General features: G+C 48.4%; 2 protein-coding genes across 3 annotated transcripts in view; one reads left to right on the plus strand and one right to left on the minus strand.

Annotated features, from left to right (window-relative positions):
• Positions 1 to 1,156: 1,156 nt before the first annotated feature.
• Positions 1,157 to 39,749, minus strand: SIGLEC1 (sialic acid binding Ig like lectin 1; the record flags this gene model as incomplete). The annotated part of the gene is made up of 21 exons (XM_081333316.1): positions 1,157 to 1,536; positions 3,215 to 3,302; positions 4,391 to 4,499; positions 5,915 to 6,214; positions 6,926 to 7,180; positions 8,256 to 8,558; positions 9,232 to 9,483; positions 10,357 to 10,662; positions 12,656 to 12,907; positions 14,495 to 14,797; positions 17,167 to 17,427; positions 18,394 to 18,696; positions 19,837 to 20,091; positions 21,942 to 22,244; positions 23,529 to 23,789; positions 27,081 to 27,380; positions 31,827 to 32,081; positions 33,197 to 33,460; positions 35,571 to 35,867; positions 37,617 to 37,976; positions 39,698 to 39,749. The coding sequence occupies 21 exons, from the start codon at positions 39,747 to 39,749 to the stop codon at positions 1,408 to 1,410; spliced, it is 5,208 nt and encodes a 1,735-aa protein (XP_081189442.1). The 3' UTR covers positions 1,157 to 1,407.
• Positions 39,750 to 62,439: 22,690 nt separating this feature from the next.
• HSPA12B (heat shock protein family A (Hsp70) member 12B) overlaps positions 62,440 to 64,694 on the plus strand; it is a 28,264-nt gene continuing 26,009 nt past the window's right edge. For both annotated transcript variants that reach the window (XM_081332857.1, XM_081332856.1), the window contains exon 1: positions 62,440 to 62,507. The gene's annotated coding sequence lies outside the window, so the exon portion shown is untranslated. The remainder of the gene's footprint in view (positions 62,508 to 64,694) is intronic.

Below are 64,694 nucleotides of genomic sequence, written 5' to 3' on the forward strand. Positions count from 1 at the left end.
TGCCTGTAAAATCTGTTTAAAAATGTGCTACTAGATTCCTCCCGTTTTGGGGGGCTTCCAAGCAGTGAGGCAGATTCTCCTTCTGCAATGAAAGCAAAACACTTCCCCTCTTTTCGAGATCTTCAAATGCCCAGCACGAGATCCTTGAAGATCCTGGAGGAGAAACGCTGGTAAAATAGCAGGGCAGAAGATGGCGTTCGATAGGTCTTTTTGGGGGTGGCAGTAAAATACCCCCAGGAGGGGAAGTTATTTGACCTGTGATGGAATGATTGACAGTGACGTCGATGTCCCAAAGGAGCCTTTTCCAAAAAGGCAACTGGACTTTCTTTGGGTTGTTTTTTTTCCCCCCCTTTGAAAAGGTTTCGCTTCTCATCCAAGAAGCTTCTTCGGTTTCCCACTGGTCAGTTAGAACTGAAGAAGCTTCTTGGATGAGAAGCGAAACCTTTTCAAAGGGGGGGGGGGAATACCCCAAGAAAGTCGAGTTGCCTTTTGGAAGAAGCTCTTTTGGGACAACCGTGCCTGGATGATGACTGGGAAGTGGATGCTGTGAATGGGGTTCCCCTGGGGTCCCCTCCAGTTTTCAGGGGAAGTTGGGGTGGGGTACTGGCAGTGAGAAGGGATAGTCGACGGTAGCTGAGTCATCTCTGTTCTCATTCATTTCTATCCCGCCTTTATTATTTTTTACAAATAAAGCAGTGAACCTCTCCAAGACCTCGTCTTCTTCCTATTTTCCCCACAACAACAATCCTGTGAGGTGGGTTGGGCTCAGAGAGAGTGACTGGCCCAAAGTCACCCAGCCGGCTTTCCTGCCTGTGGCGGAACTAGAACTCCTGGTCTCCTGGTGATTGGCCCAAAGTCACCCAGCCAGCTTTCCTGCCTATGGCAGAATTAGAACTCACGCTCTCCTGGTGTTTGGCCCAAAGTCACCTAGCTGGCTTTCCTGCCTCTGGCAGAACTAGAACTCCTGGTCTCCTGGTGACTGGCCCAAAGTCACCCAGCCAGCTTTCGTGCCTAAGGCAGAACTAGAACTCACTGTCTCCTGGTGATTGGCCCAAAGTCACCCAGCCAGCATTCCTGGCTAAGACAGGACTCCAATTCACAGCCTCTGGTTTTGTAGCCTGGTGCTTGAACACTAGACCAAATTGGCTCTCGTTTAAAAAAAACAAAACAAAAGCAAAAACGGTTGAATTTGGATTTGAACATGTTGCACGGGTGGAAGTCGTCGCGTTTGGCAAACGCTGTCGCGCTCGAGAGGCAGACGAAGAGAGTCTCGGGGCAAGGATGAAGTCAAGATTCAAAAGACCTTCAGACAGACAGAACTCTCCCTCCCCCCCCCCCCGCTTGTCCAGCCTGAACAACCCAGGTTTGGCCTGCTTGCGCACCCATCTGCAGGTCCTCTCCACAGGTTCACAAGTTGCTTGTGCAACTGGACTCTGACGCAGCCTCTTTGGGGGCAGCATTGGCCTTCAAGAGCAGCCTTCTATAGGGGAAGCAGAACCATCCAGCCCGAGGCGTTTCGGGGTTCTCCCCATTCAGCTGCGGAAAGACCAAGAAAGCGAGTCAGAAGGAGAACCTCAACATCTATCTGAACCAAAGAAAGCTTTCCTGGTGCCAAAGCAGACACCGGGGGAGGCAGCTAGGCATTGTGTCTCTGCACGAATGACTGCTCTGGTCTTAGAAGAGAATAGAGCTGGAAGGCACCTTGCAGGTCCTCTAGTCCAGCCCCCTGCTCAGGCAGGAGACCCTAGACCATTTCAGACAAGTGACTGTCCAGTCTCTTCTTAAAAACCTCCAGGGATGGAGCGCCCACGATTTCTGGTGGCAAGCAGTTCCACTGGTTCATTGTCCTCGCTGTCAGGAAATTTAGTTCCAGGTTGCTTCTCTCCTTGATTCGTTTCCATCCATTGTTTCTCTTCCACCCTCCTACATGAAGTGCAACCCATTTTGGACACCGTACTACGAAAAGAGGTCGAGACTTTGGGAAAAGTGCAGAGAAGAGCAACTAAGATGATGCAAGGCCTGGAGACTAAAACATACGAAGAACGGCTGCGGGACTTGGGTCTGGCTAGTCTAAAGAAAAGAAGAAACAGGGGAGACACGATAGCAGTTATTCCAGTATCTGAGGGGCTGCCACAAAGAAGAGGGGGGCAAATTATTCTCCAAAGCACCAGAGGGAAGGATGAGAAACAACGGTTGGAAACTGATCGAAGAGAGAAGCAACCTGGAATTAAGGGGAAACTTCCTAACAGCGAGGACAATTCACCAGTGGAACTCCCTGCCTCCAGAAATCATGGGCGCTCCATCGCTGGAGGTTTTTAAGAAGAGGCTGGTCAGTCACTTGTCTGAGATGTTATAGGACATTTTCATGCTTGAGCAAGGGGTTAGACTAGAAGACCTCCAAGGCCCCTTCTGACTCTGGTATTTTGTTGTTCGGTTTGTCACTCTAACTGGGTGTTCTACAAATTCTGATCAAGCCCATATTGAGAAGGAGGCTCTGCAAGCCTTGATTTCACCACCACCTTCACCACCTCTTGACCCCTGGAAACTAGCTATGGGAAGGCAGCTGTTGTGTTGATGGAGAGGCTGCCCCAGTTTTAAGTCCAGGGGTAGCTTTCCCAGCCTGTAATTCGAGATGGGATCTAGATGCCTTGTCCTTCAAGCCTTGGGTTTTTCTGGACCTTTTGTGGGTATCTGAGAGTTTGAACCAGGAGATCCTCAGATTCTAGAGGCAACGTGATATCTGGGACACCTTGACCACCATTCCTGGTTCTGAATATCCAGGGACTTCGAGCTGGCTCTCAAGGCAACTGCGGATGGATGGATGGATGGATTTTGAAGACCATCCTACTTTGGGTGTCCTATATTCTTATGTTCTCCTGGCCAAACAAACTTGCCAGCCTCTTCAAGGAGGCTGTGCTTTGTCTGGTCAAGAATTCTAGGCCAGAACAGTGAACTTGGGTGTCTGACATCTCCCCACCCCACTGATGTTGGATCTCATCTTCTGAAATCCTTGGTTGATAGCCATATTGCCCTGGAGAGGCTAGGAGAAATGAAACGTTCAGACTCTATAAGATCTGGCCAACTTTCTTCCCAGTGGCCTTCTTCTCTTTTTGGTGGCCTTCAACCTTGTTGCTTCCCTACTGAGAAGATATGGTCAGGAAGCTCTTCCAGATCCAAACTGTAAGCGGGATTTCTCCCCAGCAGTGAGACAGACCTGGATCGCTTCTTCTCTGTTTTCATCCGACTGCACTTCTTCCTTGCTGCTCTTCTCTTTCCTCCACGCTACCCATTTTTGGTATATCCTGCAAAAGTTTTATCGGTGAGAGGGCACCTTCAGCTGTCACCCAGCTACCAACTCGGGTGGTTTCCTCCTGCGGGAATGGGAGACCCCCTAAGAACAGGTCAGGCCACCAGATCAGCTAACGAAGAGTTCTCCAAATGAACGAGAATTTGGGCAAACTCCAGGAGACACTGCAGGATGGGGGGGGGGGCTGGAGTACCGTGGTCCATGGGGGTCCTTCTCCTAAGGTAGGGGTCTCCAAACTTAGGCAACTTTAAGACATGTGGACTTCACCTCCCCAGCAATGCAGGCTGGCAAATTCTGGGAATAGAATAGAATAGAATAGAATAGAATAGAATAGAATAGAATAGAATAGAATAGAATAGAATAGAATAGAATAGAATGGAATGGAATGGAATGGAATGGAATGGAATGGAATGGAATGGAATGATGATAATAGAATAGAATAGAATAATGATAACAGAATAGAATAGAATAGAATGATAATAGAATAGAATAGAATAATGATAATAGAATAGAATAATAATAGAATAGAATGATAATAGAATAGAATAGAATAATCATAACAGTATAGTATAGAATAATGATAATAGACTAGACTAGAATAGAATAATCATAACAGTATAGAATAGAATAATGATCATAGACTAGACTAGACTAGAATAGAATAGAATAGAATATGGATAGGATAGACCCGGAAGGGACCTTGGAGGTCTTCTAGTCCAGCCCCCTGCTCAAGCAGGAGAACGTACAGCATTTCCAACATTAACCAAACCTATTACGGTTATGGGCTAGTTTTTGGCAGAAACCAGTTTCTGGGGAGGGGGAGCCACATACTGTATATCTCAGTCACGTGACAAGGGGACGTCGCAAATCTCCCTGAATGCTGGTCACATGACTCAGGGAGAAGCCCTGGGAATTTCAGAGCTGGTTCGTAAGTACCTTCCTGGGGGTCTGTTGTAACTTTGAACAGCAGCCAAACAAACGGATGTAACTCGAGGACTAACTCTATGGGTAGAGCTAGCCCGACTCTCAGGCGAAAGGGGAGCTTGGGAGGGACCCTGCCCCACCCCTCTGGCCGAGTCTCACCGGGAGCTGTTCTCATGCAGTCCAAGGATCAGGGCCCCCAGAGCAGCTATGCAGAACAAGGCAGTGGCGATCCCAGCCCAGATCTTGTAGAGGGTCAGTTCAGAGAGCACTGCAGGGAAAGAGAAGAAGAGACACGGGGTCTTTAACAGAGTAAGAGAGCCGGAAGGGACCTTGGAGGTCTTCTAGTCCAACCCCCTGCTCAAGCAGTAGACCCTCTGCCATTCCAGACAAATGGCTGTCCAGTCTCTTCTTTAAAAAAAACCTCCAGTGTTGGAGTGCCCACAACTTCTGGTGGCAAGCAGTTCCACTGGTTAATTGCCCTCACCGTCAGGAAATTCCTCCTCCGTTCCAGGTTGGTTCTCTCCTTGATCGGTTTCCATCCATTGCTTCTTCTCCTGCCTTCCGGCTCTTTTGGAGAATAAATTGACCCCCTCCTCTTTAGGGCAGCCCCTCAAACATTGGCACACTGCTATCATATCACCCCGGTCCTTCACTTTGTTAGACTAGACCAGAGGTAGGCAACCTCGGCTCTTTTAGGACTCGTGGACTTCAACTCCCAGAATTCCTGAGTCTGACTCAGGAATTCTGGGAGTTGAAGTCCATGAGTCCTAAAAGAGCCGAGGTTGCCTACTCCTGGACTAGACCAAGGGTAGGCAACCTTGGCTCTTTTAGGACTCGTGGACTTCAACTCCCAGATCTGACTCAGGAATTCTGGGAGTTGAAGTCCACGAGTCCTAAAAGAGCCAAGGTTGCCTAACCCTGGATTAGACCTACCCAATTCTAGCAACCGTTCTTTGTGTGTTTTCGCCTCGAGTCCCCTAATCATCTTTGTTGCTCTTCTCTGCGCTCTTTCCGGAACGTCAACATCTTTTTAAAGTTCTTCCTAGTTCACTAAAAGAACGGCTGTAAGTCAAGGATTACCCATGTGCATCACTCAACTGGCATTGACCCAGCTAGTCAGCCTAGACGTTGAAGTCTAGCTTCTCCAGAAGTTGCAAATTGGAGAGGTCCAATCCACAATGCATCTCCAGCTCTGGAGCCCCTCTTTATCTCCATCCTGTCTCTCTAGGGCAGGGGTCCCCCACCTATGGGCCACAGCCCATGAGTGCCTAGGCCAGGGTTAGGCCACCTTGGCTCTTTTATGACTGGTGGACTTCAACTCCCAGAATTCCTGAGCCAGCCACGCTGAGGGAAAAGGGAGAGGTTTCCAGGCTGAGTCATGCTGGCTCAGGAATTCTGGGAGTTGAAGTCCACCAGTCATAAAAGAGCCCAGGTTGCCTACCCCTGGGATGGACAGTGTACACGCATGTGCACGCAGGCACACTCCCTCCACTCGCGCTGGCATCACAGCAAGTGCTGCGCGGGCCCTAGCGATGTGGCGAGAGTCGCACTGGCGGCCCCGTTTGCTTCACACTCGGCGCTACTTTTGCGTGCACGCTCGCACAGGTGCCTTCCTCCCTCCGTCTTCCCCCAGGCCCCCCACCGAGAGAGGTTGGGGAACTCTGCTCTAGGGAGTCCGCTTACATCTTGCATTGAGGGCGATGCTGCTGGTCGCGTTGCCCAATGTGTTGTGAGCTTGACACACAAAATGCCCTGAATCTTTTGCGGTGATGTCCTGAATCTCCAGTCTCAGGCTGTTGTCCGAGTAGAAGGTGCGGAAACGCTGACCGGCTGGTGAGAATCTTTTGGTGTCTGCCAGGAGTTGACCTCCTTTGTACACGGTCAGCCTGGAAGATGGGTAGCTGTTCACTCTGCAGGTGATGATAGCCAGGTTCCCGTTCTGAGTGTCCAGGTAAGCATTCAAGGAGGGCTGTTCAGGTGCATCTACATTAACCAGAACATCAGGACTTCCTTGAGCAACTTCCTTGAGTCACGTGGAGATAAACAACATTTACACGCCATTCAAAGGAGACAGCCAAAAAGCTGAAGGATGGCAACACCTCCTTGCCAGCAATCACGTAGGCAGAGGTTAACACCAAGATTAACAGCAGATCAAAAATCAAACAATAAAGAATAACCCAATCAAGGAACTATCAACTCGGACAAACAATCAAAGGGTAAAAAACAGCCTAATCAAGGAATCGCCAAGAACGCTCCCGCCAAGATGGGCGGGGCAAGCTGCTAACCTATAAAATGAGAGTAAGCGGGGCTCCCCCTTCTAGCACTGATGATGTTACCTACTTGGGTCATGAAATGTCTGTAAGAAAACCACCCAGCTCAGAGACAACCAAGGACCCCACAGTAGTCCTCCTCCTCCTCCTCCTCCTCCTCCTCCTCTCCACAACCTCTTTACTTATAGCACTGATGATATTCCCTAGTTGGGTCATGAAATCACCAAGCTCAGAGAGTACCAAGGACGCTATGGTCTCTTTTTTCCTCCTCCTCCTCCTCCTCCTCCTCCTCCTCCTCCTCCTCCTCCTCCTCCTCCTCCTCCTCCTCCTCTTCCTCTAACTTCACTCCCTTCTGGCACTGATGACATTTATCATTCATAAGGAGGCAAAGTTGCACACCACATTCCAAAGCCACAATACTTACAATGCACCTTCAGAAGGAGTGTGGCCGAGATCAGACTGCCCGTTCTTCCCATTGCCTGGCAGTGGTAGCCCCCCGTGTCATCTTTGGTTACGCTGCTCAACAGGAGGGACTGATCGGGGCTATCCCAAAGCCAGTGGCTGTTCTTGTACCAGGTGTAATTCATGGGCTCCACTACCTGGCTGGCAATCTCACAGGTCAAGTTGGCCGTAGCGCCTTTGTGAACATCTGGCGATGGGTCAATGATGATTCTTGCACCTGAGGGAGGTTAAGAGCAGACAAGGAAGGCAAATAGCCCGGCCTCTTTGCTGGCTTGTCCGTCTTCTCTGCACTTCTCTCTTCCCTGTGGCGAGAGGATTGTGTTCCCACAACCCACTCCTTGGGTTAAGCTGGGCTAATGTTACCCTGGGTTAGTTTAGGGGGTTGCGCAACGCAGCTCCTTTGGCGAGATCTTCAGCCAGCCTAGTCTGGATAGTAGAACACGCTTTAGTTTGGAAAGTGGATTAAGCATCTCGTGTGAACGCTGCCATGTTGTGGACTGCAGCCAGGTTCAGTACGCTGACACAGTTTCCCACTGAAAGTCAACCTTACCATGCCTTCTGATTCCAAAGAGGCAAGGTTCACCTCGGAGAGTGAAATGGGCAGCATATCCTGTACAGTAATTTTAATAAATGGATAGATGGATGAATCAGAGAAAGTTGGACCATAAGAAAGGCCGAGCGCCAAAGAATGGAGGCCTTTGAACTCTGGTGCTGGAGAAGACTCCTGCGAGTCCCTTGGACTGCAAGGCGATCAAACCGGTCGGTCCTAGAGGAGATCAACCCTGACTGCTCTTTAGAAGGCCAGATCCTGAAGCGGAAACTCAAATACTTTGGCCACCTAATGAGAAGGAAGGACTCACTGGAGAAGAGCCTCATGCTGGGAAAGATTGAGGGCAAGAGAAGAAGGGGACGACAGAGAATGAGGTGGCTGGATGGAGTCACTGAAGCAGGAGGTGTGAGCTTAGATGGACTCCAGAAGATGGTAGAGGACAGGAAGGCCTGGAGGAACGTTGTCCATGGGGTCGCGATGGGTCGGACAAGACTTGCAACTAACAACAACAATGAATCAGAAAGAGGAGGAGGAGGAGGAGGAGGATGAAGAGAAAGGAGAAGCAGAAGAGAAGGAGAAGGAGAAGACCGCATCCTGCAGAAGAACTTAGTCTACCACTCCCATCATCCTGAGCCATCTAACACACATCCCTGGGTTGGAGAAGTCTGGCTTACAGTAGAAAGAGGAAGAGAGGAGAAGGGAGGGAGGGAGGGAGGGAGGGAGGAGAAGAAGAATTACTCACTGGGCACGCTGAAGTGTATTGAGGCTGCAGAGGTCCCGTAGGCGTTCTTTGCTACGCAGCGATATTGTCCCTCGTCCTCTCGAAGAACCTTCTGGATCTCCACTTTCAGGAAGTTGTGAGAGGCGTGAACGACATACCGTTGACCGGCCAAATTCCCCGAGATCCCGCTGGAAGCCACTACCCCGTTTCCCCTGTACAGCGTCAGCTCCGAGGGCGGGTAACTCTCCACCAGGCACTGCAGGACCGCCTGGTTCCCGGACGGGATTTCCAGGAAGGAGGTGAGGGTGACCTTCTTCGGCTCGTCTGTGGAGGAGACCAGGTGGAGAACGTCAACCGTGAAAGGAGAGGTTGCTTCTGGAACAGGTGGTGGCCACCGGTTGCACACTGGGATCTGGTACAGCCAGTCCTCGACTTACAACAATTAGTGACCATTCAATGCTATAATGGCTGTGAAAAAAGGGAGCATTTTTCACACCACCGTTGCAGCATCCCCAGGGTCGCGTGATCAAAATTTGGAGACTTAGCAACTCCTCCTCGTCGTCTATCTTCTCCTTTCTCCCTCCTCCCCCTCCTCCCCCTCCTCCTCGTGTATCTTGTACTTTCTCCCTCCATCTGTCTTCTCCTTCTCTTCTTCCTCCTCCTCTCCTCCTCCTCTTCCTCCTCCTACCCACTCACTCACTCAGGTGTATATCCATGACCTCACAGATCAATCATTATAGGGCATTAGTGTAAAATAGCACCTCTGGGGCCCCCAGAGCTCACCTTGCCAAAAGGGTCTGATCCCCATTTGAGCCTGATGACCTCCAGACCCCCACCCCCCACCCCCACACCTTCTCCAGTCAATAGTTCACATCTCCCCGAAGAGCAAAGTCAACAGGGCTGAGGAGAGACTGCTAAGGGTCTGAGGGCTTGTGGGATTCAGACAGACAGACAGACAGGAAGTCCTGTCCACCACCACGAAGCCGGAGGCACTCACAGTGCACATAGAGAGTGACAGCTGGAGAGGTCCTGACGCCCCGCTGGTCTTGAACCTGGCACACGTAGGATCCCATGTCCCGGGGAGTAACAGCTGGGAGTAGGAAGGAGGTGGCCGAACCGTCTCCCAACCACCTGGCATCCTTGTACCAGGTGTAGGCGGCGGAGGGCTGGTAACTGGCATCTTCACAGACCAGAGAGACACGCTGTCCTTCATGCACATCTGGGACGGGATCGATCACCAGCCTGATAGCTACCCAGGGGAGAAGAACGGCGAAGCTGAAGTGGACGGAGGGCAGATGTCCCTCAGCTCCCCTTGGGCCAAATCAACAGACTGAGTGAGCATCCTCAACCATCACCCCTAATCGGCCTTCTTCCTATTCTTCTGACCCTTCCCCAACCTTTCCAGCACCAGACGGACCAGAAGGAACCCCACACCCTACAGGACAGAGGACTTCTTTCTCCTACGGTGGAGGAGGAAGCCAACATGAAGAGGACAAGTGAGGACAACCACTTGTTCTTATTGTTCTTTGGGGAGAACGATTAACCAGTGGAACTGCTGGACACCGGACGTTGTGGGTGCTCCATCACTGGAGGCTTTCAAGAAGAGATTGGACAGCCTCTTGTCTGGAATGGGAGAGGGTCTCCTGCTTGAGCAAGTGGTCGGACTAGAAGACCTCCAGGGTCCCTTCCAACTCTGTTACTCTACAGGTAATTCTCAACGTACAAGGGTTCATCGAGTGACCGCTCAAACTCACAACGGCACTGGGAAAGTGACTGACGACCGCTTTTCACACTTGCAAGTGTCCCCACGCTCGCGGGATCAAAATCTGGACACTTGGCAGCTGATTCGCAGTGTTGTGGGATCACGTGATCCCCATTTGCGATCTCCTGAGAAGCCAAGTCGTCACGGGGGGGGAGCCAAGTTCGCTTAACGACCGTGTGACTAATTTAACAACTGCACTTATTCACTTCACAACTGCGGCAAGAAAGGCCGTAACGTGGGGCCGACGCTCACCGAGCAAGTGTCCGGCTTAGCAAGATAAACTTTGGGCTTGAGGGTGGTTGTAACTTGGGGACCACCCACACGTTCTAAACTTGGGGACCACCCACACGTTCTACTCACTCTCCACGGAGAGGTTGAAAGAAGCCTGGGCTGTGCCAAGGGAGTTTCCCGCCCAGCACTCGTAACTCCCTTCATCGTCCAGGTTGACGTCCTGGATCTCCAGCCTCAAGGAATTTGAGGAGGAAGCAGCCCGCAGCTTCAGGCCTGGTCCCCCACGGACTTTGGAGGAGCTGGACGCCAAGACTTGGTCAGCACGGCGAAGTGACAGCACAGACGGCGGGTTGCTCTCGACGGTGCACAGGACGATGGCCACCTGGCCTTTCTGGGTGTCCAAGAAGGACTTAACCAGCACGTTCCTGGGCGGATCTTCCAGGAAAAAAAGAGGAGATAGGTTAGGCCGTGGATATAGGTCAGAGAGGCATGGACCTCGCAGGGCCGGGAGAGAGCTTGGAGGGCGCCTAGTCCAACCCCCTGCCTGGAGAAGAACCGGAGAACATCCCGAGCCATCTTTTCTCAGTGATGGAACAGCCACAGCTTCAGGAGGCTAAATGGCAGCTTCAGTTACCTACACCTGATGCTTATTGACTCATGCCCAGGATGATGTTGCAAGGAACATCACGAGGTGACCAGTCGGTATCGCCAGCAGTGGGATTCAGCCAGTTCGCACCACTTCGGCTCAACCGGTAGCTAATTTTTTGTTGCCTAGGCCCAGGATGGACTTCCGGAAGCGGCATCCACACAGAGAACCGGTTGTTCACCTATTTGAATCCCACCACTCACTCCTTCCTTCCTTCCTTCCTTCCTTCCTTCCTTCCTTCCTTCCTTCCTTCCTTCCTTCCTTCCTTCCTTCCTTCCTTCCTTCCTTCCTTCCTATTTGTGGTGGGATTCAGCCGGTTTGCACCACTTCGGCTGAACCAGTAGCTAATTTTTTGTTGCCCAGGCCCAGGATGGACTTCCAGAAGCAGCATCCACATGGAGAACCGGTTGTTCACCTATTTGAATCCCACCCCTGGGTCTCAACCAGTGGTGGTCTTGGCAGAGACTGGAGGAGAAGGAGGAACGTTTAGGGAAAGGGTCTTGTCTTAAATGCGCAGATAGAAAATAGGGGGTACCTGGTTGAATAGCTGTAATTTAGACAGGGATCTCGGAGTCCTAGTGGACCATCCCTTAAATAGGAGCCAGAACTGTGTGGCTGCTGCCAAAAAAGCCAACACAGTGCTAGGCTGCGTTAACAGAGGGAGAGAATCAAGATCACGTGAAGTGTTAATACCACTTTACAAGGCCTTGGTAAGGCCACACCTGGAATCCTGCATCCAGTTTTGGTCCCCACGATGTAAAAAAGATGTTGAGACTCTAGAAAGGGTACAGAGAAGAGCAACAAAGAGGATCAGGGGACTGGAGGCTAAAACATATAAGGAACGGTCGCTGAAATTGGGTATGTCCAGTTTAATGAAGAGAAGGACGAGGGGGGACAGGATAGCAGTCTTCCAGTATCTCAGGGGCTGCCCCAAAGAAGAGGGAGTCAAGCACTTCTCCAAAGCTCCTGAAGGCAGGACAGGATGGAATTCAACCAAGGAGAGAATCAATCTGTAACTAAGGAATTTCCTGAACAGTGAGAACAATTAATCAGTGGAACAGCTTGCCTCCAGAAGTTGCGGATATTTCACCACTGGAGGTTTTTAACAAGAGACCGGGCCACCATTTGCCTGAAATGGTATAAGGTCCCAAGCATGGGTTTGGACTAGAAGACCTCTTCTAACTCTGCTGTCCTGTTAAGTAGGCAACACCATAAGTGCTAGTTTGCCCTAGCACTGATGATATTACCTAGTACTGTTAATTAATGAAACATATGCAAGAAAATAACACCAAGGACCCCACAGTTCTCCTCCTCCTCCTCCTCCTCCTCCTCCTCCTCCTCCTCCTCCTCCTCCTCCTCCTCCTCCTCCTTCCAAATCCCATCCCTTTTAGCACTGGCAGCATTACCAAGTTTGTTAATGAAATGTCTGCAGGAAAACAACCCATCTCAGAGAGAACCAAGGACCCCACAGTTCTCCTCCTCCTCCTCCTCCTCCTCCTCCTCCTCCTCCTCCTCCTCCTCCTCCTCCTCCTCCTCCTCTCTGCAAACCCCATCCCTTCTATCCCCAGAGCATTACTAAGTCCATTAATGAAACGTCTGCGGGAAAACCACCCAGCTCGGAGCGCACCGAGGGCCCAAAGCAGCCATTCTGAAAAGGACATGATTTCTCCAGCAGCTCCCTCATCCTAAGGAGACGAGGTTCAGGAGGCGCAAGCCGGCTTAGGGAGGCCTACTGCAGAAAGCCCCCTCTTTTTCAGACCCTACCCCTCACCCGGGACCTACAAAGGACATTCAAGGTGCTTAAGGAGGAGTTCTGCGTCCTCTCCCGGGTGTGGACGGAGCAGTAGTAGGTGCCCGCATCTTCTACGGTGGCCTGGTGGAACACCAGACTCTGGAGCAAGCCTTCTGCATACCACTCGTTGTTCTTAAACCAGGTGTAGCGCATCTCCCCAACGGCCTCACTGTCCACGGCACAGGTCAGGTTGACGGAGTTTCCTTCCAGAGCGTCTGGAGGAGAAATCCAGAGCTTTGCAGCTAGGAGGAGAGAAGGAAAAGATGACTCGCTACCAGCACGAAAGGGCTGGGGAGATTTGTCTGGAATTTTCTGGATTCATATTCGGGATTACCCGGAGGCAGAGTGGCAAACAGTTCCTTTACCAGCCCCACTCTCCCCCCCCCCGCCCCTGAAATATTTGGCTCTTCTTGCAAAACCAGAAAGAAGGCAGCAGGGTGAATTGCTGGTTTGCATTCAGACATTCGTGTTATGCATTTATTTATTACGTTTATGTGCAATGGTGGGATTCAGCCAGTTTGCACCACTTTGGCAGAACCGGTAGCTAATTTTTGTGTTGCCCAAGCCCAGAATGGACTTCCGGAAGCGACAACCACACAGAGAACTGGTTGTTCACCTATTTGAATCCCACCACTGTTTTTGGGGCCTCCCCCCACACACAGCTCACTCTCAAAATGACTCTGGGTGGCTTGTACGTCAATACTGGGGTGTAACTTTCATTGTTAGTGTTTGTTCTCTGTGGCTGAAAAGTTTTTGCCCTTTGTGGAACAGAGAAACCAAAAGAAACACCACCTTTTCATGGGTGGGGAGCAGGGAGGGGGAGGAGGAGGAGGAGGAGGAGGAGGAAGAGGTGGAGGACGACTGTGGAGTCCTTGGTGCTCTCCGAGGTTGGTTGCTTTCTTGAAGACATTTCATTACCCAACTCTGTAACATCATTGGTGTTAGAAGGAGTGGGGTTTGCCCTCTCTTTATATGTAAGTGGCAAACATTACTCTCTTCTAGCACTAATAATGTTACCTAGCTGGGTCATGAAACGTCTGTAAGAAAACCAACAAGCTCAGAGGGCACCCAGAACCCCACAGTCCTCCTCCTCCTCCTCCTCCTCCTCCTCCTCCTCTCCCTCCTTCTCCTCCTCTCCCTCCTCCTTGCAAACGCCACTCCCTTCTAACACTCATGATGTTACTTAGCTGGGTCATGAAACGTCTGCAAGAAAACAACCAAGCTCAGAGAGCACCAAGGACCCCACAGTCTTTTTCTTCCTCCTCCTCCTCCTCCTCCTCCTCCTCTCTGCAAACCCCACTCCCTTCTAGCACTGATGATGTTCCCTAGTTGGGTCATGAAACGTCTGCAAGGAAACCACCCAGCTCAGAGAACTCCTCCCCCTCCTCCTCCTCCCCCTCCTCCTCCTCCTCCTCTCCCTCCTCCTTGCAAACGCCACTCCCTTCTAACACTCATGATGTTACTTAGCTGGGTCATGAAACGTCCGCAAGAAAACCAACAAGCTCAGAGAGCACCCAGGACCCCACAGTCCTCCTCCTCCTCCTCTCCATGCACCCCACTCCTTTTTGCACTAACGATGTTACCCTGCTGGGTCATGAAACATTTGAACAAAACAACAGCACTGACTTTTGAAGCAGAATCCTTTCTCAAATTCAAAGGGCATCCAGGCTGCTTGGGGAACAAGGTCACAATGCACTTTCCCACAAGCCTCCCCAACTGCCCCACAGGAGGCTGTGACTTCTGGGCACAAGGCTTTCCGGGGTGCCCTGAGCTCCACACGCTCCTTTCCCAGAAGCTGCCGATAAAACCCGGGCGTCCCTCCTACTCACCCTCTGCTCTGAAGGTGACCCTGGCACTCCCGTTGCCGTACCGGTTGCTTGCAAAACACAGGTATTCCCCTTCGTCTTCCATCACCACGTCGGAGATCTCCACTCTCAGGCTGTTGTATGTGGGGGAGGTCTTCACCCGCTGGGGGTGGGTGAGTGCTGAGTCCGTGCTGGAGGCCAAGAGCTGCTGGCCTTTGTGTATGGCGAGGTGGGCCTGGGGGTCGCTCTCCACTGAGCAGAGGAGGACGGCCACTCGGCCGCCTTGCGTCTCCAGGAAAGCTGTGATCTGGGGGTCCCGAGGGGGGTCTGTGGGAGGGGGGAGAGAGAAATCAAACGGCCTGATTGCAGAAGCTAGGGAGACATGGAATCCCGAAGGTGGGTGCCAACCTCCGGATCGAATATCCAAACAAAAAGTCCAGGGTCTCTTTAGTTTCTGGAAAGCTTACCGGTTTATTGAATACACGGCCTGGTATCGGCAAAGGAAAATTAACTCTAAAATCCCAAGGCAACTAACCATAGCATATAATCCCGGCCAAAATCCCCCAAATATCTGCGTAGCTCATGGGAATAGAATAGAATAGAATAGAATAGAAATAGAATAGAATAGAATAGAATAGAATAGAATAGAATAGAATAGAATAGAATAGAATAGAATAGAATAGAATAGAATAGAATAGAATAGAATAGAATAGAAAATGGAATAGAATAGAATAGAATAGAATAGAATAGAATAGAATAGAATAGAATAGAATAGAATAGAATAGAATAGAATAGAATAGAATAGAATAGAATAGAATAGAAAATGGAATAGAATAGAATAGAATAGAATAGAATAGAATAGAATAGAATAGAATAGAATAGAATAGAATAGAATAGAATAGAATGGGATGGGATGGGATGGGATGGGATGGGATGGGATGGGATGGGATAAAACAGGAATAGAATAGAATAGAAAATGGATAGGATAGGATAGGATAGGATAGGATAGGATAGGATAGAACAGAACAGGAATAGAAAATGAATAGAACAGAACAGAACAGAACAGAGCTGGAAGGGACCTTGGAGGTCTTCTAGTCCAGCCCCCTGCTCAAGCAGGAGAACCTAGACCATCTCAGACAAAGGACTGTCCAGCCTCTTCTTAAAAACTTCCAGGGATGGAGGAGCCACGATTTCTAGAGGCCAGCTGTCCCACTGATCAATTGTTCTCACTGTCAGGAAATTCCTCCTTAATTCCAGGCTGCTTCTCTCCTTGATCAGTTTCCATCCCTTGCTTCTTCTTCTCCTGCCTTCAGGCACTTTTTGAGAATAATTTGACCCCCTCCTGTTCTTCGTGGCAGCCCCTTAAATACTGGAATAATCGCCGTCATGTAATTCTAGAAATGTCCCTGATAGGTTTCCAGACAGCCATCTCTCAGCAAAGTAAGCCAATAGCTCCCCCTCCTGGCCACAGAAGGCACAGCCAGGAATCGGTTTTCCATGGATTTCTATCTTTAGCTGGGGAGGGGCCCAGCTGTTTGTGCGGTGGGGGGCGGGAAAGACATGCTGGGATGGAGGAAGACCTCCCCCCTTCCTTATTTTGGCTTCATCTTTCACAAGGGGGTGATCTAAGGAAGGTTTCGGTGGAAAAGCAGAGCTTGAAGCAGGCGAATTGATTCTGCCTAAAACCAGCTTTCCCTACCATGTACTTGGGACTACAACATCCAGACTCCCCAGCCAGCCAGCCAGCCAGCCAGTTTCCTACCCTTTGAGTCAAGCATCTAGAAAACGTGCAGAAAAAGAGCAAGAAAGATGATTAAGGGGCTGGCTGGAGGCTAAAACCTAAGGAAGAAGGGCTGCTGGAATTGGGGATGTCTCATTTAAGGGTCGCGATGGGTCGGACACGACTTCGCAGCTAACAACAACAACAACAATTTAAGGAAAAGAAGGACTAGAGGCGATAGGATAGCAAGCCTGCCAATATTTCAGGGGCTGCCCCAAAGAAGAGGGGGTGTCAATTTGCTCCCCAAACCCCCCCCCCGGACAAGAAGCGACGGGCGGAAACTATTCAAAGGAGAGAAGCAACCTAGAACGAAGGAAGAAAAATTCTTGTCAATGAGAAGCCTTAACCAGTGGAACGGCTTGCCACCAGAAATTGTGGGCGCTTCCCCGCTGGAGGTTTTTAGGAAGAGATTGGACAAACATTTGACTGAAATGGTATAGGGGGTCTCCTGTGTGAGCAGGGGGTCAGACTAGAAGACCTCCAAGGTCCCTTCTAAGTCTGTTATTTTATTTATTACTCTAAGCGGGGGGGTTCTACAAATTCTGAACAAGCCAGCACAGAGAAGACGGCTCTGTGAGCTTTGAAAACATCACGGGGGGGGGGGACCATCTCAACGCCTCTTGACCTCCAGATACCCTTGGAAGCTGGCTGTGAGAGGGACCTCGGAGGTCCTCTAGTCCAACCTCCCCCCCTCCCCGATCAAGCAAGACATCCCAATCAAGTGGCCGTCCAATCCCTCCTTAAAAGCCTCCAGTGTTGGAGCGCCTGCAACTTCTGGAGGCAGGTAGTTCCACTGGCTAATTGTTCTCACGGTTTATGGGGAGGCTCTCCCCCCCCCACTTTCGGGTCCGGAGGTACCGTTCCCAGCCTGTAACGTGAGAGGGATCTGGAGAGAAACCGGCCCTTCGGCACTTACAAAAGACGGTCAGGCTGACGGACGGCGAGACGCTGAGGCTGCTCCCCTCGGCGCCCTGGGCTTTGCAGTAATAGGCTCCGGCGTCCAGGCGGGTGATGGCCAGGAAGGCCATGGTGCCCTCGGCCTCCCCTTGGAGGCGTCTGCTGTTCCGGTACCAGGAGAAGCTGGCACCCTCCAGGGGGCTTCCCGTCAGGTCACAGGCGAGGCTGACCTGGTCCCCTTCGACCACCTCTGGGGAGGGCGTGATCAGAATCCGGGCCGCTGGATCCCAGGTGGGGAAAATAGGAAAAGGGAAGGACACGGTGAGGCATAACTGGAGGAAAGGCACGCTGGCACTTAGAAAGAAGGGAGGGAGGGGGAGGGGAGAGAGGAAGAGGGAGGGGGAAGGAAGGAAGTAAATGGCCATAAGTGAAGGGGAAATTATCTACATCTATCTATCTTCTCATATCTGTCTCTCTCTGTGTCTGTCTGTCTGTCTATCTATCTATCTATCTATCTATCTATCTATCTATCTATCTATCTATCTACAGTATCTATCTATCTATCTATCATCTATCTATCTATCTATCTTTTCTCATCTTTATCTGTCTCTGTCTATCTATCTATCTATCTATCTATCTATCTATCTATCTATCATCTATCTATCTCATATCTGTCTGTCTGTCTGTCTATCTATCTGTCTGTCTGTCTGTCTGTCTGTCTATCATCTGTCTACCCTCTCTCATCTCTCTCTCTCTTTACTATTAAATTGTAAAGACTGTTCAAAGACCATAATGCAGGCAGTCCTCGACTGACAACTTCAACTGCGCCCAAAATTTCAGCTGCTAAGCGAGACAGCCGTCAGGTGAATGTTGCCCCATTTCACAATCTTTCTTGCCACAGTCGTTAAGCGGATCACTGAAGTCCTTAAGCGAATCCTACTGACTTTCCTGGTCAGAAGGTCGCCAAAGGGGATGATCGCCTGACCTCCCCCCGGGACACGGTGACCGTCATAAATGCGAGCCGGTCACCCAAGCGTCCGAGCTTTGATCTCGTGACCGCACGGGGACATCGCAGTGGTCCTAAGAGCGCAAAGCGATCCTAAGTCTCTTTTTCTCAGCGCCGTTGTAACTTTGAACGGTCACTCAACGAACGGCCGTTAAGTCGAGGACCAGCTGTAAAGACGTGTGAATTTGGGGTGAGGAGCAGTTCCCCCCCCGCCCTGAGGCTAACAAAGGCAACCCTCACTTTGCACCCGAAAGTAGAGCCGTCGGGAGGTGGATCCGTGGGCGTTGGTGGCTGTCACGACGTAGCTCCCTTCGTCTCCTGGCACCACCCCGGTCATCTCTGCACGGAGGGTGCCAGGCCCAGTGGTGACGCTGACCCGCCGAGAGGCCGGCTCGTTCTTTCCGCCGCTGGTGGCCAAGATGGCTCCTCCTTTCGACAGGACCCAGGTGGCGGGAGGCTGGCTGTCCACCGAACACTGGAAGACGGCCACGGTTCCCCTCTCGCTCTCCGTGAAAAGCGACACGTGGAGGTTCCTCGGTGCATCTGAAACCAGAGACCGCCCGTAATTATGGTGGCCCGACGTCCACGTCGGGTGGTAAAGGTCAAAAAAAGACATTGAGGGTTTGGAAAAAATTCGGAGAAGAGCAAGTAAGACGATCCAAGGCCTGGAGACTAAAACGTACAAAGAATGGCGGTGGGACTTGGGTTTGGCCGGTCTAAGGAAAAGGAGAAATAGGGGAGACATGATAGCAGCCTTCCAGTATTTGGGGGGCTGCCCCAAAGAAGAGGAGGAGGTCAATTTATTCTCCAAAGCACCTGAAGGCAGGACAAGAAACGATGGTTGGAAACTCGTCAAGGAGAGAAGCAACCTGGAACTAAGGAGAAACTTCCTGACAGTGAGAACAATTAACCAGTGGAACAGCTTGCCACAAGAAGTTGTGGGTGCTTCAACACTGGAGGTTTTTTTAAAAAAAGACAGGGCAACCATTTGTCTGAAATGGTCTAGGGGTCTCCTGCTTGAGCAGGGGGTTGGACTAGAAGACCTCCAAGGTCCCTTCCCACTCTGCTCTTCTATTATTCTAACAATCATGTGCACCGGATGATATTTCTGGGAATAAAGGAGCTTGCAAAGGGAGTTAGAACTGACTTTCAGGAAGGCATGAAAAACAATAAATATCATGGAGAGACCTGGAGGAGACATCTGGAGGCTTCTTCAAGCCTGGCCGTTTTATGACATGCGGGAAACCCCCAACTTACGACCGCAATCGAGCCCAAAATTTACGTGGATAAACAAGACATTCGTTAAATGAGTTTTGCCCCATTTTACGACCTTTCCTGCCTCGGTTGCCAAGCGAATCACCGCGGCTGTTATATAAATCACCCGGTCGTTAAGTGAATCCGGCTTTCCTCACGGACTTTGCTCGTCAGGAGGCCGCAAAAGGGGATCGCCTGACCCACCCACCCACCCCGGGACGCCGTGACCGTCATAAATACAAGTCAGTTGCCCAGCGTTTGAATTCTGATCCCGTGACCGCAGGGATGCCGCAACGGTCGTAAGTGTGAAAAAAACCGTCATCTTATCAAGTTTTCGTAAAACTTTTTTCCAGTCGCGTCGTGACTTTGAACGGTCGCTAAGCGAGGTGAGTCGGGAACGCCGGGGTGGGTGGGGGGGCGGGTTCTTACACAGCACAGAGAGAGAAGCTGAACTGGAGGTTTTGCTGGCCCCGTGATAGTCCACTCGGCATTTATACGACCCGGCGTCCTCCGCGGCCACGTGTTCGAGGAGCAGGGAATCCCCGGAGACCTCCGGGACACGGAGGCCCCCCTTGAACCAGGAGTAGTTGGCCGGGACCGAGAGGTTGCCGCTGAGCCCGCAGGAGAGGCGGACGGCCTGGCCTTCCGCGACCTCCGGGGAGGGGCTGATGGTGATGATGGCGGCTGAAGGTCGGTTGGGTGGAGGAAGAAGGGAAGGGAAGACAAGAAAGGGAAGGAAGACAAGATAGATAAGATCACCTTTATTGTCTTTTTTTTTTACTGTGGGCACAAGGGCACACCCCCAAAATGAAATTTATTTGCCCGCTCTCAAAGTGAAACACATACATGATGACACACGCCTAACCATACCATGCGCAACCTATGGGTGAAGTGTCACTCGCCTGGCCAAACCGCCGAACCTTTTAAAGCAGCCGTGTCTTTGTCATTGGGAAACCGTCCCCGTGCGGGATCCTGGCAAACGGCATCGGCTTCAAGGCAGCTTTTCCCCCTGTCTGGTAGCAGGTGGGGCCCTTGGGGCTCTCTGAGCTGGGTGGTTTTTCTTGCAGACGTTTCATGACCCAACTAGGGAACATCAGTGCTAGAAGGGAGGGGAGTTTGCAGAGAGGAGGAGGAGAAGGAGGAGGGAGGGAGGGAGGGAGGAGGAGAAGGAGGAGGAGGAGAAGGAAGAGGAGGAGGAGGACTATGGGGCCCTTGGGGCTCTCTGAGCTGGGTGGTTTTTCTTGCAGACGTTTCATGACCCAACTAGGGAACCTCATCAGTGCTAGAAGGGAGGTGGGTTTGCAGGGGAGGAGGAGGAGGAGGAGGAGGAGGAGGACGAGGAAGAGGAGGAGGAGGAGGAGGACTATAGGCCCTTGGGGCTCTCTGAGCTGGGTGGTTTTTCTTGCAGACGTTTCATGACCCAACTAGGGAACCTCATCAGTGCTAGAAGGGAGGTGGGTTTGCAGGGGAGGAGGAGGAGGAGGAGGAGGAGGAGGAGGAGGAGGAGGAGGAGGAAGAGGAGGAGGAGGAGGACTATAGGCCCTTGGGGCTCTCTGAGCTGGGTGGTTTTTCTTGCAGACGTTTCATGACCCAACTAGGGAACATCATCAGTGCTAGAAGGGGGGTTTGCAGAGAGGAGGAAGAGAAGGAGGAGGGAGGAAGGGAGGGAGGGAGGGAGGAGGAGGAGGAGGAGGAAGAGGAGGAGGAGGAGGAGGACTATAGGCCCTTGGTGCTCTCTGAGCTGGGTGGTTTTTCTTGCAGACGTTTCATGACCCAACTAGAGAACCTGAGAAGGTGGGGGCTTGGCTCTCTGTTTATATGCAAGTGGCTTGGCCTGAAAGTGGGAGGGCAAACTCCTCGTAAATAAATTTGCTGACGGGGCAAAGCACTTTATATCAACAGGGAGCAAAGCCCATTCCTTTCCAGCCCTGACGGCGTTCCCTAGCTGGGTCATAAAATGCCTGCAAGAAAACAGCCCAGCTCAGAGAGCCCCAAGGCCCCCACAGTCCTCCTCCTCTTCCTCATACGCTGCAGTTTGGCAGTTACATTTGTATGGATGCATCCCATAATTGCATTTGCCATTCTTTTTTTTTCTTCTTCCTTTTTTTTGCAGAAGCACCATGCCGTGGTGGGCTTAAGCTTAGGCTGCAATCAAGTAGAATTCCCAAGATCTTTTTCGCCTGTGCTCTTGCCAGCCAAGGGACCTCCCTTACGACATGCAGCTCATTCCATTTTCTACACAGAAAATTTGCAATTCTTTCAGCCCGTTTTGTTCTCTACTTCACTAATTCCTCAAGCTGAGCAGTGTGAAGATGGAGGGACTTTAGCTCCCAGAATCCCCCAGCCAGCGACGTTGGGAGTTGAAGTCCCTCCATCTTCACGCCGCTCAGCTTGAGGAACATTGCTCTAACTGGCTATGATTCAGCATATTTGTCATCACTCTTATTTTTTAACCCATTATTAGCCACTATTTTTATTTTGTTCTACCCAAGTTTCCACTCGCGTTTGCCGGTCCCCTCTTCCCGTTGACCTACTTTCTGCCGTGAACTCCATGGCGGACATGGCGTCTCCGTAGCGGTTCTGAGCCGAGCACACATATTCTCCTTCATCGTCCCACCTCAAGACCTGGATGGTCACCTTCAGGCTGTTGTGCGAGGAGGTCACGCGGATTCTTGGGTCGGTCACCGTCTGGAGAGGATCGGTGGAAGCCACAAGCATCTTGCCCTTGTACAGAGCTAACTCCGAAGGCGGGTCGCTGTCCACCGTGCACTGAATGATGCCCAAATGTCCTCCTTGGGTCTCTAGGAACGAGGTCATCACGGGCAACCTTGGGGAAACTTTGGGGAGGGGGGGCACAAAGGAAGAGATGTTGGCGTGGTGGCAAGGAGAGCGGTTGGTCTGGAATGTTCTCCCAAGGCCCTCTGTTTTGTGAGTCCGAGGCTGGGCAGAGGCCTCGCTCTCCTTTCGCTTGGAGGAGAGGAGACCACCCAGCAGTTTCTCCTCTGCCTCCTACCCTCGTCTATTGTCCCCACCTCCCACCTCCCCAAGGGTTGGAGTGCCCCTCTCATCCACCCCGCCATCCCAATCGGCACGGCAACCGATGCGCTGGGAGATGAATGTGCAAAGCCCTGTTAGATGCCTCCTTCTAGGACATGCCATGGATGGGAGGAGCCTCCGAACTTTTCCAGCACAGGTAGAGAACTCCAGGTCACGTCTATGGAGCTTCTCCATCCTCCAGGTCAGGGTTGTCCCAAAGGTGCCTCCCCTCCCCCCCCAAGCAACTGGACTTCCTTTTCTTCTCTTTGAAGATGTTTGAAGATGTTTGAGGACTGTGTTATAGCCGGAAGATAGACGGTGTCTTTGAAAGAGGGGTCAAAGAGGCCACCGAGGTCCAAATCGAACAACGTCATCTATCTCCAGTCTACCACGCGGTCCTTTGGGCAGCTCCAAGAAGTCTCCACCCCCATTTGCCCCACTCAGGGGACCCTGAGGACACAGACAAGCCTCCAAGTGGCCTCAACGACTCTCTAAAAGGAGGCAAACGACCGGCTGTCTGCAAGGAGTATAAATCCTCCCGTTCCCCACCGCCCAGTCAGAGCTGAAGAAGCTTCTGGGATGGGAAGTGAAAGGTCTTCAAAGGAAAAACAAGGAAGTCCAGTTGCCTTTCGAAAAAAGCACCTTTGGGACAGCCAGGATCTGGATGACAGAGACGCTCCGCAGACATTTAGCGATGCACTTTGGGACGAACGGGTTTCCAGAAAAAAAATTGCAGACGCTGGGAACCATCGGTGCGTCGGTTTGAGAGGCAGACAGCCCAGACTCATTCCCATCATCCTCTGCCCGTCTCCAACGGTGAAGGGACCCCGGGCAGAAAAACATCCCGCAGCCAAGAAGGCTCCCTACCCATTTGCACTACTCCCAGGACCCAGGTACACCTCCAGGTGGCCTCAACGACTCTCAGAAAGAGCACTAATGAGCAGATGACTGCAAGGACTTGTAACTCCTTCCATCCTCCACCCTTCTGTCCGAACTGAAGAAGCTTCTTGGATGAGAAGCGAAAGGCCTTCAAGGAAAAAATCCAGTCGCCTGGTGAAAAAGCCCCTCCAGGCTTGGCAACTTACAGAGCACGCGCAGAGCGACGGGCGGTGAGACGTGGGTCCCTTTCTTGTTCTCGGCCACGCAGTGGAACGAGCCAGCATCTCCGCTGACCACGGCTGAGAGGACCAGCGTGTCCTTCGGGCCTTGCTGTAGCCACTTGGCGTTCTTGTACCAAACGTACGTGGTGGGGTCTTCTTCCTCGCTCACCACAGTGGTGAGGCAGGTCAGGGCGACACGCTCGCCTTCCACCAGCTTGTCGGAGGGGCTGGCCACCACCCTGGCAGCTGTAAGCAGAGGAGGGGGGAGAAGACCGCGGCTGTCAGGCCTACAAGGTGGACCAGCTCCAGGAAGTAGCGTCTCCGGAAGCTCTTCTTGGCTAGCGAGGCCCTTCAAAATCTGCAGAGCCGACGTTTACGTTTCTAGCTCTAAGAAAAGGTTTACATTTAATCGTTTACACATGGAAAACATCAAACATCAAAAATTACATTTGTTTAATGCTGACGCAGGAGAATACCCCTGGGAGAAGAGAAGGTCGAGGAAATGTATTATTTATGGACATGCAAATTATGGAAGTGTAAAAATTATTCTCGACTGTTAATTAACTTATTACTGATGGGTGTATTTTCCCCAAAAAAAACTTGACGAACCAAGACAACATGCTGTACACCAGGCGCTAAAGTTGTTATTGTAAAAGAAAAAATCAATAAAACTTACACACACACACACACACACACACACACGTATGTATGTATTTATTTTATTTATTTTAATCCCATTTATATCCCGCCCTTCTCCGAAGACTCAGGGCGGCTTACAATTTAAGCACAAACCAATGTGCTTAGCAATATGTATGTATGTATGTATGTATGTATATATATATATATGAAGGGCCGCGGTGGCTCAGTGGGTTAGGACGCTGAGCTCGTCGATCAGATGGTCGGCAGTTTGGCGGGTCAAATCCCGAGTGCCGCGTAGCAGAGTGAGCGCCTGTTACTCGTCCCAGCTTCTGCCAACCTAGCAGTTCGAAAGCACGTCAAAATGCAAGTAGAAAAATAGGGACCGCTACGGTGGGAAGGTAACAGCGTTCCGTGCGCCTTTGGCGTCTAGTCATGCCGGCCACATGACCACGGAGACGTCCTCGGACAAGCGCTGGCTCTTCGGCTTTGAAACGGAGATGAGCACCGGCCCATAGAGTTGGAAACGAGATGTTGCCAGTCGTTGGCAGGTTTTTCAGATTGATTTATTATTTCTTTCCAATTTCTCTTTTTAATGTACAGGCGGTCCTTGACTTACGACTGAGCCCAACGTTTACGCTGCTAAGCAAGACCGCGAAGTGAATTTTTGCCCCACGTTAAGACCTTTCCTGCCGCAAAACATTCCGGGTGTTAAGATAGTCACACATGTTATTAAGTGAAGCTGGCTCCCCCGCATTGACTTTGCTGGTCAGGAGGTCGCAAAAGAGGGAATCATGTGACCCCGCGGGACACTGTCATAAATACGAGTCGGTTGCCCAGCATCCAAATTTTGTTCACCTGACCCCGGGGGGGGGTGTTTGGATGCTGCAACGGTTTTAAGTAGGAAAAACGGTCCAAGTCCCTTTTTCCAGGGCTGCTGTCATTTCAAACGGTCACTGCATGAACGATTGTAAGTCGAGGAGTAACTGTATAGATTTGGGATTGGCCCGGCAGTCTCCCCTCCGAGGCACAACCCAGCCCGGCCCTGCTTAGCTTTTCCCAAGATCAGCTGAAGTTGACTCAGTGCTGCCCTCTGCTGTCCCAGGTTTTATTTTACTGTATTTATTCCCCCATTAGATCTGAGGATAGATTTAGAGATTGCAGCTCATCTCTCTCTCTCTCTCTCTCTCTCTCTCTCTCTCTCTCTCTCTCTCTCTCTCTCTCTCTCTCTCTCTCTCTCTCTCTCTCTCTCTTCTCAGAAGGGCAGAGCATTTAAACGGTTTGGGGTCTGAGAGGCTTCTCAGGGTCAGCCGAGATGTGCTGGAGCTGCAGACGGCCTGTCTCCTGCTTGAGCAGGGGGCTGGACTAGAAGACCTCCACGCTCCCTTCCAGCTCTGTTGATGTGGAGAGCTTGGGAAAAGTGCAGAGAAGAGCAAGTAAGAGGATCCAAGGCCTGGAGACTAAAACCTACAAAGAACGGCTGCAGGACTTGAGTTTGGCTAGTCTAAAGAAAAGAAGAAACAGGGGAGACATGATAGCAGCGTTCCAGTATTTGAGGGGCTGCCACAAAGAAGAGGGGGGGTCACGTTATTGTCCAAGGCACCAGAAGGCAACGGATGGAAACTGACCAAGGAGAGAAGCAACCTGGAATTAAGGAGAAAGTTCCTGACAGTGAGGACAATTTAACCAGTGGAAAAGCTCACCACCAGAAGTTGTGGGTGCTCCAACACTGGAAGTTTTTAAGAAGAGACTGGACAGTTACTTGTCTTACATGGTCTAAGTTCTCCTGCTGGAGTGGGGGGATGGACTAGAAGACCTCCATGGTCCCTTCCAGCTCTATTCTATTCTATTCTATTCTATTCTATTCTATTCTATTCTATTCTATTCTATTCTATTCTATTCTATTCTATTCTATTCTATTCTATTCTATTCCATTCTATTATCTTTTTTCTATTCTATTCTATTCTTATCATTATTCTATTCTATTCTATTCTATTATCTTTTTTCTATTCTATTCTATTCTTATCATTATTCTATTCTATTCTATTCTATTCTATTCTATTCTATTCTATTCTATTCTATTATTATCATTTTCCTATTCTATTCTATTCTATTCTATTCTATTCTATTCTATTCTATTCTATTCTATTCTATTCTATAATCTTTTTTCTATTCTATTCTATTCTTATCATTATTCTATTCTATTCTATTCTATTCTATTATCTTTTTTCTATTCTATTCTATTCTTATCATTATTCTATTCTATTATCTTTTTTCTATTCTATTCTATTCTTATCATTATTCTATTCTATTCTATTCTATTCTATTCTATTCTATTCTATTCTATTCTATTCTATTATCATTTTCCTATTCTATTCTATTCTATTCTATTCTATTCTATTCTATTCTATTCTATTCTATTCTATTCTATTCTATTCTATTCTATTCTATTCTATTCTACTCTACTATACATTCTATTCTATTCTATTATACTATTCTGTTCTGTTCTGTTCTATTCTATTCTTATCATTATTCTATTCTATTCTATTCTATTCTATTCTATTCTATTCTATTCTATTCTATTCTATTCTATTCTATTCTATTCTATTATCATTTTTCTATTCTATTCTATCCTATTATCATTTTTCTAATCTATTCTTATTTTTTCCATTTTCTATTCTATTCTATTCCATTCTATTCTACCCAGAGCCCCCGCGGGGGAAAGGGGCCACGGGAGGAACGGAATGGAGACGCCGGCCGGCCATGGGCCCTTGACAGAGGTCCAGCTCCCCCCCTCCAAGGGTCTCTTCTCCAGCCCTCCTCCTCCTTCTTCTCCCAGGCCGGACGCCCTAAGGAGGCCCGGGCTACCCGCTGCCACCCCCACCTGCCCCCCTTACTCACTCTGGGTCCGGAAGAAGCTGGAGCTGGTGGCGTTCCCGTACTGGTTGCTGGCCAGGCAGCTGTACTCGCCCTGGTCCTCCGGGGTGAGCTGCTGGATCTCCAGCTTCAAGGAGTTGCGGGTGGCCGCCACGCTGATCCGCTGGCTGGGCGCCGAGTGGGAGCTGGTGGTGGCCAGGAGGTGCCGGTCCCGGAAGAGGCTCAGAGTGGCCTGGGGGTTGCTGTCCACCGTGCAGTGGACGATGGCCAGCTGGCCCCGCTGCCTCTCCTGGAACAAGGCCAGAGAGGGTGACCGTGGGGGATCTGCCGGAGGCAAAAGGGGGTCAGGCTGGATGGCGGGAGCCCTGACCCGCTTCGCAAAGGGGGCGTTCCCGGAACACAGGGCTGTGCATCGTGGACTTTGCGTCCCGGGGGACAGGAAAAGCCAGGGAGCTGGCTGGAAGGTTGCGTTTCTCCCCCTTGGCAGCCTTAAGATGGGTGGACTTCAATTCCCAGGATTCCCCAGTCCATACGTCTTAAAGCATGCTGGCTGGGGGATTCTGGGAGTTGAAGTCCACCCATCTTAAAGCATGCTGGCTGGGGAATCCTGGGAGTTGGAAGTCGTTATATCTTAAACATGCTGGCTGAGGGATTCTGGGAGTTGAAGTCCAGCCATCTTAAAGCGTTCAGGCTGGGGAATTCTGGGAGTTGAAGTCCACCCATTTTAAACTGATGGGGGATTATGGGCTTTTAATTGTTTTTAATCTGTACTTCTGTTTTAATTGGGCATGGATTTAATTCTTTTTAATTTTTGTATAGTGTTTCTTATGTATGCCCTGTGAACCGCCCTGAGTCCCACCAAGGAGAAGGGCGGTATATAAATCAAATAAACTATAACTATAACTATAACTATAAACTTCCCAGGCTTGAGAAACACAGTTCTAAGGACCTGTAGCAGAGGCGTTAATTTTGCCCAGAAGCATAAAACCACGAGTAACATCCCAGTTTGAAATCTGTCTCCGTTGATAGATGGCTGAAATTCACAGCCTGCCGTTACTTTCACAACTGGCTGCGAGAGCCAACGAAGAAGAATCGTTCTGCCTTGTGCGGTAATAACTCTGCAGTAAATGTAATTTAAAACAGGCAGCCGTCCATCGTTCTGGCGCCAAACGTGGCTTACATCCTGGGGGCTGTGTCCTCGTTTTAATGGCTCCTGGAGCATGGCAAATCAGCCTTCCTTCCACCAAACCGCCTGGGGCGGTGGGGGCAAGATAGGCTAGCTTCTCCCCCCCCCCCGCCCCCAAATAAGCTGGGATCCTGTCGCATTTAGTGGGGGCTGCAGGAAGGCTGTAAGAATAAACAGATGCCTAAAACTTTTCCCCTCCAGTTTACGCTGCCGTTTCCCCCCCCCTTTTCTTTCCTGCTTGCAGCAAAACTGCTTCCCATGCAATCCACACATTCTTCTTTGAATGGCGGCTTCCTCTACACCCCCATCCTGGTTTAATTAGGCCCGCAACATACCCTGGCTTGGCAGAGGTTTTTTTTTTCCTGTTGCTAAGTGAGGCAGCGGTTAGTGGAGTTGTGCCCCTGTAACAACGCTAATAATAATAATAATAAAATAATAATAATAATAATAATAATAATAATAATAATAATAATAATAATAATAATAATAATGTTATAATAATATAATAATAATATAATATAATAATAATATAATAATAATAATAATAATAATATAATAATAATATAATAATAATATAATAATAATATAATATAATATAATATAATATAATAATAATAATAATAATATAATAATAATAATAATAATAATAATAATAATAATAATAATAATAATAATAATAATAATAATAATAATAATAATAATAATAATAATAATAATAGAGTTGGGACCTTGGAGGTCTTCTAGTCCAACCCCCTGCTCGGTCACTAAGCGAATCTGGCTTTGCTTGTCAGGAGGTCGCCAACAGGGATCACGTGACCCCAGGACACTGTGACCGTCATAAATACGAGTCAGTGGCCCAGCCTCTGAATTTTGACCACGTGACCACGGGGGGGGGCGGAATGCTGCAAAGGTCATAAGTGTGAAAATGGTCATAAGTCCCTTTTTTAAAGTGCTGTTGTAACTTCGAACGGTCACTCAATGAATAAAGATAGTCCCCAATTTACAACAGGTCGTTTAGTGACCGTTAGAACGGAACTGCAAGCAGGGACTTAGGACTGTTTTTCACACTTACGACTGTCGCGGCGTCCCCGTGTGGTCACGTGATCCAAATTCAGACGCTTGACCCCCGACTCACATTTACGACGGTCACAGTGCCTCGAGGGTTCCGTGATCCCCTCTGCCGACGGTCTGACAAGCCAGGTCAGTGGGCAAACCAAACTCACTTAACGACCTTGTTACTAACTTCACAACGGTGTCCAGGAAGGCAGTCAAAGGAGGGAGAAAAGCTCCCTGAACCCACGTTTCACTTAGCGACAGAAAGGTTGGCCTCAGCTGTGATCGTGAGCCAAGGACAACCGGTAATAGGGTTCACATCCTACTGGTGGAGGAGGTCTGGAAATAATCACAATCACAATAATAATCACAACTACACTCACAATCACAACCATAACCACAACCACAATCACAACCATAACCACCACAATCACAATCATAATCACAATTACAATAATAATCACAATCACCACAACCAGAACCACAATCACAATCACAATAATAATCACAACTACAATCACAACCATAACCATAACCACAATCACAACCATAACCACCACAATCACAATCATAATCACAATTACAATAATAATCACAATCACCACAACCAGAACCACAATCACAATCACAATAATAATCACAACTACAATCACAACCATAACCACAACCACAATCACAACCATAACCACCACAATCACAATCATAATCACAATTACAATAATAATCACAATCACCACAACCAGAACCACAATCACAATCACAATAATAATCACAACTACAATCACAACCATAACCATAACCACAATCACAACCATAACCACCACAATCACAATCATAATCACAATTACAATAATAATCACAATCACCACAACCAGAACCACAATCACAATCACAATAATAATCACAACTACAATCACAACCATAACCACAACCACAATCACAACCATAACCACCACAATCACAATCATAATCACAATTACAATAATAATCACAATCACCACAACCAGAACCACAATCACAATCACAATAATAATCACAACTACAATCACAACCATAACCACAACCACAATCACAACCATAACCACCACAATCACAATCATAATCACAATTACAATAATAATCACAATCACCACAACCAGAACCACAATCACAATCACAATAATAATCACAACTACAATCACAACCATAACCATAACCACAATCACAACCATAACCACCACAATCACAATCATAATCACAATTACAATAATAATCACAATCACCACAACCAGAACCACAATCACAATCACAATAATAATCACAACTACAATCACAACCATAACCATAACCACAATCACAACCATAACCACCACAATCACAATCATAATCACAATTACAATAATAATCACAATCACCACAACCAGAACCACAATCACAATCACAATAATAATCACAACTACAATCACAACCATAACCATAACCACAATCACAACCATAACCACCACAATCACAATCATAATCACAATTACAATAATAATCACAATCACCACAACCAGAACCACAATCACAATCACAATAATAATCACAACTACAATCACAACCATAACCATAACCACAATCACAACCATAACCACCACAATCACAATCATAATCACAATTACAATAATAATCACAATCACCACAACCAGAACCACAATCACAATCACAATAATAATCACAACTACAATCACAACCATAACCATAACCACAATCACAACCATAACCACCACAATCACAATCATAATCACAATTACAATAATAATCACAATCACCACAACCAGAACCACAATCACAATCACAATAATAATCACAACTACAATCACAACCATAACCATAACCACAATCACAACCATAACCACCACAATCACAATCATAATCACAATTACAATAATAATTACAATCACCACAACCAGAACCACAATCACAATCACAATAATAATCACAACTACAATCACAACCATAACCATAACCACACTCACAACCATAACCACCACAATCACAATCATAATCACAATTACAATAATAATCACAATCACCACAACCAGAACCACAATCATAATCACAATAATAATCACAACTACAATCACAACCATAACCATAACCACAATCACAACCATAACCACCACAATCACAATCATAATCACAATTACAATAATAATCACAATCACCACAACCAGAACCACAATCATAATCACAATAATAATCACAACTACAATCACAATCATAACCATAACCACATATAACCATAATCATATAACCATAAACATATAATCACATAATCACAACCACAATCATATAACCATAATCATAATCACAGCCACAACCACAACAACCACAACCACAACCACAGCCACAGCCACAACCACAATCACATAACCTGATCATATAATCACATAATGACAACCACAGTCACAATCCAGGTCCTATCCTCTGGAAAGAAGCAACCTTGCAGGGGTAGTTTTGGCAGGGAAAGGGTGACGGGTGTGTGTGTGTGTGTGTGTGTGTGAACTCACACAGGACGGTCAGGCTGACTGCGGAGGAGGTCTCGCTCCCCTGGTTGTTCTGGACCTTGCAGGCGTAGTAGCCGGAGTCCCAGACGGTCACCTCCGGGAAGGTCAGGATGCGGGCGCTGCCCTCCTTCAGCCACAGGGCGTTCTTGTACCAGCTGTAGTGGATCTCCTGTTGGTCTCCTCCAGGGACCTCGCAGGTCAGGGTGACCATCTCACCTTCTCTGACCCTGGAGGAAGGGCTGACCGACAGCACAGCAGCTGCGGAGTTGAGGCACAGGGAGTCGTAAGCCAACATAGAGCAGAGTTCTGCAAACCTGGCCAGGTTAAGACTTGTGGACGTCAACTCCCAGAATTCCCCAGCCAGCATTCGCTGGCTGGGGAATTCTGGAAGTTGAAGTCCACAAGTCTTAACCTGGCCACGTTTGAAGAACCTTGCTGTAGTCCGACACATTTTGACCACACCCAACCAAACAAGATGGCCACAACTTAAATTAGTATCCTGGTCTCTTTCCCCTGGGAACCACCATCCTGAAAGGGAGCAGGGAGGGGAAGGCCATACCACTTCAGTTCCCATCATCCCCTGTAGGAATAGAGACAAGATTGATGCAGTAGAGACTTGGTGTTATGCTTGCAACATATGGAAGTTGAAGTCCAGTCTTCTTAAAGCGTGCTGGCTGGGGGGTTCTGGGAGTTGAAGTCCACCCATCTTAAAGCATGCTGGCTGGGGGATTCTGGGAGTTGAACACCCATCTTAAAGCATGCTGGCTGAGGGATTCTGGGAGTTGGTCCACCCATCTTAAAGCATGCTGGAAGGGGGGTTCTGGAAGTCCACCCATCTTAAAGCATGCTGGCTGGGGGATTCTGGGAGTTGAAGTCCACCCATCTTAAAGCATGCTGGCTGAGGGATTCTGGGAGTTGGTCCACCCATCTTAAAGCATGCTGGAAGGGGGGTTCTGGGAGTTGAAGTCCACCCATCATAAAGCATGCTGGCTGGGGGATTCTGGGAGTTGAAGTCCACCCATCTTAAAGCATGCTGTCTGAGGGATTCCGGGAGTTGCTCCACCCATCTTAAAGCATACTGGCTGGGGGATTCTGGGAGTTGAAGTCTGCTCATCTTAAAGCATGCTGGCTGAGGGATTCTGGGAGTTGAAGTCCACCCGTCTTAAAGCCTGCTGCCTGGGGGATTCTGGGAGTCCCCAGTCTTAAAGTTGCCAAGTTTGGGACCCCTGGCCCAGAGGCTACTCTTAAGCTTATACGGGTGGTGTGTAAATTTTAAGTAATAAATAAATTTTTTAAAAGGAACGGAGGGAAGCGTTTGAATCAGTCTGGTCCTCCTTCCCACGGCCTGCTGAGATGCAGTTGTGGCTACTCACATAAAATGAGGAGCAGGACCCCTTCAGCCACGCCGGTGCCCAGCGCGTTTTCGGCCTCGCAATGGTAGAGCCCATAATCCTTGACGGACACAGGCTGTATCTTCTTCACCTGCTCGGTCCCACAGGCAGAGCCATCCTTGAACCACCTAAAGGCCGTGGGCTCCGGGAAGCTGGTGTTGACGTTGCAAACCAGGGACACGGCGTCGCCCACTCGGATGTTCCGGTCGGGGGGGTCGAGGGTCACCCGGACACCCTTGGGGGCATCTAGGAAGGGGCAAAAGAGAAGGAAAATAAAAGATCAAAAAGCCCACAAGGGGGAGTGGTCGGCTTCCGTTCTACAGGTGTGACAATTTCCATTCTATAGGTGTGACAACTTCATGCACGTGAATGGAGGCTACTCCCGTCTCAGCAAAAAAAATGCTAAATTCCATTCTGCAGTGTTAGACTGGACAAAGTTGGTAGAAGTTTACCTACTCCTGGTTAACAGAATAACAGAGCTGGAAGGGACCTTGGAGGTCATCTAGTCCAACCCCCTCCTCAGGCAGGAAATCCTATACCAGGGGTAGGCAACCTCGGCTCTTTTATGACTCATGGACTTCAACTCCCAGAATTCTGGGAGTTGAAGTCCATGAGTCATAAAAGAGCCGAGGTTGCCTACCCCTGCCCTATACCAATCCAGAGAAATGGCTGTCCGGTCTCTTCTTAAAAACCTCCAGTGATGGAGCACCCACAACTTCTGGTGGCAAGCCGTTCCACTGGTTAATTGTTCTCACCGTCAGGAAATTCCTCCTTAGTTCCAGGTTGCTTCTCTCCTTGGTTAGTTTCCATCCGCTGCTTCTTGTCCGGCCTTCCGGGGCTTTGGAGAATAGGTGGACCCCCCTCCTCTTCTTTGGGGCAGCCCCACAAATATTGGAACCTGGCTATCGTGTCCCCCCTAGTCCTTTACACAGTGAAGATACTTAGTAGTTCTTCTTTGTCCTATTTTCTCCACAACAACCCTGTGAGTTGTGCTGGGCTGGCCCAAAGTCACCCAGTCGGCTTTCATGCCTAAGGCGGGACTAGAACTCACCATCTCCTGATGATTGGCCCAAAGTCACCCAGCTGGTTTTCATGCCTAAGGCGGGATTAGAACTCACCATCTCCTGATGATTGGCTCAAAGTCACCCAGCTGGTTTTCATGCCTAAGGCGGGACTAGAACTCACCATCTCCTGATGATTGGCCCAAAGTCACCCAGCTGGTTTTCATGCCTAAGGCGGGATTAGAACTCACCATCTCCTGATGATTGGCTCAAAGTCACCCAGCTGGTTTTCATGCCTAAGGCGGGACTAGAACTCACCATCTCCTGATGATTGGCCCAAAGTCACCCAGCTGGTTTTCATGCCTAAGGCGGGACTAGAACTCACCATCTCCTGGTGATTGGGCCAAAGTCACCCAGCCGGCTTTCGTAGCTAAGGCAGGACTAGAACTCACTGCCCCCTGGTTTCAAGCCTTGTGCCTTCATCACTAGGCCAAACTAACTCTTTTATTTCTATTTATGAACGCTATGTATTTATACATATATTTATATTGGGAGCTAAAATCCCCAAACACGTAGAGACGGTGAGGAAACACTAATGGCAAAGGGCTGAGTTTCTGTACAGTTCTGGAAGTGGAACTAAGAAAAGAAACAAATTGTGCGGCCTTGCCAGACTATTGCAATCTCGCTTCTGTAATCAGCGTTTGCGTCGGGGACCAATTCCATACGAGCGTGGGAAACACGGACCCTGATGGGATGCACTGAAGGAGGGAAGAAGGGAGCGCGCAGAAATGTAATTGCTGTCTGATTTTCATTGGCCAGCAAAGTTTGTAAAGCAATGCTACTAACTTTCTAAGGTCTGGCGCTCCTGAACGCCGGTGTTCCGACAGCGTTCCCACCCAGGACATATTTAGATCGAAAATGAAGTGCTGTGCCTTTAAGAAGCCTCTGCTTGAGTTTTCCTGACTGGATTTTTAACGATTTCTCGGGTTTGGCCAAGGGCCAGGGATCTTACAGCCTATTTCAGCCTGATGGGCTTCAAAGTTTGGAAGAAGATCTGGGTCAGGGGTAGGCAACCCTGGCTCTTTTATAACTCGTGGACTTCAACTCCCAGAATTCCTGAGCCAGCATGGGGGAAACTATGGCCCCTTCACGAATCGTGGACTTCAACTCCCAGAATTCCTGAGCCAGCACGGCTCAGCTTGGAAACCTCTCCCTTTGCCCTCAGCTTGGCTGGCTCAGGAATTCTGGGAGTTGAAGTCCACCAGTCATAAAAGAGCCAAGGTGGCCTACCCCTGACTTAGGTGATGTTGAGGTGGGTCCTTGCAGGAGGTTCCCTGCTCCGTCACGCTACTCACATGCAACACTGAGAGTAACTTCGCCTCTGGCCTTCTGGGTCCCCACGGAGGCTTCACAGCCCAGCTTGTGTCCATGGTCCTTCCAGGTCAGCGTCGTTTGCAGAGTTTGCTTCAAGACAGCCGCCGTGGTGTCAAGCTGGACTGTTCCAGAGAGATGTGAGGTCTCGGGGTTGTGGCCAAACCATCGCAGGGAGATGTGTTCGTAGGGACAGACGTAGGGACTAGAACACTTAAAGGATGCCAGGATTCCCTCTCTCAGGTAGTCGGGGGCAGCAATGGTGGGTATAACAGGGTTATCTGGGGAAAGAAATAGGAGAAAGCGATGAACGTGGCAAAGGATCTGGAGAAGCCCTCTTATCTCCATCGGCCATGCTGCAGTCCAGGGGCCTCCGAACGTGGCCACTTTAAGACTGGTGGACTTCAACTCCCAGAATTCCCCAGCCAGCACATGGATTACATGAAAGCATCAGAAGGCAGGACAAGGAATAGAATAGAATAGAATAGAATAGAATAGAATAGAATAGAATAGAATAGAATAGAATAGAATAGAATAGAGTAGAGTAGAGTAGAGTAGAGTAGAGTAGAGTAGAGTAGAGGAGAGGAGAGGAGAGGAGAGTAGAGGAGAGGAGAGGAGAAGAGAAGAGAAGAGAAGAGAATAGAGAATGGGATGGGATAATAGAATAGAATAGAATAGAATAGAATAGAATAGAATAGAATAGAATAGAGAATGGGATGGGATAAAAGAATAGAATAGAATAGAATAGAATAGAATAGAGTAGAGTAGAGTAGAGTAGAGTAGAGTAGAGTAGAGTAGAGTAGAGTAGAGTAGAGTAGAGTAGAGTAGAGTAGAGTAGAGTAGAGGAGAAGAGAAGAGAAGAGAAGAGAAGAGAAGAGAAGAGAAGAGAAGAGAAGAGAAGAGAGAATGGGATGGGATAATAGAATAGAATAGAATAGAATAGAATAGAATAGAATAGAATAGAATAGAATAGAATAGAATAGAATAGAATAGAATAGAATGATAAGAATAGAATAGAATAGAGAATGGGATGGGATAAAATAATAGAATAGAATAGAATAGAGTAGAGAAGAGTAGAGTAGAGTAGAGTAGAGTAGAGTAGAGTAGAGTAGAGTAGAGTAGAGGAGAAGAGAAGAGAAGAGAAGAGAAGAGAAGAGAAGAGAGAATGGGATGGGATAATAGAATAGAATAGAATAGAATAGAATAGAATAGAATAGAATAGAATAGAATAGAATAGAATAGAATAGAATAGAATAGAATAGAATAGAATAGAATAGAATGATAAGAATAGAATAGAATAGAGAATGGGATGGGATAAAATAATAGAATAGAATAGAATAGAGTAGAGTAGAGTAGAGTAGAGTAGAGTAGAGTAGAGTAGAGTAGAGTAGAGTAGAGTAGAGTAGAGTAGAGTAGAGTAGAGTAGAGTAGAGTAGAGTAGAAGAGAAGAGAAGAGAAGACAATAATGATAAGAATAGAATAGAATAGAATAGAATAGAATAGAATAGAATAGAATAGAATAGAATAGAATAATGATAAGAAGAGAAGAGAAGAGAAGAGAAGAGAAGAGAAGAGAATTATGATTAGAATAGAATAGAATAGAATAGAATAGAATAGAATAGAATAGAATAGAATAGAATAGAATAGAATAGAATAGAATAGAATAGAATAGAATAACAAAGTTGGGAGGGACCTTGGAGGTCTTCTAGTCCAGCCCCCTGCTCAAGCAGGGGAACCTATACCATTTCAGACAAGGGAACGACGGATAGAAACTAATCAAGGAGAGAAGCGACCTGGAATTAAGGAGAAACTTCCTAACAGTGAGGACAATTAAACCAGTGGAACAGCTTGCCACCAGAAATTCTGGGCGCTCCATCACTGGAGGGTTTTTCAGAAGACGGTCACTTTTCTGAAATGCTATATAGGTTCTCCTGCTCGAGCAGGGGGCTGGACTAGAAGACCTCCAAGGTCCCTTCCAGCTCTATTCTGGCTGAAGATTCCTTTCATGGCTGGAGAAGGGGACCACCTACCAGTGACGGTCAGCTGGAGCTCCTTCTTCTCCGTCCAGCTGTTCGCCTGGACAATTTCAAAGCGGAAGGAGTATGGGCCGCTGTCTTCCTTCGTCAGATGCCTCAGGAGGAGGGTGCAGTTGCGCTCCAGGGGGTCCCCCAGCAGTTGGGCGCGGTTCTGGAAGCGAGCATCGGCCTTCTCCGGAGACTTGGAATTGAAAACGGTGACCAGCTGCTCATTCTCGAGTTTGTACCAGATGGCCACGATCCCATTTGCGACGGAGACGTCGCCGGGGAAGGCAAACGTGCAGGGAAGCACGGCGCAAGAGTCCCTGATGGACGACAGGCTGCCAGGGTAGGTAGCGGACCATGAGGCCGAAGCTGCAGAGCAGGAGGAAGGAGAACACCAGAGCTGAGATGAGCAGAGTGACCGAGGTGGGTGGGACCCTGGAGGTCTTCTAGTCCTACCCCCCTGCTCAAGACACAGAGAGGAGCAACAAAGATGGTGAGGGGACTGGAGGTTACGACACATAAGGAAAGGTTGCTGGAATTGGGGATGTCCAGTTTAATGAAGAGAAGGACGAGGGGGGACGTGATAGCAGTCTTCCAGTATCTCAGGGGCTGCCCCAAAGAAGAGGCAGTCAAGCTCTTCTCCAAAGCACCTGAAAGCAGGACAAGAAGCAACGGATGGAAACTAGTCAAGGAGAGAAGCAACCTGGAACTAAGGAGAAACTTCCTGACAGTTAGAACAATTAACCAGTGGAACCACCTGCCTCCAGAAGCTGTGAATGCTCCAACACTGGAGGTTTTTAAAAAGAGACTGGACAGCCATTTGTCTGAAATGGTATAGGGTTTCCTGCCTGAGCAGGGGGTTGGACTAGATGATCTCTGAGGTCCCTCCTATCATCATCATCATCATCATCATCATCATCATCATCATCATCATCATCATCATCATCATCATTATTATTATTATTATTATTATTATTATTATTATTATTATTATTATTATTATTATTATTATTATTACCTGCCTTCGGGTGCTTTGGAGAATAGCTGGACCCCCTCCCCTTCTTTGTGGCAGCCCCTCAAATATTGAAAGTGCTATCATGTCATCCCGAGTCTTTCTTTTCATTCAATGTCCTGGCCACGAGTCTGACTGACCCACTCCTGGGTTCACATAACGCCTAACACCAGGAAGTTCGACTGGCCCAATGGGAGTAGCCAGGTTCATCTGAACCTTGGTTAATCCTGACCAGTTTGAGAGGCCTTCTTTCCTCCCTCCCTCCCTCCCTTCCTTCTTTTCCTCCCTTCCCTCCATCTTCCTTCCTTCCTTCCTTCCTTCCTTCCTCCCTCCCTCCCTCCCTCCATCTCTTTCCTTCCTTCCTTCCTTCCTTCCTTCCTTCCTTCCTTCCTTCCTTCCTTCCTTCCTTCCTTCCTTCCCTCCCTCCCTCCCTCCCTCTCCTTCTTTCCTTCCTTCCTTCTTTTCCTCCCTTCCCTCCATCTCCTTCCTTCTTTTGTTCTTTCCTTCTTTCCTTCCATCTTTCTTTTCCTCCCTTCCCTTCCTTCCCTCCGTCTCCTTCCTTCCTTCTTTCCTTCCTTCCTTCCCTCCATCTTCCTTCCTCCCTTCCCTCCCTCCCTCTCCTTCCTTCCTTCCTTCTTTCCTTCCTTCCAAGGTGGGTAAAATGAGGAGCCAGATGGTTGAGGACAATAGGCTGACCCCGTAAAGCGGTATATCAGTGCGATTGGAGGGAAGGAGGGAGAGAAAGGAGAAGGAAGGAAGCCTTGATGGCTGAGTGGTTAGAGCGTCCTATTGCAGGCTGATTCTGCCCACAGCCAGGAAGTTCGATCCTGACTGGCTCAAGGTGGACTCGTCCTTCCATCCTTCTGAGGTCGGTAAAATGAAGACCCAGATAGTTGGGGGGGGGCAACAGGCTGACTCTGTAAACCACTCAAGAGAGGGCTATAAAGCCCTGTGAAGCGGTAGATAAGTCTAAGGGCTAAGTGTTCAGTGCAGGTAGTCCTCCATTTATGTCCCCAGTTGAGCTGAAAATTTCTGTTGCTAAGTGAGACAGTTGTTTAGAGAAATTTAGCTGACGTACCTGGGGGAACGTTCACCGCAAACGACACAAAGGTGAGGAAGAGGACGCTCATCGTGACTTCTGAGGCTGAGTCGGACCTCTGAAAGCCTAGCGGGGTGAAGGAAACCCAGACACGGTTAGATGCGAGGCTAGCGGGCCGTCTGGATAACGGCTACGGGTAACCCTCCACTTATGACAATTTAACGATCGTTCGAAGTTGCAACAGCACTGGTTATGACACTTACTCCCCATCCCCATGGTCAGCCCTAGCAGGCTCTCCTCTGAACTCTTCTGAACCGAATCTTCCAAATACCGACTTACAGGATAACAGAGTCGGAAGGGACCTTGGAGGTCATCTAGTCCAACCCCCTGCTCAAGCAGGAGACCCTAATGCCAGTGATGGCGAACCTTTTAGAGGCCGAGTTCCCAAACTGCAACCCAAAACCCACTTATGTATGATCGGGTGCCGGGTGGGTGTGGCCCTTTGGGTGGATGTGGCTAATTGGGTGGGCGTGGCCCATTGGGTGGGCGTGGCTGCAATGGTAGCTGTAGACTGGGTGGGACTAAAAAGTTCAATCAATCAATTCCAACTTTGCGAGAACTTTTTTTTCCCCCACGAGAAGTTGAAATTGATTAATTGAACCTTTTTTTTTTTTGGTACATGGCGGCGGACGCCTAAAGCGGAAAGGTTTTATAAAACCCAGCTGAAGGCCTAGGACTATATATATATATATGCTAAAAATCTATTGATAAATGTAATAAATATGTTTTTACTTAGTTGTTATAATAAAATAAAAATTACTAGCTTAAATATGATAGTAGACATCAAAAGAAAAAGAGGGGAAGTATTTAATGTTGAAATAAGAGAAAACTTTGGTTACTAAATTTAAGACACTTGAAATTAATAGAAAATAAGAATGTTATACTGTATTATTAATTAGTTGATGTAAGATGGTGAGAAATAGAATACATTTAAATAGATAAGACATGCATTCTGAATATTAGATTTTGTGATGAATTGCAATAAAGGGAATTGCATTAGTTTAAACATGAGTCAGTAAATACTAAGGGGAAAAGAGAGGAAATATTTAATGTAGTAGTTTGAGATTTGTACTAAAGATACTTGTATGTTATTGAATTATTGATTAATTCAATTGCCACCTTGCTTTTTAAATATTTAAATGTAAAATTAGAAAATCAATATTTTTTAAAAAAAAATAGATAGATACATAGAAGATAGATGAGATAGATAGATAGATAGATATAGATAGAAGATAGATATGATAGATAGATAGATAGATAGATAGATAGATAGATAGATAGATAGATGATAGATAAGTAGATAGAAGATAGTTATGATAGATAGATATGATAATTAGATAGATAGATAGATAGATAGATAGATAGATAGATAGATAGATAGATAGATAGATAGATAGATAGATAGATAGATAGATAGCAGGACAAGAAGCAACGGATGGAAACTAATCAAGGAGAGAAGCAACCTGGAATTAAGGAGAAACTTCCTGACAGTGAGGACGATTAGCCAGTGGAACTCCTTGCCTCCAGAAGCTGTGGATGCTCCAACACTGGAAGTTTTTAAGAAGAGACTGGACAGCCATTTGTCCGAAATGGTCTAGGGTTTCCTGCCTGAGCAGGGGGTTGGACTAGATGACCTCCATCTATTGTTTCCTTTCTTCTCCCCAGCCTTTTCTGTTTTCAAAAATTTGCATTATTCCAAACAAGGAAGGGAGAGAGCTGTAGAAGAGTCTAGCCCATGGGTGGGGAACCTTGACTCTTTTAGGACTTGTGGACTTCAATTCCATGGTTGGCTCAGGAATTCTGGGAGTTGAAGTCTGCAAGTCATCAAAGGGCCATGTTTGAAGACCCCTGACCTATCACATTCCAGCAAGCAAAGATGGGCTTGCATTCCCAGGTCCTGTTTAGGACCTACAGGCAGAAGATAGCTGGCTGGGGAATTCTGGGAGTTGAAGTCCACAAGTCTTAAACTGTGCAAGCTTGGATACCCTAATCTAGGCTATAAATCCACCTGTGTCTTTGGATCAGAAAGAACGGACGGAAACTCATCAAGGAGAGAAGCAACCTGGAATTAAGGGGAGACTTCCTAACAGGGAGGACATTTAACCAGTGGAACTGCTTGCCTCCTGAAATTGTGGGGGGCTTCATCACTGGAGGTTTTTAAGAAGAGTTTGGACAGCCCCTTGTCTGAAATGGCAGAGGATCTCCTGCTTGAGCAGGGGGGCTGGACTAGAAGGCCTCCAAGGTCCCTTCCAGCAATATTCTGATCTAGGAAATTAGGAGAAGGCCTTCTTAAAAATTAAGCCCAGGTGCTGAAACTTTGCTGCCACCTTCTGCCTTTAGGGTCCATGGGGTTGTGGGTGTTTCTCCACTCCCGAGCTTTGGCTTTTTCAGCTGACTTGTCACAGTTGGCTTCCTTAAACAGGCTTTCTTCCCATTTTTCTAAAAGGGAACAGCCGTGAACGGACCAAGCAAGATTTGAACCCAGCTTTGGATAACAGAAGAAAGGGTCATGTGGAAATAAGTGGCGATCGCCCAGCATTGGGTCACCCGAGGCTGCGTCAACAGAGCGACAGAGCCAAAGTAACACCAAGTGTTTGTACTGCTTCCTAAGGCCTTGGTAAGAACACCCGTGGAATACGGCGTCCAGATTTGGCCGTGGTGATGTAAAAAGATCTCGAGACGTTGGGAAAAGTGCAGAGAAGAGCAACAAAAAGGATGAGGGGGCCGGAGGCCACAACATACGAAGAACGGTTGCAGGAATTGGGTACAGCTACTTTAATGGAAAGAAGGACTAGGACAGGGGTAGGCAACCTTGGCTCTTTTAGGACTCGTGGACTTCAACTCCCAGAATTCCTGAGCCAGCCATGCTGAGGAGAAATGGAGAGGTTTCCAAGCTGAGCCATGCTGGCTCAGGAATTCTGGGAGTTGAAGTCCATGAGTCATGAAGGGGCTATAATTCCCCATGCTGGCTCAGGAATTCTGGGAGTTGAAGTCCATGAGTCATGAAGGGGCTATAATTCCCCATGCTGGCTCAGGAATTCTGGGAGTTGAAGTCCATGAGTCATGAAGGGGCTATAATTCCCCATGCTGGCTCAGGAATTCTGGGAGTTGAAGTCCACGAGTCCTAAAAGAGCCAAGGTTGCCTACCCCTGGACTAGGGGGAGACATGATAGCAATCTTCCAATATCTCAGAGGTTGCCACAAAGAAGAGGTGTGGTGGGGTTCTACCTATTCTCCAAAGCTCCTGAAGGCAGGACAAGAAGCAACGGATGGAAACTAATCAAGGAGAGAAGCAACCTGGAACTAAGGAGAAACTTCCCGACAGGGAGAAGAATTAACCAGTGGAACGTCCTGCCTCCAGAAGTTGTGGGTGCTCCACCAGTGGGGTTTTTTAAGAAGAGACTGGAGGGCCATTTGTCTGGGAATGGTGTAAGGTTGGAGCAGAAGGTTGGATTGGAAGACCTCCAAGCTCTTTTCCAATTTTGTCGTTCCGCTCTGTTCTGTTTCTTTCCCAACAGGCAAAGCGACACGCTGGCTGAGGAATTCTGGGAGTTGAAGTCCACCAGTCATAAAAAGGACCAGGTTTGAAGAGCCCTGGTCCAGGCAACCTCAAGAAGAACCCAAAACGAAGGCCCACCTTACCTTCTCAAAGCCAACAGCTGCCTCTGCTGGGAGGCTCCTGTGGAACTCTCAGCTTTAGGTTGGAGACACCATCAGAAGACGTTCGGAGACTCCAGGTGGGATGCTTACGCTGTTCTGAGGTCCTCGTGGTCCAGAGAAGAATGTGGCTATCTCCTTGGGGCAGCTTTATTCTCCTCGGTTTCAGGAAGTCCTTTTGGACAGTCAGCTGTTCTCACCCCTTGCTTGGCTTCTTCACATACATGTCTCTGGACCTGGGAGGGGAAGAAGGCGGGGGATGGGGCTCTGGTTTCTTGAGTTCAGATTGAGGGTGGGGGGCAGGTTCTCCAGTGGTGGGGGAAGGAGGCAACCGAGAGAGCTCATACATGAAACGTGACTTATCTGGGCACGTCCTGCAAGAAATGAAGGAGGAAGGGCTGCAGACTCCACATGGGGAGGTGGCAGAAGGGAATGAAAGCCATCCCAAAGACCGGCCACCCTTTGGAACTGGATCGCCTCAGCCATGTGTAGCTTCCACCTCGCTTGGCTTGGAATCTCCTGTAATCCGCTTAATGCTGGGGACCAGATGGGATGGGACGATAAGGAAGATAAGGGAGGTTGCAGCTGCAGCAGAGCAGCGGCCAGGCAATCCGGCATCCTGTTTCCCAGGGTGTCCTGGTGGCACGGAGGCCCACCACCCAAGGAGAGGCCTTGGAGGACTTCCAGTCCAGCCCCCCTGCTCAGGCAGGAGACCCCCATATACCATTTCATGCCAATGGCTCTTCTTCAAAGCCTCCGGGGACGGAGCGCCCACAACTTCTGGTGGCAAGCTGTTCCACTGGTTAAATTGTCCCCCCCCCCAACTCGTTAGGAAGCTGATTCCAGGTTGCTTTTCTCTTTGGTCGGTTTCCATCCGTCGCTTCTTGTCCTGCCTTCAGGTGCTTTGGAAAATAGGTGGGAAACTCGCCCCCTCCACCACTTCTTCTTTGAGGCAGCCCCTCAAATATTGGGAGATTGCTGCCCTGTCACCTCTAGCTTTTTTTTTCTTTTCATTAAACCGGTTTGGGATTTTTCAGGGCCTCCCTCCAAATCCGGATGAGCAGAAGGGTGCCTCCTGCTAGCTTGTCAGGGAAGGCGCAAAGGGGAGTTTTTCCAGCGTGGGCTCTCATCCCATGCTCCCTGTTTCAATGAAATAAGAGTTGGAAGGGACCTCGGAGGTCATCTAGTCCAACCCCCTGTTCAAGCAGGAGAACCTATGCCATTTCAGACAAGGGGCTGTCCAGTCTCTTCTTAAAAGCCTCCAGTGATGGAGCAACCCACAACATCTGGTGGCAAGCCGTTCCACTGGCTGATTGTCCTCGCGGTTAGGAAGTTTCTCCTTAATGCCAGGTTGCTTCTCTCTTTGACCAAATTGAGGACAATTCACCAGTTTCCACCCATTTTTTTTTCTTGTCCTGCCTTCTGATGCTTTGGAGAATACGTTGACCCCCCTCCTCTTCTTTGTCCTCTTCTGTTTGAACCCTCCTCCTCACTGGCTCTCCAACCCCTTCAATTTTATGGGGCAAACTCCCCCCACCCCTTATAATCCTTCGAATGCATGGAAGCTTCCCCCCCCCCTCTTTCTTCACAACTCACTTCACCCCTTTCAGACTTTTGTTCCGGCTCTCCAAGTCCACATTTCTAAACTTTCTCCTTCAGCAGGGAAGTTCTTTGTTCTTTAGAAGGGGGTTTGTCCCCCCCACCACCCCCGACAGGAAAGTGGGGTCAAAGTGGCCATCTATGTCAAAACTGAACACCCCTCCCTCAACAGAGGTGGGGGGATACGACACTGTTGTAGGAAATGAAGGCAGACTGAGTCAGCACTCCAGGACGAGTAGAAAAGTTTTATTGCGCAGGTTCGGACCCAGTTTGTACTGAACAATCTGAACCCTGTGTCAAGGAAAAGCATACACATATATAGTCTACAAACAGCCAAACACATAGATGCATTTTATAAACTCTGATTGGTTACATGAACTTTAAGCCCCCCCCCCCTTTGCTTTATGCCCTTTTAGCCAAAATATGGTGCATCCTTGTTTCCAGGAAGGCTGCAGGTGTCTTGCGAGCCTCTATGTTTCCTGTGCTATGCTTGTGGTTACCTAGAAGCGAGACCTATGTGGTTAGCTATAACAAAAGTTTATGCTGCCTGACTGTGACCCCCCCTCGGTTTACCTTGTGGCTTGACGTTTCCCGTTTCCTTGTTGTTCTTCTACCTAATACACGGGTATTCTCGCTTCTATGTCCGACCTCACAGTTATGACATGCCACATTCATATGTATTCTTTGTATTTTTCCATGGCCTGCTTCAACACTGTCTACCTCCAGTCTACCACAGAGTCCTTTCAACAGTTCCAAGAAGGCTCCACACCCTGAGGACACAGGTCAACCTCCAGGTGGCCTCAACGACTCCAAAAGAAGGCTAATGCCTCCTTAAGTAACACCAGCTGCCTGCAATTAGTGCAGGTTCGAGTCCCACCAGGCTCAAGGTTGACTCAGCCTTCCACCCTTCCGAGGTCGGTAAAATGAGGACCCAGATTGTTGGGGGCAATAAGCTGACTTTGTAATAATGCCGCTTGGGGTGTGTGTGTGTGAAAGCCCTAACAAGCAGGCATATACATAGAATGAAGGCTACTGCTAAGCTTGTAAGCCGCCCTGAGTCTTTGGAGAAGGGCGGGATATAAATGGAATTTAAAAAAAAATGACCAGCTGCCTGCAAGGAGTATAAATCTTTCCCTTCCCCACCATCCATCCAGAGCTGAAGAAGCTTCTGGGATGAGAAGCGAAACGTCTTCAAAGGAAAAACAAGGAAGTCCAGTTGCCTCCTGGAAAAAAGCATCTTTGGGAGAGCGTGGACCACTTTCAACCAGGGTTAGGAATTTGAGGCTTGGAGGGGAATCCACCAGGACATCCTGGAGCTATAGGCCACCCTGGATGTAGATGTCAAGGAGAGAACAAACTTCCTGACAGTGAGAACAACTAACCAGTGGAACAACCTGCCTCCAGAAGTGGTGAATGCTCCAACACTGGAGGTTTTCAAGAAGAGACTGGACAGCCATTTGCCTGAAATGGCATAGGGTTTCCTGCCTGAGCAGGGGGTTGGACTAGATGACCTCCAAGGCCCCTTCCAACTTTATTATTATTATTATTACGTAGACATTCCTGGAAGGAAATAATGGGGAATAAAAAATTCTGGGTGATGGCCCGGAACTTGTCTTCAAGGTATCTTTGGAGGAACAAGGATTCCAGCTTGACTTGAAAGGACTTCCCCCATTTCTTCCTCAGCCTTGTAGCCTTCAGGTGTGCTTGGAGCCATCATCTGGTGGGCTGGTGGGCTCACATCTTGGAAGGGAAGGGAAGGAGGGGTCCCGGGCCAGTGTTTTTGCAGAGGGCGTAGCATTTCTGCTGGGAATGAGGAGAAACCCAGAGAGAGCAAAGCACCTGAGGTCAAACGTGCAGATACAAGAACTTGCAAGTAAAGGAAGCTGGTGGTGGAGCTGGCAACCCCAGACCCGGCGCCAAGCTCTACTAGGTCCCAGGACAGGGATGTCCAAACGTGGCCACTTTAAGACTTGTGGACTTCAGCTCCCAGAATTCCACAGGCACCACATGGAGTTGAAGTCCACAAGTCTTACAGTGGCCACGTTTGGACATCCCTGTCCATGTCTGGCTGAGGAATTCTGGGAGCTGAAGCCCACAACTTCTTAAAGTGGCAAGTTTGGAGACCCCTGGCTGAGGAATTCTGGGAGTGGAAGTCCACAAGTCTTAAAGTGACAAGTTTGGAGAGCCCTGTCCATGTCTGGCTGAGGAATTCTGGGAGTGGAAGTCCACAAGTCTTAAAGTGACAAGTTTGGAGAGCCCTGTCCATGTCTGGCTGAGGAATTCTGGGAGTGGAATTCCCCAAGTCTTAAAGTGACAAGTTTGGAGAGCCCTGTCCATGTCTGGCTGAGGAATTCTGGGAGTGGAAGTCCACAAGTCTTAAAGTGACAAGTTTGGAGAGCCCTGTCCATGTCTGGCTGAGGAATTCTGGGAGTGGAATTCCCCAAGTCTTAAAGTGACAAGTTTGGAGAGCCCTGTCCATGTCTGGCTGAGGAATTCTGGGAGTGGAAGTCCACAAGTCTTAAAGTGACAAGTTTGGAGAGCCCTGTCCATGTCTGGCTGAGGAATTCTGGGAGTGGAATTCCCCAAGTCTTAAAGTGACAAGTTTGGAGAGCCCTGTCCATGTCTGGCTGAGGAATTCTGGGAGTGGAAGTCCACAAGTTGCCACATTTGGAGACCCCTGCTCTAGGAGAAGGAGGCACTGCCAGGAATGAAGGAAAGCAAGCCAAGAGAAAGGGGGGGGGCCTCCAGCAGGCCCCCAGAGGAGCTCAGGGACAGCAACCAACTGGTCTGTGTGGGTCCTGCTGGCTGGAGGAACCTCTCCGTGTCCTCCCCCGCAGGCCCTTTCCTGCCTGGCGTCTTCCCAGCGCAGAGCAGGAGGCTGACTTGGCTCTTCTCGCCTGGGGATCTTGCTGAGATCAGCACCCAGGAAGGCTGGGTGCCCAGCAGGCAGAGGCAGTTTCCGCTTCAAGGAAACGAATCCGTGAGCAGCTGAAAGTCGCCAACAAGCGGGGTGATGCGAAGATCACTTTCGATTCTTGGCTTTGATTTTCCCTGATGGGTGCATCTTTTGGGATGTCCTGGGATCCGGGCCTCGTGGCTGCCGACGGGTCCTGCTCGTGAGCAGGCACTGACTGTGTTTGTGGGTGTGTTTGTGTATGTGCATGTGTGTGTGTGAAACAGAGAGTGTGTGTGAGAAACAGGCAGCCCGGAATGCTTCCCCTTTTTTACTTAGTATCTTAGAAAGAGGGAGGGAGGGACAGAGGGAGAGGGAAGGAAGCAGAAAGCAGGAAGAATGAAAGAAAAAGAAAGAAAGAAAAAAAGAAGGAAGGATACAGAAGGAAGAGAGAAATAGAGGGAAAGAAGGAGGGAGGAAGGAAGGAGAGGAAGAGAGGGAGGAAGGAAGGATAGGGAAGAAAGAGGGAGGGAGGGACAGAGTGAGAGGGAAGGAAGGAAGGATACAGAAGAAAGAAAGAAAAAGAAAGAAAGAAAGAAAGAAAGAAAGAAAGAAAGAAAGAAAGAAAGAAAGAAAGAAAGAAAGAAAGAAAGAAAAAGAGACAGCTAGGATACGGAAGGAAGAGAGAAATGGAGGGAGGGAGGAAGGAAGGAAGGATACAGAAGAAAGAAAGAAAGAAAGAAAGAAAGAAAGAAAGAAAGAAAGAAAGAAAGAAAGAAAGAAAGAAAGAAAGAAAGAAAGAAAGAAAGAAAAAGAGACAGCTAGGATACGGAAGGAAGAGAGAAATGGAGGGAGGAAGGAAGGAAGGAAGGATACAGAAGAAAGAAAGAAAGAAAGAAAGAAAGAAAGAAAGAAAGAAAGAAAGAAAGAAAGAAAGAAAGAAAGAAAGAAAGAAAGAAAGAAAGACAGACAGCTAGGATAGGGAAGGAAGAGAGAAATGGAGGGAGGAAGGAAGGAAGGAAGGATAGGGAAGAAAGAAAGAGGGAGGGACGGAGAGAGAAGGAAGGAAGGAAGGAAGGAAGGAAGGAAGGAAGGAAAGATACGGAAGGAAGAGAGAAACAGAGGGAGGGAGGGAGGAAAGGAAAAGCCGCCAAGCCCTGGCCAAGCAAACAGCCCTCAGTCGAGGCCCAGGCCAGCTGCCCACCCCCCACCCCCCCACCCCCCCGGGCCCCAGAGGTTCCGAAGCTGCTGGACTCCAGTCCGGCGGGCAGCCCCCAGCCCGGCCCAGCCCCCCCCCCTCCGCGAGTCGGGCTCCCTGCAGCTGCCGCGGAGAGACCCCCGCCCACCCGGCCCGGCCCCGCTCGCGGCCGCCCTCCCATTCCTGCCCGAGAAGGCGCAGCGCCTGGCTCCGGAATGCGAGGCATCCCTGCGATGGCCGAGAGCCTCTTCGGGCCGCCCTTGGGTGGCGGGACGGAGGGGAGCCCTGCCCGGGTGGCGCCTGGGGGAAGAGGGAGGGAGCCTCGGACCCCTGCAGCTCTTGCCAGACCCCCCCCCGCCCCCCTCCCCAGGTACCATGGGGGGGACTCTTCTAAGAGGCTCCAGAGGCCTCCAGCTGCCAGAGACAATATTTATCTGCTGGGGGGGTGGGGGAGGGAGAGAGAGGCCCAAACAAACAGGAGAGGGATCTAGGAGGTCAGCAGGACCACAGCTGCCCTTCTCCTAATCAGAATAGAGCTGGAAGGGACCTCGGAGGTCATCTAGTCCAACCCCCCCCTGCTCAAGCAGAAGACCCTAGAGTCCGTTCCGGACAAGGGGCTGCCCAGTCTCTTCTTAAAACCCTCCAGTGATGGAGCGCCCACCATTTCTGGAGGCAAGTTGCAGTTAAGTATTAATTGTCCTCACCCTCAGGAAGTTTCTCCCGAGTTCCAGGTTGCTTCTCTCCTTGATGAGTTTCCATCCGTTGCTTCTGGTCCTGCCTTCGGGCGCTTTGGAGAAGAGCTTGACCCCCTCCTCTTGTTTGGGGCAGCCCCTCAGGCAGTGAAACCCTGCTATCGTGTCACGCCTCGTCCTTCTTTTCCTTAAACTGACCCAATTCCTGCAACCGTCCTTCCTGTGTTTTAGTCTCCAGGCCTTTGATCATCCTAGCTGCTCTTCTCTGCACTTTTCCCAAAGCCTCAAAATCTTTTTTTTTTTTTTGCAACATGGTGACCAAAACTGGATGCAGGATTCCAGATGTGGTCTAAAAGCTTCCTTGAGGCCTGGGACGGGAATCAGCTACCCGTTGATGCAGGTATGAAAAAGAGATAGGTAGAGAAACTATATTAAAAAAAATGGACTTTGCTCATGGCTTTGCTGGGAAACCACTTTGGCTAAATAAAGATACTCAAAGGGAAAATAAGAAATAGTGAATCTCTCTGTCTCTGTCTGTCTCTCTCTCTCTTTTTTCTTTCTTTCTTGGAATGCGCTGAGACGGACAGATTAACTAAAAAACTAAACACTAAAAAAATTAACTAAAAAAAAGATGTCGAGACTCTAGAAAGGGTACAGAGAAGAGCAACAAAGATGATTGGGGGACTGGAGGCTAAAACATATAGGGAACGGTTGCTGGAATTGGGGTGTGTAGTTTAAGGGTGAGGGGTGACATGATAGCAGTGTTCCAGTATCTCAGGGGCTGCCCCAAAGAAGAGGCAGTCAAGCTGTTCTCCAAAGCGCCCGAAGGCAGGAGAAGAAGCAACGGATGGAAACTCGTCAAGGAGAGAAGCAACCTGGAAATAAGGAGAAACTTCCTGACAGTTAGAACAATTAACCAGTGGAACAACCTGCCTCCAGAAGCGGTGAATGCTCCAACACTGGAAGTTTTTAAGAAGAGACTGGTCAGCCATTTGCCTGAAATGATATAGGGTTTCCTGCCTGAGCAGGGGGTTGGACTAGATGACCTCCAAGGTCCCTTCCAACTTATTATTATTATTACTATGAGATTGAAAGATAAAGAAGAAACAGAATACTACCAAAGCTGGGAGTCATTCTACAAATGGCTAGAGGAAAGAACCAAAGATTAGGATATGACTATGTATTAGCGTTTTTTGAACCCAGACTCCATGCTGGTTGAAAAATTAACATATGTACGTAAGGAAATACAAACTAATAAAAAGCTTTTTAAAAAAAGAAATAGTGATTTCTCTGTCTCTGTCTCTGTCTCTGTCTCTGTCTCTGTCTCTGTCTCTGTCTCTGTCTCTGTCTCTCTCTCTCTCTCTCTCTCTCTCTCTCTCTCTCTCTCTCTCTCTCTCTCTCTTTTCTTTTTCTTTCTTTTCTTTCAGAGCCATCTTCCTGTCTGGCTCTCCTGTTCAATAAACTGCAATTTTCTTTCTAAAGCAGTCGCAGTGTTGTTTGTTCCCAGCTTGGACTGAACCACGATGAAGACTTTTCCTTCAACACCTGTTTTTATTCTGATGCTCCCTGCAATATCACCTGATTGGAAGGGCCAACAACAGTCTGTGCCAGCCTTTCAGGGTGTGTGTGTGTGTGTGTGTGTGTGTGTGTGTGTGTGTTTACTAACACTGGGACCACCTCCCCACTAAGCGTGTTGAGTACTCCAGAATATGAAAGGCCAGAAAAAGCACATTTGATCCAGGATTCAGTCATTCCAGAGTGCTGGATCTTTCCAAGCTGCAGGAAAATCTTCGTTCTGAATTCAAACTACGGGAACAGTCAGCTATAAAAACAGGACATCAGGCCCCCCTCTGAGGCAGCAGGAAATGCAGAGCCTTTCGAGAGAGGAAAAGCAGATTGCAGTTTGAAAGTTGGCAGTTTGTGGGGGGAGACAATAAAAAAAGCCAACCGCCCTGCAGATGAATAAATAAATAACAGAATGGCAGAGTTGGAAGGGACCTTTGGAGGTCTTCTAGTCCAACCCCTGGATGAATCAGGAGACCTTATTCCATGTCAGACAAACGGCTGTCCAACCTCTTCTTAACAACCTTCTGTATCGGAGCATCTACGACAGGGGTCTTCAAACTTGGTCCTTTGAGGACTTGGGGACTTCAACTCCCAGAATTCCTCAGTGCCTGGCTGAGGAATTCTGGGAGTTGAAGTCCACAAGTCATCAAAGGGCCCAGTTTGAAGACCCCTGATCTACAACTTCTGGAGGCAAAACTCTTCCACTGATTTAAATGTCCTCACTGTTAGGAATTTTCTCCTTAAATTCCAGGTTGCTTCTCTCCTTGATTACTTTCCATCTGTTGCTTCTTGTCCTGCCTTCAGGGGCTTTGGAGAATAAGTTGACCCCCTCCTCTTCTATGGGGCAGCCCCTCAAATACTGGAACATTGCTATCGTGTCACCCCTAGTCTTTCTTTTCATTGATAAAAATGGTGGCCCTGTTTGTCTTTATGGACAGAAATGTACTGATCTGGTCTTCTTATGGCTTCATATATTCCAGCTGCCCTTGGGCTGGTCAGCCCTAAAGATAAGGGGGACAAGGACACATATAGCTACAATGCTTGTTTGGAGGAGTTTCAGACTTGAAATGAGGAATTTATACTGTAGTTTTACATATCCTGTCATACTCTCTTTGTTTCCGTTTTAAGTGAAATTATCATACCACAATGTGATTTCCTAACTCCCTTAAAAATATATATGCCAGAATCGCAACTAAATAACTATATGCCAGAATTGAAACTAAATATCTATATGCTAGAATTGCAACTAAATATTTATATGCCAGAATTGCAACCAAATAACTATATGCCAGAATTGCAACTAAATAACTATATGCCAGAATTGCAACTAAATAACTATATGCCAGAATTGCAACTAAATATCTATATGCCAGAATTGAAACTAAATAAATATATGCCAGAATTGCAACTAAATATCTATATGCCAGAATTGCAACTAAATATTTATATGCCAGAATTGCAACCAAATAACTATATGCCAGAATTGCAACTAAATATCTATATGCCAGAATTGCAACTAAATAACTATATGCCAGAATTGCAACTAAATATCTATATGCCAGAATTGCAACTAAATAAATATATGCCAGAATTGCAACTAAATATCTATATGCCAGAATTGCAACTAAATATTTATATGCCAGAATTGCAACCAAATATCTATATGCCAGAATTGCAACTAAATATCTATATGCCAGAATTGCAACTAAATATTTATATGCCAGAATTGCAACCAAATAACTATATGCCAGAATTGCAACTAAATATCTATATGCCAGAATTGCAACTAAATATTTATATGCCAGAATTGCAACCAAATAACTATATGCCAGAATTGCAACTAAATAACTATATGCCAGAATTGCAACTAAATAACTATATGCCAGAATCGCAACTAAATATTTATGTGCCAGAATTGCAACTAAATATTTATATGCCAGAATTGCAACCAAATAACTATATGCCAGAATTGCAACTAAATATCTATATGCCAGAATTGCAACTAAATAACTATATGCCAGAATCGCAACTAAATATTTATGTGCCAGAATTGCAGCTAAATATCTATATGCCAGAATTGCAACTAAATATTTATGTGCCGGAATTGCAACTAAATAACTCTGCCAGAATTGAAACTAAATATCTATATGCCAGAATTGCAACTGAACAAAATGAACAAATGATTGAAAAAGCAAACAAATAAATATTTAGTTAATCTCCCATCTGTGATTCTGACTCAGAAGATGAAATGTTCTCTGAGTTTATGGTTCACCCCAAATTTAGGTTGAGCTGTGTTGCCAAAGAAAGAGCCCTGGGGTCTTTTAAGGGCTGGGGGCCAGGATGCAGCATGTCTGCTTGGACATGAACAAACCCAGCAGGGTCCCTGACGAATAACAGAATAGAATAACAGAGCTGGGACCTTGGAGATCTTCTAGTCCAACCTCCTACTCAGGCAGGAGACCCTGCACCATTTCAGGCCAAGGGTTGTCCAATCTCTTCTTTAAACATGCATTAGAAGGCAGAAGGAAAATCCCCTTTTCCAGGAGCGCAGGTGCTCAACCCAAGAAGCAGCAGAACTCGAACACAGAACCACAGAGTTGGAAGTGATCTTGGAGGCACCATTTGTTTAGCCATCATTCTGAGTTACGATGACCCTGAAAAACAGCCCTCGCGCCGACAACCACTGCGGCATCCCTACAGTGGTCGAAAATTTGGTTGCTTGGCAACTGGCATGCCTTTACAATAGCCATGGCATCCCAGGGCCCCTGATCGCCATTTGGGATCTTCCTAGCCAGCTTCCAACAAAGTTAACGGGGAAGCTGGCTTTGCTTAACAACCACAGGATGCACTTAAGAGGTAGAGTAGTCCTCGGTTTACAACAGTTCATTTAGTGACTGATTAATTGTTCTCACTGTCAGGAATTAATTGTTCTCGCTGTTGAGAGAAAAGCAGCTAAGAGCGACTGAGATGATTAAAGACAAAAACATATGAAGAAGGGCTGCAGGAGTTAGGAACGGCCAGTTTAGAGAAAAGAAGGACAAGGGGGGACATGACAGCAGACTTCCAATATCTCAGGGGATGCCCCAAAGAAGAGGCAGTCAAGCTCTTCTCCAAAGCCCCTGAAGGCAGGAGAAGAAGCAACGGGTGGAAAGTCGTCAAGGAGAGAAGCGACCTGGAACTAAGGAGAAACTTCCTGACACAGTGAGGACAATTAACCAGTGGAACAGCCTGCCACCAGAAGTTGTGGGTGCTCCATCCCTGGAGGGTTTTTAAGAAGAGACCGGACAGCCACTTGTCTGAGATGGCATAGGTTCTCCTGCTTGAACAGGGGGCTGGACTAGAAGACCTCCAAGGTCCCTTCCAGCTCTATTCTGATGGATCGATTGAAATTCTCTTGCATTCTAGCTGGGATCGATTAGTTTCCACCCCTTGCTTCTTGTCCTTTACTCAGCGGAGCAAGAAACACACACACACGCACACACACACACACACACACACACACACAGAGAGAGCTGTTCCTGCGAACTGTCCGGCTGTTCTGCGCACAGCCTCCTCCCTCTTTTCTGGGACATGCGGGGGGGGGGGCTGCAGCTCAGGGAGTGGGGCACCCTTATAAATCAGGTCTGCGGCCCCCAGCCCCTCCAGGCACAAATTTCACAATTACAGGAAGTCCTTGACTTAGCAACATTCCTGTCGCTAATCGAGATGGTTGCTGAGGTTTGCCCCCTGCGATGAACTTTCTCGCCACCGCCGTTAAGCGAATTGCTGCCCTTGTCCGGTTAGCAGTGCGGTCGTTGAGCGAATTCCAGCTTCCCCCACGGACTTGGCTTGTCCAAAGGTCGCAAAAGGGGATCCTCTCTCTCTCTCTCTCTCTCTCTCTCTCTCTCTCTCTCTCTCTCTCTCTCTCTCTCTCTCACACACACACACACACACACACACACACAAACACACACGACACTGCGATCCTGTCATAAGTACAGGTCAGTTGCCAAGCGTCTGAATTTTAATCGCGTGACCCTGGAGGCGCTACAACAATCATAGGCAGGGGTCTTCAAACTTGACACGCTGGCTGAGGAATTCTGGGAGTTGAAGTCCACAAGTCATGAAAAGGCCAGGTTTGAAGACCCCCTGGTCGTAAGTGCGGAAAAAACAGACAAAGCTGGCTGGGGAATTCTGGGAGCTGAGGTCCACAGGTCGTAAAGTTGCCAAGGCTGGACACCCCTGAACTCAATTTCTAACACTCTCCCCCGCCTCCCCCCCCCAACTTTTCTCCGGTCTATTTGGAAGAAAGAAGCAAAGTTTTGTGCAGCCGAAGGCAGAGCACCTGGCCCCTTCCCCAAATGTGCCTCTGGCAGCCCAAATGGGTGGAAATCTGATCTCTTCTCCCCCCCCCACCCCCCCACCCCCAATGCAGGGCTGTCAGGCTAACGGAAGATCCGGGCTGAGATTTTCCAGGCTGCAAAGGCTCCTGGTGGATTGAGAGCACCTGTACCTTGTTAGGCTGTGTGTGTGTGTGTGTGTGTGTGTGTGTGTGTGTGTTGTGGGGGAAATGGCCTTGTCTCTTCCCCTCCCCCCTTTTAAAAAGAGGAGGGCGAAGGAGGGAGGATGGAAGAACAGGGAGGTTGAGTCCTGCTCTACGGAAGGAACACAAGCAATTTCACTTGGTTTTCACTTTGCAGAATTGTTGTTTGGGACAAAACTTAGGGGAAAGAAAGGAAAGGAAAGGAAAGGAAAGGAAGGGGAAGGAAAGGAGGAAGGGGGAAGGGAAGGAAAAGGGAAGGGAAGGAAAGAAGGAAGGGAAAGGAAAGGAAAGGGAAGGGGGAAGGGGGAAGGGGGAAGGGGGAAGGGGAAGGAAAGGAGGAAGGGGAAGGAAAGGGAAGGAAAGGAAAGAAGGAAAGAAGGAAAGGAAAGGAAAGGAAAGGGGAGGGGGAAGGGGGGGAAGGGGGAAGGGGAAAAAGGAGGAAGGGGAAGGGAAGGAAAAGGGAAGGGAAGGGAAGGAAAGGAAAGGAAAGGGGAGGGGGAAGGGGAAGGGGAAGGAAAGGAGGAAGGGGAAGGGAAGGGAAGGAAATGGGAAGGAAAGGAAAGAAGGAAAGGAAAGGAAAGGGGAGGGGGAAGGGGGAAGGGGGAAGGGGAAAAAAAGGAGGAAGGGGAAGGGAAGGAAAAGGGAAGGGAAGGAAAGGAAAGGGGAGGGGGAAGGGGAAGGAAAGGAGGAAGGGGAAGGGAAGGGAAGGAAAAGAGAAGGGAAAGGAAGGGAAGGAAAGAAGGAAAGGAAAGGGAAGGGAAGGGGAGGGGAGGGGGGGAGGGGAAGGGAAGGGAAGGAACCTCTCTTCTCATTTTCCTCCCTCCTTCTCTCCCTTCCTCCCTTTCCATTCCTCTCTCCCCCTTTCTCTCCCCTTCTTGCTATTCCTTCCTCTCTCCCTCCCAATTCCTTCCTTCCTTCCTTCCTTCCTTCCTTCCTTCCTTCCTTCCTTCCTTCCTTCCTTCCTTCCTTCCTTCCTTCCCCTTTCCCTCCCTCCCTCTTTCCAGTCCCAGTCTGGCATGGAAGAAACCGGCCTCTCTCAGGAAGCCACTGCCTGCATTTTCTTCAACTCCCTAGATCACTCTTCCCCCCCCCCGCCCCCTCCCCAAATTCCATGGGCTGGATCAGGCTGGATCCCACCCCACCCACCCCCCAGCCTTGCCAAGTCCCGGGCCAACCCACCATTGGGTCTGCAGAGAGGAAGGGGAAACTCTGGCCAGAGGCTCCTAGCCAACCTTGGGGGGAAGAAAGCCGGATGAGTTCCAGGTGCAGCAGCCTTCCAACATCCTCCTCCTGGGGAGACACTGCATGTGAGAATGCAGTTTGCAAATTTCCTTTGGGGGGGTATCTGGGGGTCCACTGTCAGGACCTGATTCAGGAGGGCCCTTGAATTCATTCTGGGGAAAAAAACCTATATATTTTTAGGGGCGACTAATGAACAGACGGCAAAGAATGAAGCCCCCAAAATAGAGAGCGGGACAGGTAGATTCAGAATAACGAAATGAGAAACGGAGGGGACCTTGGAGGTCCTCTAGTCCAACCCCCTGCTCAGGCAGGAGACCCTATTCCATTCCAGACAAGTGGCTGTCCAGTCTCTTCTTAAAAACTCCCAGGGATGGAGCGCCCACGACTTCTGGTGGCAAGCTGTTCCACCGGTTAATTGTCCTCACTGTGTCAGGACGTTTCTCCTTAGTTCCAGGTTGCTTCTCTCCTTGACGAGTTTCCACCCGTTGCTTCTTGCCTTGCCTTCTTCAGGCGCTTTGGAGAATAGGTGGACCCCCTCCTCTTCTGTGGGGCAGCCCCTCAGATATTGGGGGGACTGCCATCTTGCCTCCCTTAGTCTTGATACAGAATAGCAGAGTTGGAAGGGGCCTTGGAGGTCTTCTAGTCCAGCCCTATGCCCTCCCAGACAAATGGCTGTGCAGTCTCTTCTCGAAAGCCTCCATTGATGGAGCACTCACAACTCCTGTCTCCCTGATTCATTGTCCTCACTGTCAGGAAGTCTCTCCTGAGTTCCAAGTTGCTTCTAGAATTAAGAAAGAAGAGTGTGTGGGGGGAAAACACCCCTTCCATCGGGGCTGGGCAAAGCTGGCGGGGACCCTCGTGAGCCACAGGAAGTCTGGGAAGGCCGAAGAGGACCACACCTCTCACTCGGCGGCCACACTAACAATGCCCGGGTCCACTTCAAGTTATTTATTCTAGCTCTGCTAAAAACATCCACGCTATTGTGAGGCAGGAAGCCGGCCGGCCCCTTCCCGGGCAGGGCAGGGTGTGGATCCAGCTTGTGCTCGGCTTTCACGAAATGAGTCCTGGGGCAGAAGCCAAAATAAATGAAAGCCCAGACTGACCGTACGGGAGAGGGAGCCGATGCCCAGGTCGATGGCATTTGGGGCTTGCCGGACAGTGGCACAAATAGGAAAGCCAGCTCTCACCGCGGACCTGGAAGACTGAAGACCCAGAGGGGTGGGGTGTCCCAGGGGTAGGGGGTGAAATGGTCTGTCCCGACGGTTATGGAGATTCTCTTTTTTTTTAAAAAATATATACTTTATTAAACAAGTTTTAAATAAAAACAACAAGAACATTATTACAAAGTAGTGAAAAGTGCGTCAAATAGAAAAACACCAAAATATCCTATAAACCAAAAAACAAATACAACAACATCAAACAAGACCGGGGAGTGTAATACTACCCCTAAGTAACCTTTCATGACCAAATATTAGAAATCTATAATTGTATATATCTCCAGATTCTATACCTCAAATAATAATACACAATCATCTGGTATTTCCCCCGTGGAAGTTAAATATTCTATTTTGTAACCATGAATACCAGGAGTCCCAACTTTTATTAAAAGGTGATTCACTTTTCCCTTTGAGAATATATGTCATTCGATCTGACTCTGCGCATAGTAATACTTTCTCTATTACTTGATAGTCCGTTGGGATTTCCTTCGTCTTCCAATATTGGGCATAAGTCATACGCGCCGCTGTTGTAATATGTATTAATAGATACCAAACATTTTTTGGTACTTCTTGTGGCTTCATCCCCAAGAGGAAAATAGCTGGGTCCAATTGAAGATCATATCCTGTTATTTGAAATAACCAGTTTTTTATATTGGTCCAGTAACGCCTAACCTTTGGACAAGTCCACCATTGATGGTAGAAACTGCCCCTGGCAGAATCACATTTCCAACTTTTGTCATTTGCATTGGGAAACATTTTTGAAATTCGTGCGGGAGCTAAGTACTATCTATACAACATTTTGTACATATTTTCTTTAAATGCCGTTGCTAACGTTAATTTTATATTTTTCTTCCAAATTTGTTCCCACTCCTCTAATTCTATAGTGCGACCAATATCTCTCCCCCAGGCAATCATTACATCATTTATTGTTCCCCCTTCCATCCCATGGAACAAAAGTAGATTACAGGTCTTAGATAAAAATTTAGCATCACTTCCCCATAAAATCTTGTCTAATTCTTGTGGGATTATATTGATTCCAAATTCCTGCTTATCCCTATTAAACCTTGAGCTCATTTGAGAATACGACCACCAATCCAACTCTATACCCCCAGAATGTAACTCCTCCCTGGATTTAAGATTGCCTCTCAGATCTATGAGATCTTTATACCTATAATTTCTGTCTGGATTGTGTAACGTCGAATAAGTTACAGCTTCCAAAGGAGTAAACCAGCCAGGTATCTTTGTATAAAAGGTAAAGGTAAAGGTTCCCCCGCACATGCGTGCTAGTCGTTTCCGACTCTAGGGGCCGGTGCTCATCTCCGTTTCAAAGCCGAAGAGCCAGCGCTTGTCCGAGGACGTCTCCGTGGTCATGTGGCCGGCATGACTGGACGCCAAAGGCGCACGGAACGCTGTTGCCTTCCCACCGGAGCGGTCCCTATTTTTCTACTTGCATTTTTACGTGCTTTCGAACTGCTAGGTTGGCAGAAGCTGGGACGAGTAACAGGCGCTCACTCTGCTACGCAGCACTCGGGATTCGACCCGCCAAACTGCCGACCTTCCGATCGACAAGCTCAGCGTCCTAACCCACTGAGCCACCACGTCCCCCGAATCTTTGTATAGAAAGATACAAAGACGGTTATGGAGATTCTCCATCCTCCTGCTCACGGTCGCCCCCCCAAAGGCGCTTTTCCAAAAGGCAACCGGACTTTCTTGGAGGGTTTTTTTTCCCCTTGAAGAGGTTTCGCTTCACATCCGGGAAGCTTCCTCCGTTCGGAGTGAATGGTGCAGGACGGAAGGATTTACATTCCTTGCAGTCATCTGGTCGTGAGTACTCTCTCTGAGAGTCGTTGAGACCACTTGGAGGTCCGTCTGTGCCCTCGGTTGTCCCCAAGGTGCTTTTTCCAAATGGCAACTGGGCTTTCCTGGTCTTGCTTGAAAACCTTTCGCTTCTATATCTGAGGAGCTTCATCTTGCATTAGAACTGAAGAAGCTTCTGGGATGAGAAGCGAAACGTTTTCAAAGAAAAAAAAACAAAGAAACAAGAAAGTCCGGTTGTCTTTTGGAAAAAGGCACCTTTGGCTCTGCCCTGCCGACCCTGGCATTCTGCTCCAATTGTGTACAGGTGGTCCTCGACTTACGACAATTGAAACCCCAAATTTCTGTTGCTAAGCGAGACATTTGCTACGTGAGTTTTGCCCCATTTTGCAACTTTGTTTTGCCACGGTTGTTAAGTGAATCTGGATTTTGCTTGTTGGAAGGTCGCAAAAGGGGGACCGCAGGACTATGGGACATTGCAGCCATCAGAAATGTGAATCGATCGCCAAGCATCAGAATTTTGATCACGTGACCGTGGGGACTCTACGACGGTCGTAAGTGTGAAAAATGGTCATAGGTCACTTTTTTCAGTGCTGTTGTAACTTTGAAGAGTCACTAAATGAATGATTGTAGGTTGAGGAATAGAATAGAATAGAATATAGACAGAAAGAATAGAATATAGAACAGAAAGAATAGAATAATGATAATAATAGAATAGAATAGAATAGAATTTAGAATAGAACAGAACAGAATATAGAACAGAACAACATAAAACAGAATAGAAAGAATAGAATAGAATAGAATAGAATTTAGAACAGAACAGAACAGAATATAGAACAGAACAATATAGAATAGAATAGAATAGAATAGAATTTAGAACAGAACAGAACAGAATATAGAACAGAACAATATAAAACAGAACAGAAAGAATAGAATAGAATAGAATAGAATAGAATAGAATAGAATAGAATAGAATAGAATAGAATAGAATAGAATAGAATAGAATAGAATAGAATAGAATAACAGAGTTGTAAGGGACCTTGGAGGTCATCTAGTCCAACCCCCTGCTCAGGCAGGAAACCCTATATCGTTTCGGAGAAACGGCTGTCCAGTCTCTTCTTAAAAGATTCCAGTGTTGGAGCATTCACAGCTTCTGGAGGAGGCTTGTTCCACTGATTTTACTGACTACCTGAATTTTTTTTTTAAAAAAATAGAGCAGATAGGTATTGAATCATGCACCTGAGGGGGGTCCTTCGCAATGGATCCTTTTTTCCTTTGTGATCCTTACCCTAACCCTCCTCACAAATAAGATATCCTTAAAAAGTGAGCTGAACTCATATCCTGATCCATTGCTTCGCTTGGTGGTATAAACAGGAGCCTGGAATCCAAATCACGTGAAGTATTAGTGCCACTTTGTAAAGCCTTAGTAAGGCCACACCTGGAACACTGCATCCTGTTTTGGTCACCACTTTACCAAAAAATATGTTGAGACTCTAGAAAGAGTGTAGAGAAGAGCAACAAAGATGGATTTGGGGACTGGAGACTAAAACATATAAGGAACATTTGCTGGAATTGGGTATGTCTAGTTTAATGAAGAAAAGGACTAGGGGAGACTTGATAGCATTTTCCAATATTTGAGGGGCTGCCCCAAAGAAGAGGAGGGGGTCCACCTATTCTCCAAAGCGCCCGAAGGGCAGGACAAGAAGCAATGGATGGAAACTCATCAAGGAGAGAAGCAACTTAGAACTAAGGAGAAACTTCCTGACAGTTAGACAACAATTAACCAGTGGAACAACCTGCCTCCAGAAGTCGTGGGTGCTCCGTTACGGAAGATTTTTTTAAAAAACGAGACCAGACAGCCGTTTGTCTGAAACGATATAAGGTCTCTTGCTTGAGCAGGGGGTTGGGCTAGATGACCTTCAAGGTCCCTTCCAGATCCATTCTGGTTGCTTCAGCACAGCCTCTGGTGGGTGCCTCTCCAGGCCTCCCCCCCACCCCACCCCTGTCTTGCCCGGCTGCATCTTGCACATTCCTGCACAGGAATCTGGGGGGGGTGTCTCGGGGGGGGGGAACCTCCTTGTATATGGAGGGTGGGTGGGTGGGTGGGCATCGCTACGAGTTGCTTCTGGCCCATCAGTCACAGCCCCCCAGGAGGAGAGGATGGCAGGAGGGCCCTCCCTCCCCTCCGCACATCTGCAGCTGGGCTGTGACTTGAAAGTCAGCCAAGAGCTGGGCCGGGCGGGCGGGATAAAGGGTGGGAGGAGAGACAAGCTGGAGGAAGAGCGGGGGGGGGGGGGGGGGAGAGAGAGAGAGAGAGAGAGAGAGAAAGAGAGAAAGGAGGGCAAGAAAATTGGAGGCTGAGCAGCTACGGAGGAGAAGAGGATCAAGGTAAGAGGGGAAGCTTCGCCAGGGTGCGAGGAGGTGTGTGTGGGGGGGGCTTCCGATGCCATGGGTCTGCTCTCTTGCCCCAGCTGGCATCTTCTGGTTTGGACCTGGGGACAACTTTCTTGGCCAGGGAGTGGCCACGGGTCAGCACTTCTGGAGGTCCCCGAGGGTTCCCTTGCCTGACAAAGGAAGGAGGAAGGAAACAGTGGGAGGGGGCTTGAGAGGGGTGTGTGGCTACGCGTGGCCCCCTCCCCTCTTTTGGCTTTCTGGGCGGGGGGTGGGTGGGCCTGAGGGGTCGTTGGCCTCCAGAATGGAGGGGCTGCTCCTGGAGATCGGGCAGCTTGGTTGAAGGCTTACTGGAGACCCCCTAGAGCGCTTGGACACTTGACCTCTTTTGCCTTACGGGGATGGGGGGGACGGAGGGGTTGGGCTGCATCGTAAGGATGTCACCAAAAGGCACCGTAAACACATTCAGACAGAGTTAAGGCAGAGAAAGGGGAGAGAAGGAAGCCAACATCTGAAGAAGTTCAGGTGAGCTCCCAAACCAGGTACAGATGTCGGGGGAGTTTTCCTGGGAGTGGAGAAAGCCGGAGAGGGTTTCTTGGACTGCTCCGTTCAGCAGCTCCGCGTCTCCAGGAACTTGCCCCCAGTTGTGGGAAGGGGCTGGAATTCCAGCCTTGCAAGGAGACGGTGGCCCCTTCTCCTTCGGTGGTGGGGAAGGGTCCTCCACTGTTGGCCTCAGAGTTCCCGAACTGTTGAAATCTCTCTCCTGGGGGAAGCATCTCCAGCTGAATTCCTGCCAGCCTCCAGCTGTTTCAAGGGCGGGAAGGCTACAGGCGCCCAGTTGTTTTGCGAGTGCTCTTGACCAGTTGGGAAGCAGCCTGGGAGAACTTGAGAAGGTCATGGGGGTGCAATCTCACCGGGGAAAAGATGGAGTCAGCATCTGGATGGGGGGGCGCGCTTCTTTGTTGGCGAGGGACCTCGGCCCAGGAGGAACTCAAGACAGGTCCAGAAAGATGGTTTAAAATCTGCTTGAGGAAATGACACAAGTTGTCCTTCAAAAAAAGTTGGCCCAAGAGAGGCCCCCTGGACGTCAAGCCCCTTTGGCAGCTTGGGGGTCTTCCAGACTGGAATCTTTTCCCTCCTCTGGGTTTGTTTACAGGGTGGGTGGGGTTGGCTCCTGCCCTTTCAACGCATGCTCCATTGAGCAGGGAAGCACAGTTTAGATGGCCATGCCAGAAACCGATCGGCGGCCTCTGTGCGTGATTTGTAAGGCTTGTCTGTCGGGTGTCCCTCCTTGTGCCATGACGGAGGGGAAGATGAAGAAGCTCTGCGTTGCTCTGGTTCCCAGGGGGGCTCGGAGTGCCAAGGAGGCAGATGGGAAAGCTGAAGTGCATCTGCCCAAGAAATGCAGTCTTTCCTTCCTTCCTTCCTTCCTTCCTTCCTTCCTTCCTTCCTTCCTTCCTTCCTTCCTTCCTTCCTTCCTTCCTTCCTTCCTTCCTTCCTTTTTTTCTTTCTTTCTTTCTTTCTTTCTTTCTTTCTTTCTTTCTTTCTTTCTTTCTTTCTTTCTTCTTTCTTTCTTTCTTTCTCTCTCTCCTCCCTCCCTCACCCCTCCCTCCCTCCCTCCTTCCTCTCTTTCTTTCTTTTTCTTTCTCTCTCTTTTTCTCTCTGCTCCTTGCCCTTTCTTTTTCTCTCTTTCTTTTTTCTTTCTTGCTTTCTCTCTCTTCTTTCTCTTTCTTCCTTCTTTTTTCTCTCTTTCTTTTTCTCTCTCCTCCTTGCACTCTTTCTTCCTCTCTCTTTTTTCTTTCTTTTTCTCTCTCTCTCCCCCTTGCACTCTTTCTCTTTCTTTTTTCTTTCTTACTTTTTCTCTCTTCTTTCTCTTTCTTCTTTCTTTTTTTCTCTTTCTCTTTTTCTCTCTCCTCCTTGCATTCTTTCTTCCTCTCTCTTTTTTCTTTCTTTTTTCTTTCTTTCTTTCTTTCTCTCTCTCCTCCTCACGCTCTTTCTTTCTTTTTCTCTCTCTCCTTTCTTTTTCTTTCTTTCTCCTTTCTTTCTTTCTCTCTCCCCTTGCACTCTTTCTTTCTTTCTTTTTTCTTTCTTACTTTTTCTCTCTCTTCTTTCTCTTTCTTCTTTCTTTTTTTCCTCTTTCTCTTTTTCTCTCTCCTCCTTGCACTCTTTCTTCCTCTCTCTTTT

This window comes from Vipera berus (assembly GCF_964194415.1).
Source record: "Vipera berus genome assembly, chromosome: 7".
Classification (NCBI taxonomy): domain Eukaryota; kingdom Metazoa; phylum Chordata; class Lepidosauria; order Squamata; family Viperidae; genus Vipera; species Vipera berus.